The sequence below is a fragment of the Chiloscyllium punctatum genome, chromosome 21, assembly GCF_047496795.1.
Source record: "Chiloscyllium punctatum isolate Juve2018m chromosome 21, sChiPun1.3, whole genome shotgun sequence".
Classification (NCBI taxonomy): Eukaryota; Metazoa; Chordata; class Chondrichthyes; order Orectolobiformes; family Hemiscylliidae; genus Chiloscyllium; species Chiloscyllium punctatum.
This window is the reverse complement of record NC_092759.1, coordinates 15,368,553-15,440,641: the sequence shown is the minus strand read 5'-3', so window position 1 is coordinate 15,440,641 and position 72,089 is coordinate 15,368,553.

Sequence of the window (72,089 nt, the reverse complement as noted above, 5' to 3'; positions counted from 1 at the left end):
AAACAATAGAAAGGCCCACCAGACAAGGAGGTCGTCCCAGGACTGAAAGGCATCCCCTTTTCCAGCATTCATCTTTTTGCAGATCAAACATGCTTGTGCTTATTTCTCAGCCATCTTCTGGATGTCGGGGTGCCACCAAGTCTGTAGCAAAGTGCTGACCACTCCCTCCTTGCCTAGGTGTGTACAGCTGTGTACATAATCTACTAGGATCAGTAAAAGCAAAGGAACACAGACCTGTCCCCACAGGGGTCATCCACAGTTTGTTACGAATGTCTAGGGAGCACCCCATCTGTGACCATAGTCTGTATTCCTCTACAGGGACGTCCCCCAGTAAGTGCCGTATCTTTCCTACATCTGGCATACCCGTCCCTATCCTTTTTGTGATGAGGTGTTACTGTGAGCCCAATGGGACCAGGAAAGTGCAGTGTAAGGCTGCCTGCTCGCGTGTTGCCCTTGGAGACCCTGTCACCAGTGCAAGCTGAACATTTTATCACCGCTAGGCTGGATGACAACTATGAGGCCTGCAAAAGATCATACACAAAAACAGCGTTACTAATGGGTTGCCCAGTGGAGGTTAAAAATCCCCTATGCTCCCACAACGTGTTGTAGTCACGGGCAATACCAAAAGCATAGCCAGAGTCCGTACAAATATTGGCCGATTTCCCCTCTGCCAAAAAGCAAGTCTGAATGAGGGCAAACAATTCAGCCTTCCATGCTGACAGTAAAGAATCAAATGCTGCATGCTCAATTATTTCAGGATCCATGGAAATCTCATTTCCGGAACATTGCTGACCTGTGGGCCATCCCTGTAAAAAGTGAAGTCTGTGTGTCCAAGTGTCAGGTCGATATTATTCCAGTCCCTGTGAAATTCCTCAGGACTACCTGAAGGTGAGCTGTAACCATGGGGCAGCTGAACAAACATGGCTTCTGTGTGACCTTTAAAGTGTGACGTGGGGTCGTTCTGTTCATCCCTGTAATAAATAAGGGCTCTCCTCGTCTGTGTGCTGGTGTTCTCAGACAGTCCATGTTCGATGTGTATACCATGTCCGTGACACTCGAGGTGTCGTTTCAATCCTCATGCGTGTGGATTGGTCACTTTCCATCACCCTCGTCCATTTGTTCCTGCTCCTTCGTAACTTCTGCTGGTGACAAGCTGCTCCTTGGATGCTGCCTGAACTGCTGTGCTCTTCCAGCACCACTAATCCAGAGACAAGATCATACAACAGAGGGCAAACAGATCCCAGGGTGTTGCATTGTCCATTTTGAATTGTCCGCTGGATGTACCAGGCAAGAGTTGGGCAGGTTTATCTCTACTACAATCCGGACCCTGATTTATTATCACGATCATCTCTTGGGGTTCCCACGGGACATAAACTCCAATAGTTGGTGGCTCATCTTCCTCATCTGCTTTGGTGTTCAGTAAGTGCCTGAAGGGGAACATAGTTTCGGGGGTGACATGGAGATGGTGAACTCCAGTGCAGAGGTCACAGCGTACCCCTGATTTCCCAGAGCACATTTTAACCCAATCGGCTATGCAAGATCTGTCGGGAATCGGGTACTGTGGCGGGGACGGGGTTGAGGGGTGGTTCAACTAACGGTTTCAGCGCACTAGGATAGGAACCCATTCTTGCTCTATCTCTGTGTTGTTCCATTCCTCCCCCAAACATTGTCATATTACATGCATAGCCCACTTAGCTGACCAAATCACGAGTTTTATTCCAATCGACTAAGAGATTTGTTAATAGTCTTCAATAGAAACTGGAAATTCATTTAATCAAAATGCAACGCTGTAATGTAGAATGTGCACAGTTTCCAACTCTGAACTCCATTATAATTCCCTGGTTCTAGTCTTTCAATTTAAATCCTCAATTTGTTGTTTTCTTAAGTAGTTCTGATCAGTCATTGCTCATTTATAATGTCCTGGGCTGTGAGATGACTGTGGCAGCATTAATAAAATGTTGCCAAGGTGCTTTGTATGCACAAATAATAACTAACCCAAAGACCCAGCTATTTATAACAATATCTTAATCTTTGCTACATGATTTGTTTTTGCAAGATAATGTTGAACTGACACTTCAGTTCTCAGTGAGGAAGGGAAATTGGTATAGAATACGACTGGCACTCCATACTGACAAAGGAGATGCAGCAGTCTGAAAATTAAGAGGGAGATCGACATTTCAGAAACAAAGATTCAATTCAACCAGTATCATTTTCTGAAAACAATATCGTTTGTTTGGGACATCTAGATCCACCATTATACTCTGTTTTCCAATTTTTAATCAACTATATAAAGGTCACTGTAATTCCTCCATTTAATGAACAAAACGTTGAAGTCTGAGGTGATCTTCCTCAATGTGAGGTTTAGATTTGTTTTGTTAAGAAATTCAGTATAACTATGCACGAGGACTTCCCTGTTAAATTTCTGCCTAACTCTCTGTAATTTCCTTTCAGAATCTCAACCTCTTCAATTCCTATGTCGTTGGTTCCAACGTGGACAATGACCTCTTGCTGGCTCCTCTTCCCCCGTGAGAGCATTCTGCACCCTCTCTGAGACATCTTTGATCTTGGCACCAGGGAAACAACGTTCCATTCTGCATTTTCATAGCTGGCCATGGAAACGACTGTCTGTACCTTGGACTAGAGAGTCCCCTAACACAATTGATCACTTGGAACCTAACATAACCCTCATTGCATTAGAGCCAGTCTCAATAACAGAAACTTGGCTGTTCATGCTACGTTCCCCTGGGAATCCATCACCGCCTACATTTTCCAAAACAGCATTCCTGTTTGAAATTGGTATATCCACAAAGGATTCTGCACTAGCTGCCTACCTCTCTTACCTTTCCTGGAGTTAAACCATTTATTTTTCTCTTTCTTTTTTCTCTCTTTCTTTTTTCTCTTTCTTTTTCTCTCTTTCTTTGTTTTCTCTCTTTTTTCACTCTTTCGTTTTCTCCCTTTCTTTTTTCTCTCTTCCTTTTTCCTCTCTTTTTTCTCTGTTTCTTTTTCTCTCTCTTTCTTTGTTTTCTCTCTTTTTTCTCATTCTCTCTCTCTTTCTCTTCTCACTCTCGCTTTCTCTTTTCTCTCTCTTTCTCTTTCTTTTTCCCTGTCTCTTTATTTCTTTCTCTTTTTTCTCTCTTACTTTTTTTCTGTCTTTCGTTGTCTTTTCTCTTTATTTTTACTCTCTTTCTTTTTCCCTCTTTCTCTCTTTCATTTTTCTATCTTTATTTTTATCTCTCTTTCTTCTCTCTCTGTTTCTTTTCCTCTCTTTCCTTTTCTCTCTTTCTTTGTCTTCACTCTTTTCTCTCTCTCTTTTTCTCTTCTCTCTCTTTCTCTTTCGTTTTTCTCTTTCTTTATCTTTCTTTTCACTATCTTTTTCTCTCTCTCTTTATTTTTTCTCTCTTTCATTTCTCGCTTTCTTTTTCTCTCTTTCTTTTTTCTTTGTCTCTTTCATTGTTTTCTCACTTTCATTTCTCTGTCTTTCATTGTTTTCTCTCTTTCTTTTTCATCTCTTTTTATCTTTCTTTTTTCTCTCTCTTTCTCTTTCCTTTTTTTCTCTCTATCTTTCTCTCCCTTTTTTCTCTCTTTCTTTTCTCTCTCTTTTCTCTTTCTCTCTCTTTTTTCCCTATTTTTCTTTTATCTCTCTTTTTTCTCTCTTTCACTTTTCAATATTTTTTTTTCTCTCTTTTTTCTCTCCCTCATTTTCTTCCCCCGTGAGAACATTCTGCACCCTCTCTGAGACATCTTTGATCTTGGCACCAGGGAAGCAACACTCCATTATGCATTTTCGCATCTGACCATGGAAACGGCTGTCTGTACCTTGCACTAGAGAGTCCCCTAACACAATTGATCTCTTGGAACCCAACGTACCCCTCGTTGCATTAGAGCCAGTCTCAATAACAGAAACTTGGCTGTTCATGCTACGTTCCCCTGAGAATCCATCACCCCTACATTTTCCAAAACAGCATACCTGTTTGAAATTGGTATATCCACAAAGGATTCTGCACTAGCTGCCTACCTCTCTTACCTTTCCTGGAGTTAACCCATCTATGTGACTGTTTCTGAGACTTTCCCCCCTTCCTATAACTGCCATCCATCACATAGTGTTGCTGTTGCAAATTCCTCATAGCTTCTATCTGTCTCTCCAACCGATAACCATTCTATCTGATAAGATTCGGAGCCAACAGAATTTATGGCAGATATAATCCGCAGTAACCCTTAAACTCTCTTTAAACTCCCATATCGGATGAGAAGTACATATCACTCTATTAAAGGCCACTTTTGCTCCTTCACAATCTACCAGACACAGAAAATAACACCGTCTTATTCCTCTGCAAACACTTGGTTAAATTAATAATTATGGCTTATATTTTATGTTTAATCAAGAGACATGTCTCCAAAAACATATAATCAGGAAAGAACCCACTCTACGTACTGCTGCAGATTCTCTGTAGGCCACATTTAAAACAACGATTAACTTATCTGATTCTGTGCTGTGAACTTCCCCAACAGTTCTTCCAAGATCAGCTGTGAATTTCACTGTTTGTTAATTTTCCCAGATGCACTCCGATATCCAGCGACACATGAATTCAAACCACAAAGGCAGTAACTGTGCAGGTACTCTATCTCTCTCTCTCTCTCTCTCTCTCATTTCTGGGGCCATTCTCGTGGGTCTCCTCTGAACATGCTCCAGGGCCAGTCCATCCTTCCTGAGCTATGGGGCCCAAAACTGCACTCAATACTCTGACTGTGGTCTGAAATAACTGAAGTGTGGTATTTCCTATGCAGCTTTTTCTCAGTTTCATGATCCTGTTACGTACCCACTCTCAGAGAGCGGTTCCCTGTTATAAATAATACACTTTCAATCTGATTGAATTGCACTTCTGTGAAAGTTTCATTGAGCCATTCACACCAATTGATTCCAGCCTTTTCCTTTTTTCCAGGAACGTTGGCCTGTGGCTACCTTTGTTTCTCATACACTTGTTAAACAGTAGGAGACCATTTTCAAAACAGATCATCTTGGGGAATGAAACAGAATTTATGTTAATGATTCCCAGCCTTTTCAAACTCAAGGCTCAAATCAATGAGACAAATAATGAAACAGCACATTCACTGTGTTTCAAATGCCAAGTGCAGTATTGGAAGGGTGCACATGGGTGCCTCTGGAGATTGTGCCTGCTCTGTTGTAAGGGATGCTTGTTGTCAGTAGGTGCTACCTTCAATAATAGACCCCGAGGCTCTGGAGGAGATCAGAAACACGAAGACAGATTCAATGTACAGGTAAAGCAGCACTGCCTCCCAAACACTCCACAGTGCACTTCTCACCTTGACACCACGTCCCAGTGTGCTCCTTTGTTTAACAAGAGTATGAGAAACAAAGGTAGCCACAGGCCAACGTTCCTGGAAAAGGTTGGAATCAATTGGTGTGATTCCAGTTGAAAAGCAGTGAGATCAATTACTCAGAAAGTCAACACCACCCTCTCTGCTTCCTTTTCCCTTGAAGTCCTGGTTGTAGAGTATAAGATCCAAATGATGCATCAATTGTTGTTTAATTTATCCAGGGTGCTTTTCTTTATGGGTATTAAATATTTTTTAGAAGTCAGATTAATGCCTTGAAGCCCTATGATTTCGATCAGTATTTACACTTTCCCACATGAATACAGACAGAAGGATGTTTTTAAGCGTCTCTGGCTTCTCCAGCCCCTTGCTCTAAGGGGTATGTGTTCCATCTTGTGCCACTGTTCTTTTTCACAGACTTACGCACCTTTAGACATTAGAGTCTGTTTTGGTACCTTAATCTTTTCTCTCCATTGTTCATTTAATTCTGCATCAACTTCCCAAAGACTCACAAGCATCAGAGAGAAAATAAATCCTCATCTCTGTTTTAATGTCCACCCATTATTTTAATTATAAATATGTTAAACATTAAACTGTGTATCCTGTAGATGGTACACACAGCCGGTGGTGGAGGGACTGGGTGGGTGATGATGTGGTACCAATCAAGAGAGTTTCTTTTCCCTGGATGGTGTCAAGCTTCCCTGAGTGCTGTTGGAGCTGCACCCGTCCAGACAAGTGGGGAGGATTCCATCACACTCCTGACTTTTACTTTGCAGATCTTAGACAAGCTTTGGGGAGTCTGGACGTGAGTTACGTAGTGCAGTTTTCCAAGCTTCTGACTTGCTGTTGGTAGTGTCCATCTCCCTGCAGCACATGAAGTGCAGCTCATTCACACCTTCTGGAGAATAACTAGGGACAGGTAATTAATGCTTCCATGCCCCAAGAAACCTTCATCCCAGAAGGTGCGGAAAAAGCCGTAAGATTTATGTGGCTCATTCTGTTAAGTTTCTAGTCAAGGTCTCCAGGATGTTGCTCGTGGGAAATCAGTGACTGTTGCCTCATTGAGCATCCCTATTGAATTATGCCACCACTGAATCAGTCTATATACTGACAATTCAACTCCTCCATTAAAATTCTATGCAATGTTCATTCTTATTTCCCATTGCTGATTTGATTCAGAAGATACCTTTATTTGATTTGTTGGACAGAGGGTATTCTTTTCACGTGCCATTTTGGACAAATGCTTGGGGTTGACGAGCAGGGATAGGGTTAACTGGTCAGGACACGTCAGCTCATGTACAAATTCCCCTTAGAGTAGCTGTTGATTTCATTACTTTCGTTAGTGGCTGTAATTAGGCTCAGTAACTTGGGAATTGGTTTTCTGATCTGATGGATTCTCCCCCTTATAAATAATGTAGGTTTCCTCAATCTCTCAAAGAGAGAACTGGCTAATCCTTGTCAACAATCATCAAAATAACCATTCTTTTCAAAATGGAAACCATGTCTCTTAGCTTTATGGTCAAGCTGAAGATTCTGTGGGTGATCACTGACATACAAAGGATTTACTACCCGGTCTTAGCTGCTGTTGGTGTCCCGGGTAAGTTACATCCTGTAGATTAAATTCCAAAAAAAATGCAATTTAATCAAGCGCAGCATTGTAATTTCTGTGTTACTTTTTTTCCTGATCTTCCTTATGTTTCTGCAGTGAGTAGACATCAAGACGAATTCCATTTTTCTATAAGAATTCATTTACATCATATCACTTGTGAGGCAAAACAATTAATAGTCTGTATCTATCTACAGTTTCTCTCTCTCTCTCTTTTCTCTCTTCCTTTTTTCTCTCTTTTTCTTCTTTTTTTCTCTCTTTTCTCTCTTTTTCTTTCTTTTTTCTCTCTCTTTCTCTTTCTTTTTTCTCTGTCCTTTCCTCTTTCCATTTATTCTATCTCTCTTTCTTTTCCTTTTTTCTCTCCTTTTTCTTTCTTTTTTCTCTCTGTTATCTCTTCTCTCTCTTTTTCTCTTTCTTTTCTCTCTCTTTTGCATTCTATTTCTCTTTTTTTCTCTGCCTTTATTTTTTCTCTCTTTCTTTTTGCTCTTTCTCTTTCTTTTTTCTCTCTCTTTCTTTGTTTTCTCTCTTTTTTTCACTGTTTCATTTTTGCTCCCTTTTTTCTGGCTTTCTTTTTTCACTCTTTTTTTCTCTATTTCTTTCTTTTCTCCCGTTCTATTTTTCTCTTTCTTTGTTTTCTCTCCTTTTTAGCTTTCATTTTTTTCTCTCTCTTTTTTCTCTCTTTCTTTTTCCTCTTTTTCTTTTTTTTCTCTCTCTTTCTTTGTTTTCTCTCTTTTTAACTCTTTCATTTTTGCTCTTTTTTCTGGCTTTCTTTTTTCTCTATTTCTTTCTTTTCTTGCTTTCTATTTTTTTCTTTCTTTGTTTTCTCTCTCTTTCTCTTTCTTTTTTTTTCTTTCTTTTTGTCTCTTTCTTTTTGTCTCTTTCTTTGTTTTCTCTCTTTTTTCTCTCTCTTTCTCTTTCTTTTTCTCTGTCTCTTTTTTTTCTCTTTCCTCTCTTTCTTTTTTCTGTCTTTCGTTGTTTTTTCTCTTTATTTTTCCTCTCTTTCTTATTCCTTCTTTCTCTCTTTCTTTTTTCTCTCCTTATTTTTATCTCTCTGTTTTCTCTCTCTGTTTCTTTTTTGTCTGTTTCTTTTTCTCTCTTTCTTTGTCTTCACTCTTTTCTCTCTCTTTTTCTCTTTCTTTTTTCTCTTTCTTTATTTTTCTTTTCTCTATCTTTTTCTCTCTCTCTTTATTTTTTCTCTCTTTCTTTTTCTCTCTTTTTTTTCTGTCTCTTTCGTTGTTTTCTCACTTTCATTTTTCTGTCTTTCATTGTTTTTTCTCGTTCTTTTTCATCTCTTTTTCTCTTTCTTTTTTCTCTCTCGTTTTCTTTCCTTTTTTCTGCCTATCTTTGTCTCTCTTTTTTCTCTCTTTCTTTTCTCTCTTTTTTCTCTCTCTTTTTCCCTCTTTTTCTTTTATCTCTCTTTTTTCTCTCTTTCACTTTTCAGTCTCTTTCTTTTTTCTCTCTTTGTTTATCTCTTTCATTTTTATCTCTCTCTTTTTCATCTCTCTCTTTTTTCTCTTTGTTTTCTCTCTCTCTTCTCAGATTCTTTTTTCTGTCTTTCTTTTTTCTCTTTTTTCCTTTCTCATTTTTCTCAGTCTTTCTTTGTTTTCTTTCTTTATCCTCTCGTTCTTTTTTCTCTCATTCTTTTTTCTTTCTTTTTTCTCTCTCTTACTTTTTTCTCACTCTTACTTTTTCTCTCAGTTTTTCTCTCTTTCTTTCTTCCTGTCTTTCTTTTTTCCTTTCTCACTGTTTGTCATTCATTCTCTTTCCTCTTTTTTTCTTTTTAATCGCTATTGAGAATTTTCCCTCTAAGGATTGAATGAGATTAGAGTTAAAGAAACGTTAATGGCAATTAATAAAAGTTATCAAAGACCTACTTGAATGGAGCAAAATGTCTAAATGTCTGAATCGATCATTTCTGTTACAGTATTTCTGGATGTGTTGGTAAATTTGGCTTCAGATTGCAAATTTTGTATTTACTTGAACTTTTGCTTGTTTCAACCCCATTTCATTGATCCGTGCATTGTGGCTAAACTCAACATAATTTCCCTTTAATTTGGCCATTTAATAAAAAATCTCTGAGACAATCAGTACTGAAACAATAATTTCAACTTTATTAAGATCCCTCAAGTAACCAAGTATAATCCATGCAAAACAACTTAGTTACTACCCGCTTTGGATTTCAACCAACAGTGGTCTGTCACTGGAAGTGTCCAGGGTTCGATCCCTGTACCGTGTTATCAATTGAAGTTCTGCAACTGAGTTGTTCTGCTGTTGGATTCTCACACAATTTTCTGTCTTTCATGTTTGTGCAGTCACATTATTGATGATTCAATAGGTTTTATCATGCCAAATATAGATTAGATTTTCGGCCACCTCAAGTCTTCACCTTGCCTTCTCAATAAAAGTAACTCATTTGTTCTTTGTTTCATTCAGGGTTAGCTGCTTAAAACAGATCTTTTATAAGACCATAAGACCATAAGACATAGGAGTGGAAGTAAGGCCATTCGGCCCATCGAGTCCACTCCACCATTCAATCATGGCTGATGCGCATTTCAGCTCCACTTACCAGCATTCTCCCCGTAGCCCTTAATTCCTCTAGACAACAAGAACCTATCAATCTCGGCCTTGAAGACATTTAGTGTCCTGGCTTCCACTGCACTCCGTGGCAATGAATTCCACAGGCCCACCACTCTCTGGCTGAAGAAATGTCTCCGCATTTCTGTTCTGAAATGACCCCCTCTAATTCTAAGGCTGTGTCCACGGGTCCTAGTCTCCTCGCCTAACAGAAGCAATTTCCTAGCATCCACCTTTTCAAAGCCATGTATTATTTTGTACGTCTCTATTAGATCTCCCCTTAATCTTCTAAACTCCAACGAATACAATCCCAGTATCCTCAGCCGTTCCTCATATGCTAGACCTGTCATTCCAGGGATCATCCGTGTGAATCTCCGCTGGACAAGTTCCAGTGCCAGTATGTCCTTCCTGAGGTGTGGGGACCAAAACTGGAGACAGTACTCCAAATGGGGCCTAACCAGAGCTTTATAAAGTCTTAGTAGTACATCTCTGCTTTTATATTCCAACCCTCTTGAGATAAGAGACAACATTGCATTCGCTTTCTTAATCACAGACTCAACCTGCATGTTTACCTTTAGAGAATCCTGGACTAGCACTCCCAGATCCCTTTGTGCTTTGGCTTTATTAATTTTCTCACCATTTAGAAAGTAGTCCATGCTTTTATTCTTTTTGCCAAAGTGCAAGACCTCACACTTGCTCACGTTAAATTCCATTAGCCATTTCCTGGACCACTCTCCCAACCTGTCTAGATCCTTCTGTAGCCTCCCCACTTCCTCAGTACTACCTGCCTGTCCACCTAACTTTGTATCGTCGGTAAACTTCGCTAGAATGCCCCCGGTTCCCTCATCCAAATCATTAATATATAATTTTCTTTCTTTCTTTTCTTTCAATTACACTCTTTACTTCAGAACATTACCACTGCCGGCAGTTCATAATTGTCCCTTTGTCACGAGGCAGCAAATTCTCAAGCAGGTATTATTTCCCCATCCGTATCTGTAACCCCTTCTTCCCAGGGAAGGGTAACTCACATGTAACTGCTTTTATAACAGCTTCTCATTGTCCCTTTTGTCTCAAGAACCACTTTATTCGAGAGACATCATTGCTTCTCTCCATATTTAACAGGTTATTCTTTGTTGATTCTTTCAATCCATGAACAATTTTCAAAGTTGTGAAGTTCATATTGTCACAGACACCTTTATGTTTTAGATCTCAGCATTTCCAATGATTTTGACTACACGCTATTTCCATTCCCTGACAGGTAAAATAGTTAGAATCCTTTCTGAATGGAATTATAAATTGCAAATTTGTGGTAGATTTGTGGTTTAGTTTTGCAAAAAACATTGGATACTCATTAATAATTTACTCCAAAATTTTACTGGAAATAAAGGAAAAAGATCATTTCTGCACTATACCTGAGATAAAAAATTATTATATTTGTTCCTCTTCTTTCAAGTTAATCTGATTGCAATTATGATCCTGGTTCGGGGGAAGTGTGGCCTTTCCAAATGTGTTACTCATTACCTGGTGGCTATGGCAGTGGCGGATCTACTGGTCATTATCTTCGATCTGATACTACGACAAATTCCTATTACATATCGGGAGGAGTTTATTTTTGTGCATACTCTCCACGTGTGCAACATCCATGCAGTTCTGCTTTATGCTGCCACAGACGGCTCTGTCTGGTTCACGGTCACGTTCACCTTTGATCGGTTTATGGCCATATGTTGCCAAAAGCTGAGAAATAAACATTGCACCAAGAAAACAGCGGGAATGGTTTTAGGAACAGTGACTGCTGAGTTGTTTGAAGAACATTTTCTGGTATTTCATGTATTACAAGCGATATTGGCTTTCTAATAGTCCATGGTTTTGTGAAGTGCCTCAAAATGTACTTGGTTCAGTTGTCTGGACTATTGTTGAATTAATGCATTACATCATAACGCCATTCATTCCATTTATTTTGATTCTACTGTTAAACACTTTGACTGTCAGAAATATTATATTTGCCAGCAGAGCTCGCAGGAGACTCCGGGCTCAGACGTCTGGGGATAATGTCAGTGACCCAGAGATGGGGAGTAGGAGGAAATCCATGATTTTGTTATTTATTATATCAGGTAATTTCATCACGTTATGGGTGGTGTTCATTGCTTATTCCGTACTGAAACGATTTGATTATTTGGGATACCCAGTTCCTCTGCCAACATTTGTAAGTGAGATTGGCTTCATGCTCCAGCTCCTGAGCTGCTGCACAAACACCTTTATTTATGCAGTTACCCAGAGGAAATTCAGAGAAGAGATTAAGAATGGAATAATGTATCCTTTCACAAAGTTGGTCAAAGTAATGTGATGAAACTTCAAACCAACATTCAGTGTTAATACACCATTTTTTTAGATTATTGGTCCAATGGCTTTTTAAAAACAATTTGAAGTTCGGATCAGTGTTGTAACCGTGACTGTTCCTGTTTTATTCTCTGGAGTGGTGAATCATGAGGAGAATAGCTTTACATTATTGGAGGATGTAGACCCCTGGTCAGAAGGTCAGACCGTGTCCAATGGAGTTCAGTCGGGATCAATGTGATGTGATATACTTGGACAGGACAAACAAGGCGAGGTAATACAGGATGAACAGATGGACGGGAACAACATAGAATCTCGGTGAATGCTTCCCAACCTTTTCAGTCTCATGGCCCACTTCAATGAGGCAAATAATAACACGACACACCTACTTTCTCTTAAATCACGAGCATAGTATGAGATCCTTGGAATCACAGCAGATCAGAAGGTCATTGATGTGCACCATCCTTAATTCCTTAAGGTGTCAGTTGGGTGGATCAAGTGTTTGCAAAGGCATGTGGAATACTTGCCTTTATTAGTCCAGACGTAGAGTTTAACCTCAGAGAGGTGATGGTGGAACAACCTTAAACACTGATTCGATCTTATCTCATGTAAGATGTGCGGTTCTGGAATCCACAATTTAAAAGGGCTGTGATGGTACGAGAGAAGGTGGAGAAGGGAGTTACCGGGATGTTGCCTGGGCTGGAGAGTTTCAGTTCAAAGATAGTTGTTTTTCTTCCTGAGAGTAGGGGAGATTGATAGGGGATATCATTGATATGTGTCAAATTATGGAGGCATAGATAGAATAGTCAGAAAAAAATATTTTCTCCTTGAAAGAGGGATCAATGACCAATGACGGTGATTTAAGTTAATGAGCAGGAGGTTTACAGGAAATGTGAGTAAACACGTTTCATCCAGTGTCTGGTGGGAGACTGAAACTCACTGCCTGAATGTTTTCTGAACACAGAAAACCAGATCATATTTAAGATGTGTTTAGATATGCCTCTACACTGTCAAAGCACACAAGGCTATGTGCCAAGTGCTAGAAACTGGGATTCGAACAGTAAAGTGAATGTTTTGACAGACACAGGATTAAATGTAGACCAACCAGGCATGAGTGGGTGGAGTCAGGCTCACACATATCCAGGCCTTTGCTTTTTACTGTCACAAGTAGAAGACGGATTTTTTTGCATTTGAAGCAGCTACATGCATCTCTATTATCTGTTGCTGGAAAAAGTTGTAGTTCTCTCTCTGCTGCTGGGGTTCATTCTGTTGATGTTCCTTCTCCTAGTCTAAGGAGACAGAAAGTGAGAGAAATCTCTGAGTGCTGAATTGGCCTTTGGGAAGGGTGTGTTTATGGGATGCTGCTATATTGGAACTGTTGGGGAGTAGCTGTTAAATAATATTTTATTTTGGTAAGTATTTCAGTGGAGTTAAAATTATATAATTTTTTCTTGTATTTCTTTGTATTTTAACTGTGGTGTAATAATAAAATGTGTTTTCCTGAAAGTTTGGGTGTTTGACCAAGTGAATCACATCTGAAATGCAGCACCTTACACAGACCTTAAAGAGAAATGTCGGGGTGACAGGAATGGAGTGAGTGTGAGGGATTAGGCGATCTCCGTGATATGTTTATAGAGGGTTTGATCTGATCCATAACAAAGTTCACTGAATTGTTACAGCACAGAAGGAGGCCAATCAAATGTTGTGTCTGTGCTGGCTCTGAGAAAGAACAATTCACTTAGTGACACTCCATCGTGTCAGTTAATGACCCCATTCTCTCCCAAGTGTCTCTGTTGAATTTCCCTCCACCATTATCTGAGGCAGTGCATCCTGATACAAATGATTAGCTGCAGGATCATTTTGTTTTATGTCCCCATTGCTTCTTTCCCCAGTGGTTTCCATTCTGTGTTGATGTGTGTGTGATCCTGCCATCATGGGGAGCACGATTTTTTCAACATTTCTGTTCAGAAGCCTCATTATTTGAGAACTTAATTTAACCTTCTGCCTGAGAAGCAATGCCCATCCCTCAATTCTTTGTGCTCATGTCTCCATTGCAGTAAAAACACTCTGTGCCAGGAGATACTGTGTCTGATACCTCCCTCTTTCTCACATGCCCCTGGTAATGAAGCCTTGGGTTTCCAATAACTTCATGACTGACTCTTTGCCTCCCATCCTTCGAAATGCTGTGGAATCCAGGCCCAGTTGTACCAATCTCTCCTCATACAGCAGCCCTGCCCTCCCCGATATCAGCCTGGTGTACATTTGTTGCACTCCCTCTTCCACCTTTAATGACAATGGTTCAAACTGTTCAGGCCCTGCTTCTCCTGTAACCCCATTAGAACTGTTTGCTCTTTATTATATTGTCCCTTTTTGACCCTCTGACCAAAATGAACCAATTGATACGTGTTACTGCCTCAGTATTTTAAATTCCCCAGATCTCTGCTCGCCTCTGAAGGGGATATTTTGAGTCTTTACAATTGGGAAAGGACCTGATGATAAATGTGGAGGCAGCAGGAAGACTAGGAAGGATGAACATTTTTACAACCTCAGTGGGGGGGGTCACCCTCCCAAATGAATGAATGGCCCAGATCCTGTGATCCCACACACAGACACACACGCACATACACGCGCGCACAGACACACACGCACGCACAGACACACACGCACATACAGGCCCGCAAAGACTGACACGTACACACGCAGGCACACACAGACAAGCACATACACACACAGGCACACACAGACACCCGCACAGGGACACCCACGTAGACACCCGCGCAGACACGCACGCGGACACGCACACACACTCAGACGGGGACACGCACACACACACATGGACATGCACAGACACGCACACACAGACAGGGACACGCACACACACAGACACACACACAGACATGCACGTGGACACGCACGCACACACAGACACGCACACAGACAGGGACACGCACACGCACACACATACACACAGACAGGGACACACACAGAAACGCACACAGACAGGGACACGCACACACACCGACACACACACAGACACGCACGTGGACACGCACGCACACACAGACACGCACACAGACAGGGACACGCACACGCACACACATACACACAGACAGGGACACACACAGAAACGCACACAGACAGGGACACGCACACACAAGCACAGAGACATGCACACAGACACGTGCAGACGCGCACATAGGCAGGGACATGCACACACGCACAGACAGGGACACACACACACACACACACACCCACACACACACACTCAGAGCCTGGGAGTAGGGTTATTCCAGAGGTGGTCTGACGTTCTGTTGTGGATCGTAGATAAATCAAATATAAAGTGCCCATATTGTATTAAATTCTGAATAGGTTCGACCCAGGGGGTGGCAGAAGAGTGTTCACTTGTTCCCACATAAGTACCTTTAGAAGGCTTCCCTTCCCGTCTGAAACAAATGGTGTAGTCGATGGTGTTGGTGAGACCTACAAGGGATGGGGGGGGCCTATGCAGTTGGTTCCGATTAGGACGATACCAGTCCCTGAATGAGGTCAGATTATACCCTTCCAACTGTAATTCCCTTGCGTCATCAGGGTTAGCGGGATCACTGGAAAAGCTGTGACGCAGTAGCCATTCAGCCAATTTGTGCCAGTGAAAAGGTATGGGCCACAAAGGGGCTCCTCCCCGAGTGGGTGGCATGTGGGCCTATACCCCTCAGTGGGAGTCTCTCCCCATTACATGGCTGTCCATCTTGGTCCCAGCTACTTTCATTCCCAGTCCTTTATCAGCCGTGGGGGAGTCCCCTTCAGGCAGATCACCGCGCTCTCGGTAAGCCTGACGTCCCAGCAAGTGCAAACTTTGGAGAGATTTGGTTAGCCCCTGCAGGTATGCCCCCACCTACTCTCCCAGCGTGTTCATTTCGAGACTGTCGGGGAGGGGGTGTTGCCAAACTATCCCAGTTCCTCATGGGCTTCCTGTAAACCACCTCAGCAGGAATCTGACTGGTTTTGCTCGAAGGGGTGACTCTCATGTGGAACAGGACCAAGCATAGGACCTTCAACCAACCTAGGCCTGTTCCTGTTTCAGCTTTGCCAGCTTTTGTTTTTGTGTACGATTTGCCTATTCCACATTTCCAGCCTCTTTTGGGTGGTGGGTATAGTGGAATTTTTGTTTATCGCTAATTCCCTGTGAATCCTCTGGTTAATTATAGCAACGGAGTGTGGCCCATTGTCTGAGCTAATGGTCTCCGGGAGTCCATCGCGGGGGATTATTCCCCTCAGTGGTTTTTTTTACCACCGGTGTAGTCATGTTGTCCTTTGTTGGGATGGCCTCAATCCATCTGCTGAAGGCATCTACTATTACCACACAATACTTATAACATTGTACTCTGGCAAGTTCTATCCAGTCTAGTTATAAACAATAGAAAGACCCACCAGACAAGGAGGTCGTCCCAGGACTGAAAGGCATCCCCTTTTCCAGCATTCATCTTTTTGCAGATCAAACATGCTTGTGCTCATTTCTCAGCCATCTTCTGGATGTCGGGGTGCCACCAAGTCTGTAGCAAAGTGCTGACCACTCCCTCCTTGCCTAGGTGTGTACAGCTGTGTACATAATCTACTAGGATCAGTAAAAGCAAAGGAACACAGACCTGTCCCCACAGGGGTCATCCACAGTTTGTTACGAATGTCTAGGGAGCACCCCATCTGTGACCATAGTCTGTATTCCTCTACAGGGACGTCCCCCGGTAAGTGCCGTATCTTTCCTACATCTGGCATACCCGTCCTTATCCTTTTTGTGATGAGGTGTTACTGTGAGCCCAATGGGACCAGGAAAGTGCAGTGTAAGGCTGCCTGCTCACGTGTTGCCCTTGGAGACCCTGTCACCAGTGCAAGCTGAACATTTTATCACCGCTAGGCTGGATGACAACTATGAGGCCTGCAAAAGATCATACACAAAAACAGCGTTACTAATGGGTTGCCCCGTGGAGGTTAAAAATCCCCTATGCTCCCACAATGTGTTGTGGTCATGGGCAATACCAAAAGCATAGCCAGAGTCCTTACAAATATTGGCCGATTTCCCCTCTGCCAAAATGCAAGTCTGAGTGAGGGCAAACAATTCAGCCTTCCATGCTGACAGTAAAGAATCAAATGCTGCGTGCTCAATTATTTCAGGATCCATGGAAATCTCATTTCCGGACCATCGCTGACCTGTTGGGCCATCCCTGTAAAAAGTGAAGTCTGTGTGTCCAAGTGTCAGGTCCATGTTATTCCAGTCCCTGTGAAATTCCTCAGGACTACCTGAAGGTGTGCTGTAACCATGGGGCAGCTGAACAAACTTAGCTTCTGTGTGACCTTTAAAGTGTGACGTGGGGTCGTTCTGTTCATCCCTGTAATAAATAAGGGCTCTCCTTGTCTGTGTGCTGGTGTTCTCAGACCAGTCCATGTTCGATGTGTATACCATGTCCGTGACACTTGAGGTGTCGTTTCAATCCTCATGAGTGTGGATTGGTCACTTTCCATCACCCTCGTCCATTTGTTCCTGCTCCTTAGTAACTTCTGCTGGTGACAAGCTGCTCCTTGGATGCTGCCTGAACTGCTGTGCTCTTCCAGCACCACTAATCCAGAGACAAGATCATACAACAGAGGGCAAACAGATCCCGGGGTGTTGCATTGTCCATTTTGAATTGTGCGCTGGATGTACCAGGCAAGAGTTGGGCAGGTTTATCTCTACTACAATCCTGACCCTGATTTATTATCACGATCATCTCTTGGGGTTCCCACGGGACATAAACCCCAATGGTTGGTGGCTCATCTTCCTCATCTGCTTTGGTGTTCAGTAAGTGCCTGAAGGGGGAACATAGTTTCGGGGGTGACATGGAGATGGTGAACTCCAGTGCAGAGGTCACAGCGTACCCCTGATTTCCCAGAGCACATTTTAACCCAATTGGCTATGCGAGATCTGTTCGGGACTCGGGTACTGTGGCGGGGACGGGGTTGAGGGGTGGTTCAACTAACGGTTTCAGCGCACTAGGATAGGAACCCATTCTTGCTCTATCTCGGTGTTGTTTCATTCCTCCCCCAAACATGGTCATATTACATGCATAGACCACTTAGCTGACCAAATCACGAGTTTTATTCCAATCAAGTAACAGATTTGTTAAGAGTCTTCAATAGAAACTCGAAATTCATTTCATCAAAATGCAACGCTGTAATGTAGAATGTGCACAGTTTCCAACTCTGAACTCCATTATAATTCCCTGGTTCTAGTCTTTCAATTTAAATCCCCAATTTGTTGTTTTCTTAAGCAGTTCTGATCAGTCATTGCTCATTTATAATGTGAGATGACAGTGGCAGCATTAATAACATCTTGCCAAGGTGCTTTGTATGCACAAATAATGACTAAGCCAAAGACCCAGCTATTTATAACAATATCTTAATCTTTGCTACATGATTTGTTTTTGCAAGATAATGTTGAACTGACACTTCAGTTCTCGGTGAGGAAGGGAAATTGGTATAGAATACGACTGGCACTCCATATTGACAAAGGAGATGCAGCAGTCTGAAAATTAAGAGGAGATCGACATTTCAGAAACAAAGATTCAATTCAACCAGTATCATTTTCTGAAAACAATATCATTTGTTTGGGATATCAAGATCCACCATTATACTCTGTTTTCCAATTTTTAATCAACTTTCTAAAGGTCACTGTAATTCCTCCATTTAATGAACAAAACGTTGAAGTCTGAGGTGATCTTCCTCAATGTGAGGTTTAGATTTGTTTTGTTAAGAAATTCAGATATTACTATGCACGAGGAATTCCTTGTTAAATTTCTGCCTAACTCTCTGTAATTTCCTTTCAGAAGCTCAACCTCTTCAATTCCTATGTCGTTGGTTCCAACGTGGACGATGACCTCTTGCTGGCCCCTCTTCCCCCGTGAGAACATTCTGCACCCTCTCTGAGACATCTTTGATCTTGGCACCAGGGAAGCAACACTCCATTATGCATTTTCGCATCTGACCATGGAAACGACTGTCTGTACATTGGACTAGAGAGTCCCCTAACACAATTGATCTCTTGGAACCCAACGTACCCCTCATTGCATTCGGGCCAGTCTCAATAACAGAAACTTGGCTGTTCATGCTACGTTCCCCTGAGAATCCATCACCACCTACATTTTCCAAAACAGCATACCTGTTTGAAATTGGTATATCCACAAAGGATTCTGCACCAGCTGCCTACCTCTCTTACCTTTCCTGGAGTTAACCCATCTATGTGACTGTTTCTGAGACTTTCCCCCCTTCCTATAACTGCCATCCATCACATAGTGTTGCTGTTGCAAATTCCTCATAGCTTCTATCTGTCTCTCCAACCGATAACCATTCTATCTGATAAGATTCGGAGCCAACAGCATTTGTAGCAGATATAATCTGCAGGAACCCTTAAACTCTCTTTAAACTCCCATATCGGATGAGAAATACATATCACTCTATTAAAGGCCACTTTTGCTCCTTCACAATCTACCAGACACAGAAAATAACACCGTCTTATTCCTCTGCAAACACTTGGTTAAATTAATAATTATGGCTTATATTTTATGTTTAATCAAGAGACATGTCTCCAAAAACATATAATCAAGAAAGAACCCACTCTACTTACTGCTGCAGATTCTCTGTGGGCCACACTTAAAACAACGATTAACTTATCTGATTCTGTGATGTGAACTTCACCAACAGTTCTTCCAAGATCAGCTGTGAATTTCACTGTTTGTTAATGTTCCCAGATGCACTCCGATATCCAGCGATACATGAATTCAAACCACAAAGGCAGTAACTGTGCAGATACTCTCTCTCTCTCTCTCTCTCTCTCTCTCTCATTTCTGGGACGATTCTCGTGAGCCTCCTCTGAACATGCTCCAGGTCCAGTCCATCCTTCCTGAGCTATGGGGCCCAAAACTGCACTCAATACTCTGACTGTGGTCTGAAATAACTGAAGTGTGGTATTTCCTATGAAGCTTTTTCTCAGTATCATGATCCTGTTACGTACCCACTCTCAGACAGCGGTTCCCTGTTATAAATAATACACTTTCAATCTTATTGAATTACACTTCTGTGAAAGTTTCATTGAGCCATTCACACCAATTGATTCCAGCCTTTTCCTTTTTTCCAGGAACGTTGGCCTGTGGCTACCTTTGTTTCTCATACACTTGTTAAACAGTAGGAGACCATTTTCAAAACAGATCATCTTGGGGAATGAAACAGAATTTATGTTAATGATTCCCAGCCTTTTCAGACTCAAGGCTCACATCAATGAGACAAATAATGCCACAGCACATTCACTGTGTTTCAAATGTACAGGTAAAGCAGCACTGCCTCCCAAACATTCCACAGCGCACTTCTCACCTTGACACCATGTCCCAGTGTGCTGTGACACACCAATTGAAAAGCAGTGAGATCGATTACTCAGAAAGGTCAACACCACCCTCTCTGCTTCCTTTTCCTTTGAAATCCTGGATGTAGATTATAAACTCCAAATGATTTATCAACTGTTGCGCTATTTAATTTATCCAGGGTGCTTTTCTTTATGAGTATTAAATATTTTTTAGAAGTCAGATTAATGCCTTGAAGCCCTATTATTCCGATCAGTATTTACACTTTCCCACATGAATACAGAGAGAAGGATGTTTTTAAGCATCTCTAGCTTCTTCTGCCCCTTGCTCTAAGGGGTATGTGTTCCATCTTGTGCCACTGTTCCTTTTCACAGACTTACGCACCTTTGTACATTCGAGTCTGTTTTGGTACCTTCATCTTTTCTCTCCATTGTTCATTTAATTCTGCATCAATTTCCCAAAGACTCACAAGCATCGGAGAGAAAATAAATCCTCATCTCTGTTTTAATGTCCACCCATTATTTTAATTATAAATATGTTAAACATTAAACTGTGTATGCTGTAGATGGTACACACAGCCGGTGGTGGAGGGACTGGGTGGGTGACGATGTGGTACCAATCAAGTGAGTTTCTTTTCCCTGGATGGTGTCAAGCTTCCCTGAGTGCTGTTGGAGCTGCACCCGTCCAGACAAGTGGGGAGGATTCCATCACACTCCTGACTTTTACTTTGCAGATCTTAGACAAGCTTTGGGGAGTCTGGACGTGAGTTACGTAGTGCAGTTTTCCAAGCTTCTGACTTGCTGTTGGTAGTGTCCATCTTCCTGCAGCACGTGAAGTGCAGCTCATTCACCTTCTGGAGAATAACTAGGGACAGGTAATTAAGGCTTCCACGCCCAAAGACACCTTCATCCCAGAAGATGCGGAAAAAGCCGTAAGATTTATGTGGCTCATTCTGTTAAGTTTCTAGTCAAGGTCTCCAGGATGTTGCTCGTGGGAAATCAGTGACTGTTGCCTCATTGAACATCCCCATTGAATTATGCCAACACTGAATCAGTCTATATACTGACAATTCAACTCCTCCATTAAAATTCTATGCAATGTTCATTCTTATTTCCCATTGCTGATTTGATTCAGAAGATACCTTTATTAGAATTGTTGGACAGAGGCTATTCTTTTAATGTGCCATTTTGGACAAATGCTTGGGGTTGACGAGCAGGGATAGGATTAACTGGTCAGGTCACGTCAGCTCATGTACAAATTCCCCTTACAGTAGCTGTTGATTTCATTTCTTTCGTTAGTGGCTGTAATTAGGTTCATTAACTTGGGAATTGGTTTTCTGATTTGATGGATTCTCCCCCTTATAATAATGGAAGTTTCCTCAATCTCTCAAAGTGAGAACTGGCTAATCCTTGTCAACAATCATCGAAGTAAGCATTATTTTCAAATTGGAAACCATGTCTCTTAGCTTTATGGTCAAGCTGAAGATTCTGTGGGTGGTCACTGACATACAAAGGATTTACTACCCGGTCTTAGCTGCTGTTGGTGTCCCGGGTAAGTTACATCCTGGAGATGAAATTCCAAAAAAAATGCAATTTAATCACGCGCAGCATTGTAATTTCTGTGTTACTTTTTTTCCTGATCTTCCTTGTGTTTCTGCAGTGAGTAGACATCAAGACGAATTCCATTTTTCTATGAGAATTCATTAACATCACAGCACTTGTGAGGCAAAACAATTCATAGTCTGTATCTTTCTACAGTTTCTCTCTCTCTCTTTTCTCTCTTCCTTTTTTCTCTCTTTTCTCGCTTTTTCTCTCTCTTATTCTTTCTTTTTTCTCTCTCTTTCTCTTTCTTTTTCTCTCTCCTTTCCTCTTTCCATTTTTTCTATCTCTCTTTTCCTTTTTTCTCTCTTTTTTCTTTCTTTTTTCTCTCTGTTTTCTCTTCTCTCTCTTTTTCTCTTTCTTTTCTCTCTCTTTTGCATTCTTTTTCTCTTTTTTTCTCTGCCTTTATTTTTTCTCTCTTTCTTTTTCCTCTTTCTCTTTCTTTTTTTCTCTCTCTTTCTTTGTTTTCTCTCTGTTTTTCACTGTTTCATTTTCAGTCTCTTTTTTCTGGCTTTTTTTCACTTTTTTTCTCTATTTCTTTCTTTTCTCCCGTTCTATTTTTCTCTTTCTTTGTTTTCTCTCCTTTTTCTCTTTCATTTTTCTCTCTCTATTTTTTCTCTCTTTCTTTTTCCTCTTTTACTTTCTTTTTTCTCTCTCTTTCTTTGTTTTCTCTCTTTTTTCACTCTTTCATTTTTGCTCTCTTTTTTCTGGCTTTCTTTTTTCTCTATTTCTTTCGTTTCTCGCTTTCTATTTTTTTCTTTCATTGTTTTCTCTCTTTTTCTCTTTCTTTTTTCTCTCTTTCTTTTTGTCTCTTTCTTTTTTCTCTTTCTTTTTCTCTCTTTCTTTGTTTACTCTCTGTTTTCTCCTTTTTTCTCTCTCTCTCTCTTTCTCTTTCTTTTTCTCTGTCTCTATCTTTTTTTCTTTTTCCTGTCTTTCTTTTTTCTGTCTTTCGTTGTGTTTTTTCTCTTTATTTTTCCTCTCTTTCTTATTCCCTCTTTCTCTCTTTCTTTTTTCTCTCTTTTTTTTTCTCTCTGTTTTCTCTCTCTGTTTCTTTTTCTCTCTTTCTTTGTCTTCACTCTTTTCTCTCTCTTTTTCTCTTCTCTCTCTTTCTCTTTCTTTATTCTCTTTCTTTATTTTTCTTTTCTCTATCTTTTTCTCTCTCTTTATTTTTTCTCTCTTTCTTTTTTCTCTGTCTCTTTCATTGTTTTCTCACCTTCATTTTTCTGTCTTCCATTGTTTGCTCTCTTTCTTTTTCATCTCTTTTTCTGTCATTTTCTCTTTCATTTTTCTCTCTCTTTCACTTTCTTTTTTTCTGTCTATCTTTGTCTCTCTTTTTTCTCTCTTTCTTTTCTCTCTCTTTTCTCTCTCTTTTTTTCCCTCTTTTTCTTTTATCTCACTTTTTTCTCTCTTTCACTTTTCACTCTTTCTTTTATCTGTCTTTCTTTTTTCTCTCTTTATCGCTTTCATTTTTCGCTCTGTCTTTTTTATCTCTCTCTTTTTTCTCTTTGTTTTCTCTCACTTTTCTCTCGGATTCTTTATTCTGTCTTTCTTTTTTCTCTTTTTTTTCCTTTCTCTTTTCTCAGTCTATCTTTGTTTTCTTTCTTTTTCATCTTTTTTCTCTCATTCTTTTTTCTTTTTTCTCTCTCTTACTTTTTTCTCACTCTTACTTTTTCTCTCAGTTTTTCTCTCTTTCTTTCTTCCTGTCTTTCTTTTTTCCTTTCTCACTGTTTGTCATTCATTCTCTTTTCCTCTTTTTTTCTTTCTTAATCGTTATTGAGAATTTTCCCTCTAAGGATTGAATGAGATTAGAGTTAAAGAAACGTTAATGGCAATTAATAAAAGTTATCAAAGACCTACTTGAATGGAGCAAAATGTCTAAATGTCTGAATCGATCATTTCTGTTACAGTATTTCTGCACATGTTGGTAAATTTGGCTTCAGATTGAAAATTTTGTATTTACTAGAACTTTTGCTTGTTTTAACCCCGTTTCACTGATCCGTGCATTGTGGCTAAACTCAACATAATTTCCCTTTAATTTGGCCATTTAATAAGAAATCTCTGAGACAATCAGTACTGAAACAATAATTTCAACTTTATTAAGATCCCTCAAGTAACCAAGTATAATCCATGCAAACCAAATTAGTTACTACCCGCTTTGGATTTCAACCAACAGTGGTCTGTCACTGGAAGTGTCCAGGGTTCGATCCCTGTACCGTGTTATCAATTGAAGTTCTGCAACTGAGTTGTTCTGCTGTTCGATTCTCGCACAATTTTCTGTTTTTCATGTTTGTGATGTGACATTATTGATGATTCAATAGGTTTTTTCATGCCAAATATAGGTGAGATTTTCGGCCACCTCATGTCTATACTTTGCCTTCTCAACAGAAGTAACTCCTTTGTTCCTTGCTTCATTCAGGGTTAGCTGTTTAAAACATACCTTTGCCTTCACTTACACTCTTTACTTCAGAACATTACCACTGCCGGCAGGTCATAATTGTCCCTTTGTCACGAGGCAGCAAATTCTCAAGCAGGTATTATTTCCCCTTCGGTACCTGTATCCTCTTCTTCCCAGGGGTGGGTAACTCACATGTAACTGCTTTTATAACAGCTTCTCATTGTCCCTTTTGTCTCAAGAAACACTTTATTTGAGAGACATCATTGCTTCTCTCCATATTTAACAGGTTATTCTTTGTTGATTCTTTCAATCCATGAACAGTTTCAAAGTTGTGAAGTTCATATTGTCACAGACACCTTTATGTATCCATTCCCTGACAGGTAAAATAGTTAGAATCCTTTCTGAATAGAATTATAAATTGCAACTTTGTAGTAGATTTGTGGTTTAGTTTTGCAAAAATATTGGATACTCATTAATAATTTGCTCCAATATTTTATTGGAAATAAAGGAAAAAGATCATTTCTGCACTATACCTGAGCTATATATTATTATATTTGTTCCTCTTCTTTCAAGTTAATCTGATTGCAATTATGATCCTAGTTTGGGGGAAGTGTGGCCTTTCCAAATGTGTTACTCATTACCTGGTGGCTATGGCAGTGGCGGATCTACTGGTCATTATCTTCGATCTGATACTACGACAAATTCCTATTACATATCGGGTGGAGTTTCTTTTTGTGCATACTCTCCACATGTGCAACATCCATGCAGTTCTGCTTTATGCTGCCACAGACTGCTCTGTCTGGTTCACAGTCACGTTCACCTTTGATCGGTTTGTGGCCATATGTTGCCAAAAGCTGAGAAATAAACATTGCACCAAGAAAACAGCGGGAATGGTTTTAGGAACAGTGACTGTGCTGAGTTGTTTGATTAACATTTTCTGGTATTTCATGTACTACAAGCGATATTGGCTTTCTAATAGTCCATGGTTTTGTAAAGTGCCTCAAATTGTACTTGGTTCAGTTGTCTGGACTATTGCTGAATTGATGCATTACATAATAACGCCATTCATTCCATTTATTTTGATTCTACTGTTAAACACTTTGACAGTCAGAAACATTATATTTGCCAGCAGAGCTCGCAGGAGACTCCGGGCTCAGACAACTGGGGACAGTGTCAGTGACCCAGAGATGGGGAGTAGGAGGAAATCCATGATTTTGTTATTTATTATATCTGGTAATTTCATCATGTTATGGGTGGTGTTCATTGCTTATTCCATACTGAAACGCTTTGATTACTTGGGATACCCAGTTCCTTTGCCAACATTTGTAAGAGAGATTGGCTTCATGCTCCAGCTCCTGAGCTGCTGCACAAACACCTTTATTTATGCAGTTACCCAGAGGAAATTCAGAGAAGAGATTAAGAATGGAATAATGTATCATTTCACAAAGTTGGTCAAAGTAATGTGATGAAACGTCAAGCCAACGTTCAACATTAATACACCATTTTGTTAGATTATTGGTCCAATGACTGTTTAAAAACAATTTGAAGTTCAGATCAGTGTTGTCACCGTGACTGTTCCTGTTTTATTCTCTGGAGTGGTGAATCATGAGGAGAATAGCTTTACATTATTGGGGGATGTAGACCCCTGGTCAGAAGGTCAGACCGTGTCCAATGGAGTTCAGTCGGGATCAATGTGATGTGATGTACTTGGACAGGACAAACAAGGCGAGGGAATACAGGATGAACAGATGGACGGGAACAACATAGAATCTCGGTGAATGCTTCCCAACCTTTTCAGTCTCATGGCCCACTTCAATGAGGCAAATAATAACACGACACACCCACTTTCTCTGAAATCACGAGCATAGTATCAGATCCTTGGAATCACAGCAGATCAGAAGGTCATTGATGTGCACCATCCTTAATTCCTTAAGGTGTCAGTTGGGTGGATCAAGTGTTTGCAAATGCATGTGGAATACTTGCCTTTATTAGTCCAGATGTAGAGTTTAATGACAGAGAGGTGATGGTGGAACAACCTGAAACACTGATTCGATCTTATCTCATGTAAGATGTGCAGTTCTGGAATCCACATTTTAAAAGGGCTGTGATGGTACGAGAGAAGGTGGAGAAGGGAGTTACCGGGATGTTGCCTGGGCTGGAGAGTTTCAGTTCAAAGATAGATTTGGACTGACTGGGTTTGTTTTCCTGAGAGTAGGGGAGATTGATAGGGGATATCATTGATATGTGTCAAATTATGAGGGGCATAGATAGAAATATTTTCTCCTTGAAAGAGGGATTAATGACCAATGACGTTGATTTAAGTTAATAAGCAGGAGGTTTACAGGAAATGTGAGTAAACACGTTTCATCCAGTGGGTGGTGGGAGTCTGAAATTCACTGCCTGTATGTTTTCTGAACACAGAAACCCAGATCATATTTAAGATGTCTTTAGATATGCCCCTACAATGTCAAAGCACACAACGCTATGTGCCAAGTGCTAGAAACTGGGATTCGAACAGTAAAGTGAATGTTTTGACAGACACAGGATTAAATGTAGACAAAGACGGCGTGAGTGGGTGGAGTCAGGCTCACACATATCCAGGGCTTTTGCTTTTTACTTTCACATGTAGGAGACGAATTGTTTTGGATTTGAAGCTGCTATCATACATCTTTCTTATCTGTTGATGGAAAAAGCTGTAGTTCTCTCTCTGCTGCTGGGATTCATTCTGTTGGTGTTCTCTGTTGGAGACAGCAAGTGAGAGAAATCTCTGAGTGCTGAATTGGCCTTTGGGAAGGGTGTGTTTATGGGATGCTGCTATATTGGAACTGTTGGGGAGTAGCTGTTAAATAATATTTTATTATGTTAAGTATTTCAGTGGAGTTAAAATTATGTAATTTTTTCTTGTATTTCTTTGTATTTTAACTGTGGTGTAATAATAAAATGTGTTTTCCTGAAAGTTTGGGTGTTTGACCAAGTGAATCACATCTGAAATGCAGCACCTTACACAGACCTTAAAGAGAAATGTCGGGGTGACAGTAATGGAGTGAGTGTGAGGGATTAGGCGATCTCCGTGATATGTTTAGAGAGGGTTTGATCTGATCCATAACAAGGTTCACTGAATTGTTACAGCACAGTAGGAGGCCAATCAAATGTTGTGTCTGTGCTGGCTCTGAGAAAGAACAATTCACTTAGTGACACTCCATCGTGTCAGTTAATGACCCCATTCTCTCCCAAGTGTCTCTGTTGAATTTCCCTCCACCATTATCTGAGGCAGTGCATCCTGATACAAATGATTAGCTGCAGGATCATTTTGTTTTATGTCCCCATTGCTTCTTTCCCCAGTGGTTTCCATTCTGTGTTGATGTGTGTGTGATCCTGCCATCATGGGGAGCAGAGTTTGTCAACATTTCTGTTCGGATGCCTCATTATTTGAGAACTTAATTTAACCTTCTGCCTGAGAAGCAATGCCCATCCCTCAATTCTCTGTGTTCATGTCTCCATTGCAGTAAAAACCAGGCACTACACTCGGTGCCAGGAGATACTGTGTCTGATACCTCCCTGTTTCTCACATGCCCCTGGTAATGAAGCCTTGGGTTTCCAATAACTTCATGACTGACTCTTTGCCTCCCATCCTTCGAAATGCTGTGGAATCCAGGCCCAGTTGTACCAATCTCTCCTCATACAGCAGCCCTGCCCTCCCCGATATCAGCCTGGTGTACATTTGCTGCACTCCCTCTTCCACCTTTAATGACAATGGTTCAAACTGTTCAGGCCCTGCTTCTCCTGTAACCCCATTAGAATTGTCTGCTCTGTATTATATTGACCCTTTGTGACCCTCTGACCAAAATGAACCAATTGATACGTGTTATTGCCTCAGTGTATTAAATTCCCCAGGTCTCTGCTCGTCTCTGAAGGGTATATTTTGAGTCTTTACAAATGGGAAAGGACCTGATGTTAAGTGTGGAGGCAGCAGGAAGACTGGGAAGGATGAACATTTTTACAACCTCAGTGGGGGGGGGGGGTCACCCTCCCAAATGAATGAATGACCCAGATCCTGTGATCCCACACACAGACGCAGGCACATGCCGGCACACGCAGGCACACACAGACACAGGCATGGAGACATACACACAGACACACACAGAGACACACATAAAAACAACATGCAGACACACACACACGTAAAGACACGCACAGACACGCACACAGACACAGGAACAGTCACACTCACACAGACAGACACACAGACTCACACACACATTCAGAAACACAGACGCACACAGACACGCGCAGACACATGCACAGGCACGCGCACAGGTACGTGCACAGGCACGCACAGTCACACGCACAGACACACACACAAACAGACGCACAGACAAACCCAGACACACACACAGACACACACAAAGAGTCACACGCACATACAGACACAGATACGCATACACAGACACGCACATACATGCACAAACACACACGGATGGACACATACAAAGGCACACACTTACACGGACACACACACAGAGACACAGGCAGAAACACACACAGACACACACGCACGCAGATATACACACAGACATACACACACACATACAGACATACACACACATACAGATGTACACAGACATTCACACACACAGACAAACACCCACACACATACAGACACACACACACATGCAAACACACACACACATACAGACACACACAATCAGATATACACACATGCAGAGACACACACAGACAAACACACACACAGACACAGGCAGAGACACACACAGGTACACACACAGACAAACACACACACAGACATACACACAGACACACACTGACACACACAGACACACACACAGACGCATACACATACAGACACACACACAAGGACACAGGCACAGACATACACCGTTGCAGACACACACAGACACAGGCACAGATACACACCGATGCACACACAGACAGACACACACAGACACGCGCAGAAGCACACACAGACACACAGACACACAGACGCACACACACCACACACACACCGACACACACACACAAACACACACAGAGACACACAGACACAGACACACAGGCACACACAGTCAGAGACATGCGCACACAGGCACACACACACCACACACACAGGGACACCCACACACAGACACACACACACAGACACATGCAGAAGCACAAACACACACACACACACACACACATGCAGAAACACACACACACACACACAGACACACAGGCACACACAGACAGAGACATGCACACACAGGCACACACACCACACACACAGGGACACCCACACACAGACACATACAGACACACACCCACACACACACATGCAGAAACACACACACACACACACGCACACATGCAGAAACACACACATACAGACACACACAGACACACACCGGCACACTCACACAAACACACACACACACACACACACAGACACACAGGCACACACAGACAGAGACATGCACACACCACACACACAGGGACACCCACACACAGACACATACAGACACACACACACACACACATGCAGAAACACACACACACACACACGCGCACATGCAGAAACACACACATACAGACACACACAGACACATACCGGCACACACACACAATCAGACATACACACACACAGAGAAACACAGCCTGAGAGTAGGGTTATTCCAGAGGTGGCCTGACGTTCTGTTGTGGATCGCAGACAAATCAAATATAAAGTGCCCATATTCTACTAAATTCTGAATAGGTTCGACCCAGGGGGTGCAGAAGAGTGTTCACTTGTTCCCACATAAGTACCTTTAGAAGGCTTCCCTTCTCGTCTGAAACAAATGGTGTAGTCGATGGTGTTGTTGAGAGCTACAAGGGAGGGGGGACCTATGCAGTTGGTTGTAATTAGGGTGATACCAGTCCCTGAATGAGGTCAGATTATACCCTTCCAACTGTAATTCCCGTGCGTCATCAGGGTTAGCGGGATCACTGGAAAAGCTGTGACGCAGTAGCCATTCAGCCAATTTGTGCCAGTGAAAAGGTGTGGGCCACAAAGGGGCTCCTCCCTGAGTGGGTGGCATGTGGGCATATACCCATCAGTGGGAGTCTCTCCCCATTACATGGCTGTCCATCTTGGTCCCAGCTACTTTCATTCCCAGTCCTTTATCAGCCGTGGGGGAGTCCCCTTCAGGCAAATCAACGCACTCTCGGTAAGCCTGACGTCCCAGCAAGTGCAAACTTTGGAGAGATTTGGTTACCCCCTGTAGGTATGCCCCCACCTACTCTCCCAGTGTGTTCATATCGAGACTGTCGAGGAGGGGGTGTTGCCAAACTATCCCAGTTCCTCATGGGCTTCCTGTAAACCACCTCAGCAGGAAACTAACTGGTTTTGCTCGAAAGGGTGACTCTCATGTGGAACAGGACCAAGCATAGGACCTTCAACCAACCTAGGCCTGTTCCTGTTTCAGCTTTGCCAGCTTTTGTTTTTGGGTACGACTTGCCCATTCCACGCCTCCAGCCGCTTTTGGGTGGTGGGTACAGTGGAATTGTTGTTTATCGCTAATTCCCTGTAAATCCCCTGGTTAATTTTAGCCACAGAGTGTGGCCCATTGTCTGAGCTAATGGTCTCCGGGAGTCCATCGCGGGGGATTATTCCCCTCAGTAGTTTTTTTTACCACCGTTGTAGTCATGTTGTCCTTTGTTGGGATGGCCTCAATCCATCTGCTGAAGGCATCTACTATTACCACACAATACTTATAACATTGAACTCTGGCAAGTTCTATCCAGTCTAGTTATAAACAATAGAAAGGCCCACCAGACAAGGAGGTCGTCCCAGGACTGAAAGGCATCCCCTTTTCCAGCATTCATCTTTTTGCAGATCAAACATGCTTGTGCTCATTTCTCAGCCATCTTCTGGATGTCGGGGTGCCACCAAGTCTGTAGCAAAGTGCTGACCACTCCCTCCTTGCCTAGGTGTGTACAGCTGTGTACATAATCTACTAGGATCAGTAAAAGCAAAGGAACACAGACCTGTCCCCACAGGGGTCATCCACAGTTTGTTACGAATGTCTAGGGAGCACCCCATCTGTGACCATAGTCTGTATTCCTCTACAGGGACGTCCCCCAGTAAGTGCCGTATCTCTCCTACATCTGGCATACCCGTCCTTATCCTTTTTGTGATGAGGTGTTACTGTGAGCCCAATGGGACCAGGAAAGTGCAGTGTAAGGCTGCCTGCTCGCGTGTTGCCCTTGGAGACCCTGTCACCAGTGCAAGCAGAACATTTTATCACCTCTAGGCTGGATGATAACTATGAGGTCTGCAAAAGATCATACACAAAAACAGCGTTACTAATGGGTTGCCCCGTGGATGTTAAAAATCCCCTATGCTCCCACAACGTGTTGTAGTCATGGGCAATACCAAAAGCATAGCCAGATTCCGTACAAATATTGGCCGATTTCCCCTCTGCAAAAATGCAAGTCTGAGTGAGGGCAAACAATTCAGCCTTCCATGCTGACAGTGAAGAATCAAATGCTGCGTGCTCAATTATTTCAGGATCCATGGAAATCGCATTTCCGGAACATCGCTGACCTGTGGGCCATCCCTGTAAAAAGTGAAGTCTGCGTGTCCAAGTGGCAGGTCCATGGTATTCCAGTCCCAGTGAAATTCCTCAGGACTGCCTGAAGGTGTGCTGTAACCATGGGGCAGCTGAACAAACTTAGCTTCTGTGTGACCTTTAAAGTGTGACGTGGGGTCGTTCTGTTCATCCCTGTAATAAATAAGGGCTCTCCTCGTCTGTGTGCTGGTGTTCTCAGACCAGTCCATGTTCGATGTACATACCATGTTCGTGACACTCCAGGTGTGGTTTCAATCCTCATGAGTGTGGATTGGTCACTTTCCATCACCCTCGTCCATTTGTTCCTGCCACTTCGTAACTTCTGCTGGTGACCAGCTGCTCCTTGGATGCTGCCTGAACTGCTGAGCTCTTCCAGCACCACTAATCCAGAGACAAGATCATACAACAGAGGGCAAACAGATCCCGGGGTGTTGCATTGTCCATTTTGAATTGTGCGCTGGATGTACCAGGCAAGAGTTGGGCAGGTTTATCTCTACTACAATCCTGACCCTGATTTATTATCACGATCATCTCTTGGGGTTCCCACGGGACATAAACCTCAATGGTTGGTGGCTCATCTTCCTCATCTGCTTTGGTGTTCAGTAAGTGCCTGAAGGGGGAACATAGTTTTGGGGGTGACATGGAGATGGTGAACTCCAGTGCAGAGGTCACAGCGTGCCCCTGATTTCACAGAGCACATTTTAACCCAATCGGCTATGCAAGATCTGTCGGGACTCGGGTACTGTGGCGGGGACGGGGTTGAGGGGTGGTTCAACTAACGGTTTCAGCGCACTAGGATAGGAACCCATTCTTGCTCTATCTCGGTGTTGTTCCATTCCTCCCTCAAACATGGTCATATTACATGCATAGACCTCTTAGCTGACCAAATCACGGCTTTTATTCCAATCGAGTAAGAGATTTGTTAAGAGTCTTCAATAGAAACTGGAAATTCATTTCATCAAAATCCAACGCTGTAATGTAGAATGTGCACAGTTTCCAACTCTGAACTCCATTATAATTCCCTGGTTCTAGTCTTTCAATTTAAATCCTCAATTTGTTGTTTTCTTAAGCAGTTCTGATCAGTCATTGCTCATTTATAATGTCCTGGGCTGTGAGATGACTGTGGCAGCATTAATAACATCTTGCCAAGGTGCTTTGTATGCACAAATAATGACTAAGCCAAAGACACCGCTATTTATAACAATATCTTAATCTTTGCTACATGATTTGTTTTTGCAAGATAATGTTGAACTGACACTTCAGTTCTCAGTGAGGAAGGGAAATTGGTATAGAATACGACTGGCACTCCATACTGATAAAGGAGATGCAGCAGTCTGAAAATTAAGAGGAGATCGACATTTCAGAAACAAAGATTCAATTCAACCAGTGTCATTTTCTGAAAACGATATCGTTTGTTGGGGACATCTAGATCCACCATTATATTCTGTTTTACAATTTTTAATCAACTATATAAAGGTCACTGTAATTCCTCCATTTAATGAACAAAACGTTGAAGTCTGAGGTGATCTGCCTCAATGTGAGGTTTAGATTTGTTTTGTTAAGAAATTCAGTATTACTATGCACGAGGACTTCCCTGTTAAATTTCTGCCTAACTCTCTGTAATTTCCTTTCAGAATCTCAACCTCTTCAATTCCTATGTCGTTGGCTCCAACGTGGACGATGACCTCTTGCTGGCCCCTCTTCCCCCGTGAGAACATTCTGCACCCTCTCTGAGACATCTTTGATCTTGGCACCAGGGAAGCAACACTCCATTATGCATTTTCGCATCTGACCATGGAAACGGCTGTCTGTACCTTGCACTAGAGAGTCCCCTAACACAATTGATCTCTTGGAACCCAACGTACCCCTTGTTGCATTAGAGCCAGTCTCAATAACAGAAACTTGGCTGTTCATGCTACGTTCCCCTGAGAATCCATCACCCCCTACATTTTCCAAAACAGCATACCTGTTTGAAATTGGTATATCTACAAAGGATTCTGCACTAGCTGCCTACCTCTCTTACCTTTCCTGGAGTTAACCCATCTATGTGACTGTATCTGAGACTTTCCCCCCTTCCTATAACTGCCATCCATCACATAGTGTTGCTGTTGCAAATTCCTCATAGCTTCTATCTGTCTCTCCAACCGATAACCATTCTATCTGATAAGATTCGGAGCCAACAGCATTTATGGCAGATATAATCCACAGGAACCCTTAGACTCTCTTTAAACTCCCATATCTGGCGAGAAGTACATATCACTCTATTAAAGGCCACTTTTGCTCCTTCACAATCTACCAGACACAGAAATTAACACCGTCTTATTCCTCTGCAAACACTTGGTTAAATTAATAATTATGGCTTATATTTTATGTTTAATCAAGAGACATGTCTCCAAAAACATATAATCAAGAAAGAACCCACTCTACTTACTGCTGCAGATTCTCTGTAGGCCACATTTAAAACAACGATTAACTTATCTGATTCTGTGATGTGAACTTCCCCAACAGTTCTTCCAAGATCAGCTGTGAATTTCACTGTTTGTTAATGTTCCCAGATGCACTCCGATATCCAGCGATACATGAATACAAACCACAAAGGCAGTAACTGTGCAGATACTCTCTCTCTCTCTCTCTCTCTCTCTTATTTCTGGGACCATTCTCGTGAGCCTCCTCTGAACATGCTCCAGGGCCAGTCCATCCTTCCTGAGCTATGGGGCCCAAAACTGCACTCAATACTCTGACTGTGGTCTGAAATAATTGAAGTGTGGTATTTCCTATGCAGCTTTTTCTCAGTTTCATGATCCTGTTACGGACCCACTCTCAGACAGCGGTTCCCTGTTATAAATAATACACTTTCAATCTTATTGAATTACACTTCTGTGAAAGTTTCATTGAGCCATTCACACCAATTGATTCCAGCCTTTTCCTTTTTTTCCAGGAACGTTGGCCTGTTGCTACCTTTGTTTCTCATACACTTGTTAAACAGTAGGAGACCATTTTCAAAACAGATCATCTTGGGGAATGAAACAGAATTTATGTTAATGATTCCCAGCCTTTTCAGACTCAAGGTCCACGTCAATGAGACAAATAATGCCACAGCACATTCACTGTGTTTCAAATGCCAAGTGCAGTATTGGAAGGGTGCACATGGGTGCCTCTGGAGATTGTGCCTGCTCTGTTGTAAGGGATGCTTGTTGTCAGTAGGTGCTACCTTCAATATTAGACCCCGAGGCTCTGGAGGAGATCAGAAACACGAAGACAGATTCAATGTACAGGTAAAGCAGCACTGCCTCCCAAACACTCCACAGCGCATTTCTCACCTTGACACCACGTCCCAGTGTGCTGTGACACACCAATTGAAAAGCAGTGAGATCGATTACTCAGAATGGTCAACACCACCCTCTCTGCTTCCTTTTCCTCAGAAATCCTGGATGTAGATTATAAGTTCCAAATGATTTATCTACTGTTGCGCTGTTTACTTTATCCAGGGTGCTTTTCTTTATGAGTATTAAATATTTTTTCGAAGTCAGATTAATGCCTTGAATCCCTCTGATTTCGATCAGTGTTTCCACTTTCCCACATGAATACAGACAGAAGTATGTTTTTAAGCATCTCTAGCTTCTTCTGCCTCTTGCTCTAAGGGGTATGTGTTCCATCTTGTGCCACTGTTCTTTTTCACAGACTTATGCACCTTGAGACATTAGAGTCTGTTTTGGTACCTTCATCTTTTCTCTCCATTGTTCATTTAATTCTGCATCAACTTCCCAAAGACTCACAAGCATCAGAAAGAAAATAAATCCTCATCTCTGTTTTAATGTCCTCCCATTATTTTAATTATAAATATGTTAAACATTAAACTGTGTATCCTGTAGATGGCACACACAGCCAGTGGTGGAGGGATTGGGTGGGTGACGATGTGGTTCCAACCAAGTGTGTTCCATCACACTCCTGACTTTTACTTTGCAGATCTTAGACAAGCTTTGGGAAGTCTGGACGTGAGTTACTTAGTGCAGTTTTCCAAGCTTCTGACTTGCTGGTGGTAGTGTCCATCTCCCTGCATTTACGTTATGTGCAGCTCATTCCCACCTTCCGGAGAATAACTAGGGACAGGTAATTAATGCTTCCACGCCCAAAGACTCCTTCATCCCAGAAGATGCGGAAAAAGCCGTAAGATTTATGTGACTCATTCAGTTAAGTTTCTAGTCAAGGTCTCCAGGATGTTGCTCGTTGGAAATCAGTGACTGTTGCCTCATGGAACATCCCCATTGAATTATGCCAACACTGAATCAGTCTATATACTGACAATTCAACTCCTCCATTAAAATTCTGTGCAATGTTCATTCTTATTTCCCACTGCTGATTTGATTCAAAAGATACCTTGATTAGAATTGTTGGACAGAGGCTATTCTTTTAATGGGCCATTTTGGACAAATGCTTGGGGTTGACGAGCAGGGATAGGGTTAACTGGTCAGGACACACCCGCTCATGTACAAATTTCCCTTACAGTAGCTGTTGATTTCATTACTTTCGTTAGTGGCTGTAATTAGGCTCATTAACTTGGGAATTGGTTTTCTGATCTGATGGATTCTCCCCCTTATAAATGATAGAAGTTTCCTCAATCTCTCAAAGAGAGAACTGGCTAATCCTTGTCAACAATCATCAAAATAACCATTATTTTCAAATTGGAAACCATGGCTCTTAGCTTTATGGTCAAGCTGAAGATTCTGTGGGTGATCACTGACATACAAAGGATTTACTACCCGGTCTTAGCTGCTGTTGGTGTCCCGGGTAAGTTACATCCTGTCGACGAAATTCCAAAAAAAATGCAATTTAATCACGTGCAGTATTGTAATTCTGTGTTACTTTTTTTCCTGATCTTTCTTATTTTTCTGCAGCGAGTAGGCATCAAGACGAATTCCACTTTTCTATAAGAATTCATTTACATCATATCACTTGTGAGGCAAAACAATTAATAGTTTGTATCTATCTACAGTTTCTCTCTCTCTCTCTTTTCTCTCTTCCTTTTTTCTCTCTTTTTCTTCCTTTCTCTCTCTTTTCTCGCTTTACCTCTCTCTTTCTCTTTCTTTTTTCTCTCTCCTTTCCTCTTTCCATTTTTTCTATCTCTCTTTCTTTTCCTTTTTTCTCTCTTTTTTCTTTCTTTTTTCTCTCAGTTTTCTCTTCTCTCTCTTTTTCTCTTTCTTTTCTCTCTCTTTTGCATTCTTTTTCTCTTTTTTTCTCTGCCTTTATTTTTTCTCTCTTTCTTTTTCCTCTTTCTCTTTCTTTTTTCTCTCTCTTTCTTTGTTTTCTCTCTTTTTTTCACTGTTTCATTTTCAGTCTCTTTTTTCTGGCTTTCTTTTTTCACTTTTTTTCTCTATTTCTTTCTTTTCTCCCATTATATTTTTCTCTCTCTTTGTTTTCTCTCCTTTTTCTCTTTCTTTTTTTTCTCTCTCTTTTTTCTCTCTTTCTTTTTCCTCTTTTTCTTTCTTTTTTCTCTCTCTTTCTTTGTTTTCTCTCTTTTTTCACTCTTTCATTTTTGCTCTCTTTTTTCTGGCTTTCTTTTTTCTCTATTTCTTTCGTTTCTCGCTTTCTATTTTTTTCTTTCTTTGTTTTCTCTCTTTTTCTCTTTCTTTTTTCTCTCTTTCTTTTTGTCTCTTTCTTTTTTCTCTTTCTTTTTCTCTCTTTCTTTGTTTTCTCTCTGTTTTCTCCTTTTCTCTCTCTCTCTCTTTCTCTTTCTTTTTCTCTGTCTCTGTATTTTTTCTTTTTCCTCTCTTTCTTTTTTCTGTCTTTCGTTGTGTTTTTTTCTCTTTATTTTTCCTCTCTTTCTTATTCCCTCTTTCTCTCTTTCTTTTTTCTCTCTTTATTTTTATCTCTCTGTTTTCTCTCTCTGTTTCTTTTTTCTCTGTTTCTTTTTCTCTCTTTCTTTGTCTTCATTCTTTTCTCTCTCTTTTTCTCTTCTCTCTCTTTCTCTTTCTTTTTTCTCTTTCTTTATTTTTCTTTTCTCTATCTTTTTCTCTCCCTCTTTCTTTTTTCTCTCTTTCTTTTTTCTCTGTCTCTTTCATTGTTTTCTCACCTTCATTTTTCTGTCTTCCATTGTTTGCTCTCTTTCTTTTTCATCTCTTTTTCTCTCATTTTCTCTTTCATTTTTCTCTCTCTTTCTCTTTCTTTTTTTCTGTCTATCTTTGTCTCTCTTTTTTCTCTCTTTCTTTTCTCTCTCTTTTCTCTCTCTTTTTTTCCCTCTTTTTCTTTTATCTCACTTTTTTCTCTCTTTCACTTTTCACTCTTTCTTTTTTCTGTCTTTCTTTTTTCTCTTTTTTATCGCTTTCATTTTTCGCTCTCTCTTTTTTCTCTTTGTTTTCTCTCTCTTTTCTCTCGGATTCTTTATTCTGTCTTTTTTTTTTCTCTTTTTTTCCTTTCTTTTTTCTCTCTTTTTTCTCAGTCTATCTTTGTTTTCTTTCTTTTTCATCTTTTTTCTCTCATTCTTTTTTTCTTTTTTCTCTCTCTTACTTTTTTCTCACTCTTACTTTTTCTCTTTTTTTCTCTCTCTTTCTTTCTTCCTGTCTTTCTTTTTTCCTTTCTCACTGTTTGTCATTCATTCTCTTTTCCTCTTTTTTTCTTTCTTAATCGTTATTGAGAATTTTCCCTCTAAGGATTGAATGAGACTAGAGTTAAAGAAACGTTAATGGCAATTAATAAAAGTTATCAAAGACCTACTTGAATGGAGCAAACTGTCTAAATGTCTGAATGGATCATTTCTGTTACAGTATTTCTGCACGTGTTGGTAAATTTGGCTTCAGATTGCAAATTTTGTGTTTACTAGAACTTTTGCTTGTTTTAACCCCGTTTCACTGATCCGTGCATTGTGGCTAAACTCAACATAATTTCCCTTTAATTTGGCCATTTAATAAGAAATCTCTGAGACAATCAGTACTGAAACAATAATTTCAACTTTATTAAGATCCCACAAGTAACCAAGTATAATCCATGCAAACCAAATTAGTTACGACCCGCTTTGGATTTCAACCAACAGTGGTCTGTCACTGGAAGTGTCCAGGGTTTGATCCCTGTACCGTGTTATCAATTGAAGTTCTGCAACTGAGTTGTTCTGCTGTTGGCTTCTCGCACAATTTTCTGTCTTTCATGTTTGTGCTGTGACATTATTGATGATTCAATAGGTTTTTTCATGCCCAATATAGATTAGATTTTCAGCCATCTCATGTCTATACTTTGCCTTCTCAACAGAAGTAACTCCTTTGTTCCTTGTTTCATTCAGGGTTAGCTGTTTAAAACATACCTTTGCCTTCACTTACACTCTTTACTTCAGAACATTACCACTGCCAGCAGGTCATAATTGTCCCTTTGTCACGAGGCAGCAAATTCTCAAGCAGGTATTATTTCCCCATCGGTACCTGTATCCCCTTCTTCCCAGGGAAGGGTAACTCACATATAACTGCTTTTATAACAGCTTCTCATTGTCCCTTTTGTCTCAAGAAACACTTTATTTGAGAGACATCATTGCTTCTCTCCATATTTAACAGGTTATTCTTTGCTGATTCTTTCAATACATGAACAGTTTTCAAAGTTGTGAAGTTCATATTGTCACAGACACCTTTATGTTTATCATTCCCTGACAGGTAAAATAGTTAGAATCCTTTCTGAATGGAATTATAAATTGCAAATTTGTGGTAGATTTGTGGTTTAGTTTTGCAAAAACATTGGATACTCATTAATAATTTGCTCCAATATTTTACTGAAAATAAAGGAAAAAGATCATTTCTGCACTATACTTGAGCTATAAATTATTATATTTGTTCCTCTTCTTTCAAGTTAATATGATTACAATTAAGATCCTAGTTTGGGGGAAGTGTGGCCTTTCCAAATGTGTTACTCATTACCTGGTGGCTATGGCAGTGGCGGATCTACTGGTCATTACCTTCGATCTGATACTACGACAAATTCCTATTACATATCGGGAGGAGTTTATTTTTGTGCATACTCTCCACATGTGCAACATCCATGCAGTTCTGCTTTATGCTGCCACAGACTGCTCTGTCTGGTTCACGGTCACGTTCACCTTTGATCGGTTTGTGGCCATATGTTGCCAAAAGCTGAGAAATAAACATTGCACCAAGAAAACAGCGGGAGTGGTTTTAGGAACAGTGACTGTGCTGAGTTGTTTGAAGAACATTTTCTGGTATTTCATGTATTACAAGCGATATTGGCTTTCTAATAGTCCATGGTTTTGTAAAGTGCCTCAAATTGTACTTGGTTCAGTTGTCTGGACTATTGTTGAATTAATGCATTACATAATAACGCCATTCATTCCATTTATTTTGATTCTACTGTTAAACACTTTGACAGTCAGAAATATTATATTTGCCAGCAGAGCTCGCAGGAGACTCCGGGCTCAGACAACTGGGGACAGTGTCAGTGACCCAGAGATGGGGAGTCGGAGGAAATCCATGATTTTGTTATTTATTATATCAGGTAATTTCATCACGTTATGGGTGGTGTTCATTGCTTATTCCGTACTGAAACGCTTTGATTACTTGGGATACCCAGTTCCTTTGCCAACATTTGTAAGAGAGATTGGCTTCATGCTCCAGCTCCTGAGCTGCTGCACAAACACCTTTATTTATGCAGTTACCCAGAGGAAGTTCAGAGAAGAAATGAAGAATGGAATAATGTATCCCTTCACAAAGTTGGTCAAAGTAATGTGATGAAACTTCAAGCCAACGTTCAACATTAATACACCATTTTGTTAGATTATTGGTCCAATGACTGTTTAAAAACAATTTGAAGTACAGATCAGTGTTGTAACCGTGACTGTTCCTGTTTTATTCTCTGGAGTGGTGAATCATGAGGAGAATAGCTTTACATTATTGGGGGATGTAGACCCCTGGTCAGAAGGTCAGACCGTGTCCAATGGAGTTCAGTCGGGATCAATGTGATGTGATATACTTGGACAGGACAAACAAGGCGAGGGAATACAGGATGAACAGATGGACGGGAACAACATAGAATCTCGGTGAATGCTTCCCAACCTTTTCAGTCTCATGGCCCACTTCAATGAGGCAAATAATAACAGGACACACCCACTTTCTCTGAAATCACGAGCATAGTATCAGATCCTTGGAATCACAGCAGATCAGAAGGTCATTGATGTGCACCATCCTTAATTCCTTAAGGTGTCAGTTGGGTGGATCAAGTGTTTGCAAAGGCATGTGGAATACTTGCCTTTATTCGTCCAGACGTAGAGTTTAATGACAGAGAGGTGATGGTGGAACAACCTTAAACACTGATTCGATCTTATCTCATGTAAGATGTGCAGTTCTGGAATCCACATTTTAAAAGGGCTGTGATGGTACGAGAGAAGGTGGAGAAGGGAGTTACCGGGATGTTGCCTGGGCTGGAGAGTTTCAGTTCAAAGATAGATTTGGACAGACTGTTGTTTTTCTTCCTGAGAGTAGGGGAGATTGATAGGGGATATCATTGATATGTGTCAAATTATGGAGGCATAGATAGAGTAGTCAGAAAAGAATATTTTCTCCTTGAAAGAGGGATCAATGACCAATGACGGTGATTTAAGTTAATGAGCAGGAGGTTTACAGGAAATGTGAGTAAACACGTTTCATCCAGTGTCTGGTGGGAGACTGAAACTCACTGCCTGTATGTTTTCTGAACACAGAAAACCAGATCATATTTAAGATGTGTTTAGATATGCCTCTACATTGTCAAAGCACACAACGCTATGTGCCAAGTGCTAGAAACTGGGATTCGAACATTAAAGTGAATGTTTTGACAGACACAGCATTAAATGTAGACCAACAAGGCATGAGTGGGTGGAGTCAGACTCACACATATCCAGGGCTTTTGCTTTTTACTTTCACATGTAGAAGACGGATTGTTTTGGATTTGAAGCAGCTACATGCATCTCTCTTATCTGTTGCTGGAAAAAGTTGTAGTTCTCTCTCTGCTGCTGGGATTCATTCTGTTGGTGTTCCTTCTCCTAGTCTAAGGAGACAGCAAGTGAGAGAAATCTCTGTGTGCTGAATTGGCCTTTGGGAAGGGTGTGTTTATGGGATGCTGCTATATTGGAACTGTTGGGGAGTAGCTGTTAAATAATATTTTATTTTGTTAAGTATTTCAGTGGAGTTAAAATTATGTAATTTTTTCTTGTATTTCTTTGTATTTTAACTGTGGTGTAATAATAAAATGTGTTTTCCTGAAAGCCTGGGTGTTTGACCAAGTGAATCACATCTGAAATGCATCACCTTACACAGACCTTTAAGAGAAACGTCGGGGCGACAGGAATGGAGTGAGTGTGAGGGATGAGGCTCTCTCCGTGATATGTTTATAGAGGGTTTGATCTGATCCATAACAAGGTTCGCTGAATTGTTACAGCACAGAAGGAGGCCAATCAAATGTTGTGTCTGTGCTGGCTCTGAGAAAGAACAATTCACTTCATGACACTCCATCGTGTCAGTTAATGACCCCATTCTCTCCCAAGTGTCCCTGTTGAATTTCCCTCCACCATTATCTGAGGCAGTGCATCCTGATACAAATGATTAGCTGCAGGATCATTTTGTTTTATGTCTCCATTGCTTCTTTCCCCAGTGGTTTCCATTCTGTGTTGATGTGTGTGTGATCCTGCAATCATGGGGAGCAGATTTTTTCAACATTTCTGTTCAGAAGCCTCATTATTTGAGAACCTAATTTAACCTTCTGCCTGAGAAGCAATGCCCATCCCTCAATTCTTTGCGTTCATGTCTCCATTGCAGTAAAAACCAGGCACTACACTTGGTGCCAGGAGATACTGTGTCTGATACCTCCCTGTTTCTCACATGCCCCTGGTAATGAAGCCTTGGGTTTCCAATAACTTCATGACTGACTCTCTGCCTCCCATCCTTCTAAATGCTGTGGAATCCAGGCCCAGATGTACCAATCTCTCCTCATACAGCAGCCCTGCCCTCCCCGATATCAGCCTGGTGTACATTTGCTGCACTCCCTCTTCCACCTTTAATGACAATGGTTCAAACTGTTCAGGCCCTGCTTCTCCTGTAACCCCTTTAGAATTGTCTGCTCTTTATTACATTGACCCTTTGTGGTCCTCTGACCAAAATGAACCAATTGATACGTGTTACTGCCTCAATGTTTTAAATTCCCCAGGTCTCTGCTCGTCTCTGAAGGAGATATTTTGGGTCTTTACAATTGGGAAAGGACCTGATGTTAAGTGTGGAGGCAGCAGGAAGACTGGGAAGGATGAACATTTTTACAACCTCAGTGGGGGGGAGGGGGGGGGGGTCACCCTCCCAAATGAATGAATGGCCCAGATCCTGTGATCCCAGTCACAGAGCAACATTGAACATTGTGATGTCTGCTGCTTATGGAGAGCCACACTGGGACAACAAAAGGAGAGCTGAGTTACTTTGGAGCCTGGAAATTGCCTGACACCAGATATGACTCCACGGTGGGTGGAGTGGTGGGGGCGGGGTGTGGGGTGGGGGGGTGGTTGGTTCGGTGTATGTCAACGTCGATGTTCCTGCTCAGATACGTAACCCTGAGTCACTTCCCCTGTGTTTCCCTTGGGATTTATTTGGTGTTACAATGATCAGAGCCTGCTCGGCAGGGACAGAACTGTTCCTTCGGAGCACGCTCCAAACCCTCCCGCACCTCAGTCTCACTGCTGCCCTCGGGCTTCATTTTGAAAAACATCATTTCTGGGATGAGGCTGTTGTTTCGTGCCTCTCCCTAGTTACCCCCGGGGGGTCCACATTGCTGGGGGGGCTGGAAGCCACATGTAGGCCAGACCAGGTAAGGAGGGCAGGTTCCTTCCCGAAAGTTAGTGATCCCAACACGGTTTTCAGACGTCAGATTTTTATTGAAGTCCCATTGCCCCATTTATTGGGGTGGAATTTGAACCCAGGGGCACTGTGAAATAAATCCCCCGAGGCCAGTATCCCATCTCCAAGTCATTCTTTATTTCCAGGTGAACGTATCCTGACCCTGGTCCAGCTTCCTCAGAGCCATCCCTCAGAGTGTACAGAACCCACTGACAGTGTGTGAATGGTCCAACTCGAGAGTGGGTCATACTGGGCCTGGTTCTGGCTAATGAGCCTGTCCACGTGACTAACCTTTCAGTGGGAGAGCATTCTGAAAACAGTGCACTCCTTACATTTCAGATGGCTATGAACAAGGATAAGTCAGGACATTGGGGCATGTTACTAAGTTGGGTGAAGGGAAAATTATGTCAGTATTAGTTGGGAGTTGGGGAGTATTAATTGGGAGGAGGTGTGATCAGGCCAGTATACATTTGAATGTGGGAGTTCTTTAAAGATCTGCTGTTCAGAGTTTAAGACCAACATGTTCCAGTAAGGAGGACCATCGTAAGATAAGGGACCCTTGGATAATGTGGGTGGTTGTGAATTTAGTCAAAGGGAAAACAGAAGCACACGTGAGGATGAGGAAGCTAAAATCAGACAGTGTCCATGAGGAATATAAAGAAAACTGGAAAAAAACTCTTGCAAGGGATTAGGAGAGCAAGAAGGGGCCAGAAATGACCTTGGCATGTCGAGTTACAGAGAATCCCAAGGCATTCTGTCGATGGATATTTTGTTCCACAAATCCAGATGACACAAGTTTCTGTACAATGGTTAGATGCTTTATCGGACAGCCAGTGAGAGATTCTCAATGTCCCCAAAAGTAGTTGTGTGTCTACTTGTGGTGACCCTTCTCCATGTGTCTCTGCTCTATACACAAAGATAGTATTTTTTTTTGGAATCACAAGGTCTATAAGTCACATGGTCGTCTGTTGTTACATTGTTGAAGATAGGCAATTATTATTTTACAATGCCCAGTGATTGTCGATGTCCTGTGATAATGAGTGGATGGATTACAGGGTCTGGTTATCGTATTCTTCATAATCATGCTTTGATGGGAAGAGATTACAAGGGAAGGGCTTTGCTTGTTCTCAATGGGGGATTCACATGCCTATGTTAATAGGGAAAAGAACCAAGATAATGGGAGCAGGAGGCAGTTAATAGGGTTATGGCCAAGGCAATCAGTCTTGTCCAGGGAGAACAAATACCTTTGCCTGAGGCTGCAAGTTATGGCTCCTGAGGAATCAGTTCTCTGAGAGTCAGCCAGATCCCTGACTGAAATGTCCTGTCTCAATTTCTAAGAGGGCAGTCATGCAATTGATACTGCACTGAGTCCTCTTAGCAATGGAATGCTTAGCCTTTGAGTCCCTAGTATGCCATGAGAAACAAGTAAAAGATGGAATTGATCCCTTTGTGGCTTTCTAACTCTCTCATTCCCTCTTACTGATCATTCGATGATCAACCAGGTCCTGTCAGAGTCTATAACGAAAACATTCGGACAACAGTGGCCATAAGTACCAGAGCACTAGAATGCAGATGATTACAATTAGTATCGTAATTCCGATATGTACCAACAGGCCTCCCAGTCCTCCAAGGACGCCTCGTAATGACCACCCTCCCATGCCATTGCCAGACATATTGACAATAGTTTGGATAGTCTGGATTTCCTGTGTGATGTGTTTAGGGAGTTCGGTGATGTTAGTGGGTTCATTAGGGATGTAGGTGCAGCACTCTGCCCCAACAGTAGCATAGGTGTCACCCTCCTTGGCTAGCAGGAAGTCCAGGGAAAAATGATTCTGGAGGGCCACAGTCCAAACCGCAAGTAGTTCTGCATTAGTTTCCGTTAAGGCACTTGCCATATCATTGGCGACCCTTTCCCATACGGTCCTGAGCTGACTAAGTTCTTTGTCATGCAAATAGATTCCGGTCGAGGGAGAGAACACTCCCACCCAGGTGAGGAACCCGGCAAGGGACTGTCTGAGTCTCAGGGGTGAGGGCCAGGTCAGAATGCAGGGTACAACATACCCCATGTGACACAAAACCCTTCCAATTGGAGGGAAGCCTCTGGAGGTAAACTTTTAACCCGCAAATAAAGTATGTGCCATTGTCAGCAGTCAAGGTAAGCACCGCCCCCAAAACACACACACACACACACACACACACACACAGACACACACAGAGACACATACAGACACACACAGACACACACACAGACACACACACAGACACACACTGACACACAGACACACACACCCACACAGACACACACACAGACCACACACACCCACACAGACACAAATACCCACACACACAGACACACAAATGCACACATTCAGACACACAGACACACAGACACACACACCCACACAGACACACAGACCACACACACACAGACGCACACAGACATACACACACACAGACACCCACACCCACACACACAGACCACACACACACAGACACACAAATACACACACACAGACACACAGACACAGACACACACACAGACACACACATACAGACACACACACAGACACACACAGATGCACACACAGACACCCACACACAGACACACACAGACATGCACACACACACAGACACACACACAGACACACACACAGACCACACACACCCACACAGACACAAACACCCACACACACACAGACCACACACACACAGACACACAAATACACACCCCCAGACACACAGACACACACAGACACACACACCCACACAGACACACAGACCACACACACAAAGACGCATACAGACACACAAGCACACACACAGACAGACACCCACACCCACACACACAGACCACACAGACACACAAATACACACACACACACACAGACACATACAGACACCCACACACAGACCACACACACAGACACACAAATACACACATGCATACAGACACATACACAGCCACCCACACACAGACACACACAGACACACACACCCACACACACAGACGTACACACAGACACCCACACACAGACACACACAGACACACAGACATACACACAGACACACACGCACAGACACCCACACACAGACACACACACAGACACACAGACAAACAGACACACACACCCACACAGACACACACACAAACCACACACACCCACCCACACACACACCGACCACAAACACACAGACAGACAAATACACACACCCAGACACACATACACACAGACACATACAGACACCCACACCCACACAGACACACAGACCACACACACACACAAAGACACACACACACAGACACATACACAGTCACACACAGACACGCACAGACACGCGCACACAGACACATGCACACACAGATGCACAGATGCACACACACACAGACACACCCAGACACCTACACACAGACACACACAGACACACACAGACACATACAGACACAAACAGACACACAGACACAGACACACACATAGTCACACACAGACTCCCACACACAGACACACACAGTCACACACAGGCACACAGACACACACACAGACACCCACGAACAGACACACACAGTCACACACACAGACACATACAGACACAAACAGATACACAGACACACACACAGTCACAAACAGACACACACACAGACACATACAGACACATACAGACACATACAGACACACAGACACACAGACACACACGCATACACAGACACGTACACACACAGACACACACACATAGACACATGCACACACAGACACGCACAGATAGACACACATACACAAACACTGACAGAGGCACACAGACACACACACGCACACTCACTCACTCACTCACTCACCTCACTCACTCACTCTCACTCACACACACACACACACACACACACACACACACACACAGGGACACCCACATGCACACACAGGCACACACACCACACACACAGGGACACCCACACACAGACACACACACACAGACACATGCAGAAGCACACACAAACACACAAACACACACATGCAGACACACACACACATGCAGAAACACACACACACACACACACACACACACAGGCAGACAGAGACATGCACACACAGGCAGACACACCACACACACAGGAACACCCACACACAGACACATACAGACACACACACACACAGAAACACACACAGACATACACTCACACACACATACAGAAACACACAATCAGACATACACACACACACACACACACACTCAGCCTGGGAGTAGTGTTATTCCAGAGGTGGCCTGATGTTCTCTTGTGGATCGCAGACAAATCAAATATAAAGTGCCCATATTCTGTTAAATTCTGAATAGGTTCGACCCAGGGGGTGGCAGAAGAGTGTTCACTTGTTCCCACATAAGTACCTTTAGAAGGCTTCCCTTCCCGTCTGAAGCAAATGGTGTAGTCGATGGTGTTGGTGAGACCTACAAGGGAGGGGGGCCTATGCAGTTGGTTGTAATTAGGGTGATACCAGTCCCTGAATGAGGTCAGATTATACCCTTCCAACTGTAATTCTTGTGCATCATTGGTGTTAGCAGGATCACTGGAAAAGCTGTGACACAGTAGCCATTCAGCCAATTTGTGCCAGTGAAAAGTTATGGGCCACAAAGAGATTGCCCCCCGAGTGGGTGGTGTGTGGGCACATACTCAGAGTGGGTGTCTCTCCCCATTACGTGGGCTGTCTGGGAGGCCAGGTCCAAAAAGATATTATGTTTGGGGCTGTCAGTTTGAAATCCATCTGTTCTCAAGGCTCCATTTCCCAAAGTCCCCAATGTCACAAGTATGGAAAACATCTTTGTCCTTAATCGGTGTTGGTTTCCACGCTGACTCTTTTGCAATCAGTTCTGTGTACCCATCGGGGCTACTCTTGTACCTTCACAGCTGTGGGGGTGGTCAGCAGCACCTGGAACAGTCCTCTCCATCTTGGTCCCAGCTTCTTTCATTCCCAGTCCTTTATCAGCAGTGGGGTAGTCCCCTTCAGGCAAATCACCGTGTCTCGGTAAGCCTGACGTACCTGCAAGTGCAAACTTTGGAGAGATTTGGTTAGCCCCTGCAGGTATGCCCCCATCTCCTCTCCCAGGGTGTTTATATCAAGTCTTTCAGGGAGGGGGTGTGGTCGAACTATCCCAGGTCCTCATGGGGTCCTCACAGGCTTCCTGTAAACCCCCTCAGCAGGAGACTGACCAGTTTTGCTCAAAGGGGTAACTCTCATGTGGAACAGGGCCAACCTAGGCCTGTTCCTGTTTCAGCTTTGCCAGCTTTCTTTTTGGGTACCATTTGCCCATTCCGCGTCCCCAGCTGCATTTGGGCGGGAGTTACAGTGAAATTGTTGTTTATCGCTAATTCCCTGTAAATCCCCTGGTTAATTTTAGCCACAGAGTGTGGCCCATTGTCTGAGCTAATGGTCTCCGGGAGTCCATCGCGGGGAATTATTCCCCTCAGTAGTTTTTTTTACCACCGTTGTCGTCATGTTGTCCTTTGTTGGGATGGCCTCAATCCATCTGCTGAAGGCATCTACTATTACCACACAATACTTATAACATTGTAATCTGGCAAGTTCTATCCAGTCTAGTTATAAACAATAGCAAGGCCCACCAGACAAGGAGGTCGTCCCAGGACTGAAAGGCATCCCCTTTTCCAGCATTCATCTTTTTGCAGATCAAACATGCTTGTGCTTATTTCTCAGCCATCTTCTGGATGTCGGGGTGCCACCAAGTCTGTAGCAAAGTGCTGACCACTCCCTCCTTGCCTAGGTGTGTACAGCTGTGTACATAATCTACTAGGATCAGTAAAAGCAAAGGAACACAGACCTGTCCCCACAGGGGTCATCCACAGTTTGTTACGAATGTCTAGGGAGCACCCCATCTGTGACCATAGTCTGTATTCCTCTACAGGGACGTCCCCCAGTAAGTGTCGTATCTCTCCTACATCTGGCATACCCGTCCTTATCGTTTTTGTGATGAGGTGTTGCTGTGAGCCCAATGGGACCAGGAAAGTGCAGTGTAAGGCTGCCTGCTCGCGTGTTGCCCTTGGAGACCCTGTCACCAGTGCAAGCAGAACATTTTATCACCACTAGGCTGGATGATAACTATGAGGCCTGCAAAAGATCATACACAAAAACAGTGTCACTAATGGGTTGCCCCGTGGAGGTTAAAAATCCCCTATGCTCCCACAACGTGTTGTAGTCACGGGCAATACCGAAAGCATAGCCAGAGTCCGTACAAATATTGGCCGATTTCCCCTCTGCTAAAATGCAAGTCTGAGTGAGTGCAAACAATTCAGCCTTCCATGCTGACAGTAAAGAATCAAATGCTGTGTGCTCAATTATTTCAGGATCCATGGAAATCTCATTTCCGGACCATCGCTGACCTGTGGGCCATCCCTGTAAAAAGTGAAGTCTGCGTGTCCAAGTGGCAGGTCCATGTTATTCCAGTCCCTGTGAAATTCCTCAGGACTACCTGAAGGTGTGCTGTAACCATGGGGCAGCTGAACAAACTTAGCTTCTGTGTGACCTTTAAAGTGTGACGTGGGCTCGTTCTGTTCATCCCTGTAATAAATAAGGGCTCTCCTCGTCTGTGTGCTGGTGTTCTCAGACCAGTCCATGTTCGATGTGTATACCATGTCCGTGACCCTCGAGGTGTCGTTTCAATCCTCATGAGTGTGGATTGGTCACTTTCCATCACCCTCGTCCATTTGTTCCTGCTCCTTCGTAACTTCTGCTGGTGACAAGCTGCTCCTTGGATGCTGCCTGAACTGCTGTGCTCTTCCAGCACCACTAATCCAGAGACAAGATCATACAACAGAGGGCAAACAGATCCCAGGGTGTTGCATTGTCCATTTTGAATTGTGCGCTGGATGCACCAGGCAAGAGTTGGGCAGGTTTATCTCTACTACAATCCTGACCCTGATTTATTATCACGATCATCTCTTGGGGTTCCCACGGGACATAAACCCCAATGGTTGGTGGCTCATCTTCCTCATCTGCTTTGGTGTTCAGTAAGTGCCTGAAGGGGAACATAGTTTCGGGGGTGACATGGAGATGGTGAACTCCAGTGCAGAGGTCACAGCGTACCCCTGATTTCCCAGAGCACATTTTAACCCAATTGGCTATGCAAGATCTGTTCGGGACTTGGGTACTGTGGCGGGGACGGGGTTGAGGGGTGGTTCAACTAACGGTTTCAGCGCACTAGGATAGGAACCCATTCTTGCTCTATCTCGGTGTTGTTTCATTCCTCCCCCAAACATGGTCATATTACATGCATAGACCACTTAGCTGACCAAATCACGAGTTTTATTCCAATCAAGTAACAGATTTGTTAAGAGTCTTCAATAGAAACTCGAAATTCATTTCATCAAAATGCAACGCTGTAATGTAGAATGTGCACAGTTTCCAACTCTGAACTCCATTATAATTCCCTGGTTCTAGTCTTTCAATTTAAATCCTCAATTTGTTGTTTTCTTAAGCAGTTCTGATCAGTCATTGCTCATTTATAATGTCCTGGGCTGTGAGATGACTGTGGCAGCATTAATAACATCTTGCCAAGGTGCTTTGTATGCACAAATAATGACTAAGCCAAAGACCCAGCTATTTATAACAATATCTTAATCTTTGCTACATGATTTGTTTTTGCAAGATAATGTTGAACTGACACTTCAGTTCTCAGTGAGGAAGGGAAATTGGTATAGAATACGACTGGCACTCCATACTGACAAAGGAGATGCAGCAGTCTGAAAATTAAGAGGGAGATCGACATTTCAGAAACAAAGATTCAATTCAACCAGTATCATTTTCTGAAAACAATATCGTTTGTTTGGGACATCTAGATCCACCATTATACTCTGTTTTACAATTTTTAATCAACTATATAAAGGTCACTGTAATTCCTCCATTTAATGAACAAAACGTTGAAGTCTGAGGTGATCTTCCTCAATGTGAGGTTTAGATTTGTTTTGTTAAGAAATTCAGTATAACTATGCACGAGGACTTCCCTGTTAAATTTCTGCCTAACTCTCTGTAATTTCCTTTCAGAATCTCAACCTCTTCAATTCCTATGTCGTTGGTTCCAACGTGGACAATGACCTCTTGCTGGCTCCTCTTCCCCCGTGAGAACATTCTGCACCCTCTCTGAGACATCTTTGATCTTGGCACCAGGGAAACAACGTTCCATTCTGCATTTTCATAGCTGGCCATGGAAACGACTGTCTGTACCTTGGACTAGAGAGTCCCCTAACACAATTGATCACTTGGAACCTAACATAACCCTCATTGCATTAGAGCCAGTCTCAATAACAGAAACTTGGCTGTTCATGCTACGTTCCCCTGAGAATCCATCACCGCCTACATTTTCCAAAACAGCATTCCTGTTTGAAATTGGTATATCCACAAAGGATTCTGCACTAGCTGCCTACCTCTCTTACCTTTCCTGGAGTTAAACCATTTATTTTTCTCTTTCTTTTTTCTCTCTTTCTTTTTTCTCTTTCTTTTTCTCTCTTTCTTTGTTTTCTCTCTTTTTTCACTCTTTCGTTTTCTCCCTTTCTTTTTTCTCTCTTCCTTTTTCCTCTCTTTTTTCTCTGTTTCTTTTTCTCTCTCTTTCTTTGTTTTCTCTCTTTTTTCTCATTCTCTCTCTCTTTCTCTTCTCACTCTCGCTTTCTCTTTTCTCTCTCTTTCTCTTTCTTTTTCCCTGTCTCTTTATTTCTTTCTCTTTTTTCTCTCTTACTTTTTTTCTGTCTTTCGTTGTCTTTTCTCTTTATTTTTACTCTCTTTCCTTTTCTCTCTTTCTTTGTCTTCACTCTTTTCTCTCTCTCTTTTTCTCTTCTCTCTCTTTCTCTTTCGTTTTTCTCTTTCTTTATCTTTCTTTTCACTATCTTTTTCTCTCTCTCTTTATTTTTTCTCTCTTTCATTTCTCGCTTTCTTTTTCTCTCTTTCTTTTTTCTTTGTCTCTTTCATTGTTTTCTCACTTTCATTTCTGTGTCTTTCATTGTTTTCTCTCTTTCTTTTTCATCTCTTTTTATCTTTCTTTTTTCTCTCTCTTTCTCTTTCCTTTTTTTCTCTCTATCTTTCTCTCCCTTTTTTCTCTCTTTCTTTTCTCTCTCTTTTCTCTTTCTCTCTCTTTTTTCCCTATTTTTCTTTTATCTCTCTTTTTTCTCTCTTTCACTTTTCAATATTTTTTTTTCTCTCTTTTTTCTCTCCCTCATTTTCTTCCCCCGTGAGAACATTCTGCACCCTCTCTGAGACATCTTTGATCTTGGCACCAGGGAAGCAACACTCCATTATGCATTTTCGCATCTGACCATGGAAACGGCTGTCTGTACCTTGCACTAGAGAGTCCCCTAACACAATTGATCTCTTGGAACCCAACGTACCCCTCGTTGCATTAGAGCCAGTCTCAATAACAGAAACTTGGCTGTTCATGCTACGTTCCCCTGAGAATCCATCACCCCTACATTTTCCAAAACAGCATACCTGTTTGAAATTGGTATATCCACAAAGGATTCTGCACTAGCTGCCTACCTCTCTTACCTTTCCTGGAGTTAACCCATCTATGTGACTGTTTCTGAGACTTTCCCCCCTTCCTATAACTGCCATCCATCACATAGTGTTGCTGTTGCAAATTCCTCATAGCTTCTATCTGTCTCTCCAACCGATAACCATTCTATCTGATAAGATTCGGAGCCAACAGAATTTATGGCAGATATAATCCGCAGTAACCCTTAAACTCTCTTTAAACTCCCATATCGGATGAGAAGTACATATCACTCTATTAAAGGCCACTTTTGCTCCTTCACAATCTACCAGACACAGAAAATAACACCGTCTTATTCCTCTGCAAACACTTGGTTAAATTAATAATTATGGCTTATATTTTATGTTTAATCAAGAGACATGTCTCCAAAAACATATAATCAGGAAAGAACCCACTCTACGTACTGCTGCAGATTCTCTGTAGGCCACATTTAAAACAACGATTAACTTATCTGATTCTGTGCTGTGAACTTCCCCAACAGTTCTTCCAAGATCAGCTGTGAATTTCACTGTTTGTTAATTTTCCCAGATGCACTCCGATATCCAGCGACACATGAATTCAAACCACAAAGGCAGTAACTGTGCAGGTACTCTATCTCTCTCTCTCCCTCTCTCTCTCTCATTTCTGGGGCCATTCTCGTGGGTCTCCTCTGAACATGCTCCAGGGCCAGTCCATCCTTCCTGAGCTATGGGGCCCAAAACTGCACTCAATACTCTGACTGTGGTCTGAAATAACTGAAGTGTGGTATTTCCTATGCAGCTTTTTCTCAGTTTCATGATCCTGTTACGTACCCACTCTCAGAGAGCGGTTCCCTGTTATAAATAATACACTTTCAATCTGATTGAATTGCACTTCTGTGAAAGTTTCATTGAGCCATTCACACCAATTGATTCCAGCCTTTTCCTTTTTTCCAGGAACGTTGGCCTGTGGCTACCTTTGTTTCTCATACACTTGTTAAACAGTAGGAGACCATTTTCAAAACAGATCATCTTGGGGAATGAAACAGAATTTATGTTAATGATTCCCAGCCTTTTCAAACTCAAGGCTCAAATCAATGAGACAAATAATGAAACAGCACATTCACTGTGTTTCAAATGCCAAGTGCAGTATTGGAAGGGTGCACATGGGTGCCTCTGGAGATTGTGCCTGCTCTGTTGTAAGGGATGCTTGTTGTCAGTAGGTGCTACCTTCAATAATAGACCCCGAGGCTCTGGAGGAGATCAGAAACACGAAGACAGATTCAATGTACAGGTAAAGCAGCACTGCCTCCCAAACACTCCACAGTGCACTTCTCACCTTGACACCACGTCCCAGTGTGCTCCTTTGTTTAACAAGAGTATGAGAAACAAAGGTAGCCACAGGCCAACGTTCCTGGAAAAGGTTGGAATCAATTGGTGTGATTCCAGTTGAAAAGCAGTGAGATCAATTACTCAGAAAGTCAACACCACCCTCTCTGCTTCCATTTCCCTTGAAGTCCTGGTTGTAGAGTATAAGATCCAAATGATGCATCAATTGTTGTTTAATTTATCCAGGGTGCTTTTCTTTATGGGTATTAAATATTTTTTAGAAGTCAGATTAATGCCTTGAAGCCCTATGATTTCGATCACTATTTACACTTTCCCACATGAATACAGACAGAAGGATGTTTTTAAGCGTCTCTGGCTTCTCCAGCCCCTTGCTCTAAGGGGTATGTGTTCCATCTTGTGCCACTGTTCTTTTTCACAGACTTACGAACCTTTAGACATTAGAGTCTGTTTTGGTACCTTAATCTTTTCTCTCCATTGTTCATTTAATTCTGCATCAACTTCCCAAAGACTCACAAGCATCAGAGAGAAAATAAATCCTCATCTCTGTTTTAATGTCCACCCATTATTTTAATTATAAATATGTTAATCATTAAACTGTGTATCCTGTAGATGGTACACACAGCCAGTGGTGGAGGGACTGGGTGGGTGATGATGTGGTACCAATCAAGAGAGTTTCTTTTCCCTGGTGTCAAGCTTCCCTGAGTGCTGTTGGAGCTGCACCCGTCCAGACAAGTGGGGAGGATTCCATCACACTCCTGACTTTTACTTTGCAGATCTTAGACAAGCTTTGGGGAGTCTGGACGTGAGTTACGTAGTGCAGTTTTCCAAGCTTCTGACTTGCTGTTGGTAGTGTCCATCTCCCTGCAGCACATGAAGTGCAGCTCATTCACACCTTCTGGAGAATAACTAGGGACAGGTAATTAATGCTTCCATGCCCCAAGAAACCTTCATCCCAGAAGGTGCGGAAAAAGCCGTAAGATTTATGTGGCTCATTCTGTTAAGTTTCTAGTCAAGGTCTCCAGGATGTTGCTCGTGGGAAATCAGTGACTGTTGCCTCATTGAGCATCCCTATTGAATTATGCCACCACTGAATCAGTCTATATACTGACAATTCAACTCCTCCATTAAAATTCTATGCAATGTTCATTCTTATTTCCCATTGCTGATTTGATTCAGAAGATACCTTTATTTGATTTGTTGGACAGAGGGTATTCTTTTCACGTGCCATTTTGGACAAATGCTTGGGGTTGACGAGCAGGGATAGGGTTAACTGGTCAGGACACGTCAGCTCATGTACAAATTCCCCTTAGAGTAGCTGTTGATTTCATTACTTTCGTTAGTGGCTGTAATTAGTCTCAGTAACTTGGGAATTGGTTTTCTGATCTGATGGATTCTCCCCCTTATAAATAATGTAAGTTTCCTCAATCTCTCAAAGAGAGAACTGGCTAATCCTTGTCAACAATCATCAAAATAACCATTATTTTCAAATTAGAAACCATGTCTCTTAGCTTTATGGTCAAGCTGAAGATTCTGTGGGTGATCACTGACATACAAAGGATTTACTACCCGGTCTTAGCTGCTGTTGGTGTCCCGGGTAAGTTACATCCTGTAGATTAAATTCCAAAAAAAATGCAATTTAATCAAGCGCAGCATTGTAATTTCTGTGTTACTTTTTTTCCTGATCTTCCTTATGTTTCTGCAGTGAGTAGACATCAAGACGAATTCCATTTTTCTATAAGAATTCATTTACATCATATCACTTGTGAGGCAAAACAATTAATAGTCTGTATCTATCTACAGTTTCTCTCTCTCTCTCTCTTTTCTCTCTTCCTTTTTTCTCTCTTTTTCTTCTTTTTTTCTCTCTTTTCTCTCTTTTTCTTTCTTTTTTCTCTCTCTTTCTCTTTCTTTTTTCTCTGTCCTTTCCTCTTTCCATTTATTCTATCTCTCTTTCTTTTCCTTTTTTCTCTCCTTTTTCTTTCTTTTTTCTCTCTGTTATCTCTTCTCTCTCTTTTTCTCTTTCTTTTCTCTCTCTTTTGCATTCTATTTCTCTTTTTTTCTCTGCCTTTATTTTTTTCTCTCTTTCTTTTTGCTCTTTCTCTTTCTTTTTTCTCTCTCTTTCTTTGTTTTCTCTCTTTTTTTCACTGTTTCATTTTTGCTCCCTTTTTTTCTGGCTTTCTTTTTTCACTCTTTTTTTCTCTATTTCTTTCTTTTCTCCCGTTCTATTTTTCTCTTTCTTTGTTTTCTCTCCTTTTTAGCTTTCATTTTTTTCTCTCTCTTTTTTCTCTCTTTCTTTTTCCTCTTTTTCTTTTTTTTCTCTCTCTTTCTTTGTTTTCTCTCTTTTTAACTCTTTCATTTTTGCTCTTTTTTTCTGGCTTTCTTTTTTCTCTATTTCTTTCTTTTCTTGCTTTCTATTTTTTTCTTTCTTTGTTTTCTCTCTTTTTCTCTTTCTTTTTTTTCTTTCTTTTTGTCTCTTTCTTTTTCTCTCTTTCTTTGTTTTCTCTCTTTTTTCTCTCTCTTTCTCTTTCTTTTTCTCTGTCTCTTTTTTTTCTCTTTCCTCTCTTTCTTTTTTCTGTCTTTCGTTGTTTTTTCTCTTTATTTTTCCTCTCTTTCTTATTCCTTCTTTCTCTCTTTCTTTTTTCTCTCCTTATTTTTATCTCTCTGTTTTCTCTCTCTGTTTCTTATTTGTCTGTTTCTTTTTCTCTCTTTCTTTGTCTTCACTCTTTTCTCTCTCTTTTTCTCTTCTCTCTCTTTCTCTTTCTTTTTTCTCTTTCTTCATTTTTCTTTTCTCTATCTTGTTCTCTCTCTCTTTATTTTTTCTCTCTTTCTTTTTCTCTCTTTTTTTTCTGTCTCTTTCGTTGTTTTCTCACTTTCATTTTTCTGTCTTTCATTGTTTTTTCTCGTTCTTTTTCATCTCTTTTTCTCTTTCTTTTTTCTCTCTCGTTTTCTTTCCTTTTTTCTGTCTATCTTTGTCTCTCTTTTTTCTCTCTTTCTTTTCTCTCTTTTTTCTCTCTCTTTTTCCCTCTTTTTCTTTTATCTCTCTTTTTTCTCTCTTTCACTTTTCAGTCTCTTTCTTTTTTCTCTCTTTGTTTATCTCTTTCATTTTTATCTCTCTCTTTTTCATCTCTCTCTTTTTTCTCTTTGTTTTCTCTCTCTCTTCTCTCAGATTCTTTTTTCTGTCTTTCTTTTTTCTCTTTTTTCCTTTCTCATTTTTCTCAGTCTTTCTTTGTTTTCTTTCTTTATCCTCTCGTTCTTTTTTCTCTCATTCTTTTTTCTTTCTTTTTTCTCTCTCTTACTTTTTTCTCACTCTTACTTTTTCTCTCAGTTTTTCTCTCTTTCTTTCTTCCTGTCTTTCTTTTTTCCTTTCTCACTGTTTGTCATTCATTCTCTTTTCCTCTTTTTTTCTTTTTAATCGCTATTGAGAATTTTCCCTCTAAGGATTGAATGAGATTAGAGTTAAAGAAACGTTAATGGCAATTAATAAAAGTTATCAAAGACCTACTTGAATGGAGCAAAATGTCTAAATGTCTGAATCGATCATTTCTGTTACAGTATTTCTGGATGTGTTGGTAAATTTGGCTTCAGATTGCAAATTTTGTATTTACTTGAACTTTTGCTTGTTTCAACCCCATTTCATTGATCCGTGCATTGTGGCTAAACTCAACATAATTTCCCTTTAATTTGGCCATTTAATAAAAAATCTCTGAGACAATCAGTACTGAAACAATAATTTCAACTTTATTAAGATCCCTCAAGTAACCAAGTATAATCCATGCAAACCAACTTAGTTACTACCCGCTTTGGATTTCAACCAACAGTGGTCTGTCACTGGAAGTGTCCAGGGTTCGATCCCTGTACCGTGTTATCAATTGAAGTTCTGCAACTGAGTTGTTCTGCTGTTGGATTCTCACACAATTTTCTGTCTTTCATGTTTGTGCAGTCACATTATTGATGATTCAATAGGTTTTATCATGCCAAATATAAATTAGATTTTCGGCCACCTCAAGTCTTCACCTTGCCTTCTCAATAAAAGTAACTCATTTGTTCTTTGTTTCATTCAGGGTTAGCTGCTTAAAACAGATCTTTTATAAGACCATAAGACCATAAGACATAGGAGTGGAAGTAAGGCCATTCGGCCCATCGAGTCCACTCCACCATTCAATCATGGCTGATGCGCATTTCAGCTCCACTTACCAGCATTCTCCCCGTAGCCCTTAATTCCTCTAGACAACAAGAACCTATCAATCTCGGCCTTGAAGACATTTAGCGTCCTGGCTTCCACTGCACTCCGTGGCAATGAATTCCACAGGCCCACCACTCTCTGGCTGAAGAAATGTCTCCGCATTTCTGTTCTGAAATGACCCCCTCTAATTCTAAGGCTGTGTCCACGGGTCCTAGTCTCCTCACCTAACAGAAACAATTTCCTAGCATCCACCTTTTCAAAGCCATGTATTATTTTGTACGTCTCTATTAGATCTCCCCTTAATCTTTTAAACTCCAACGAATACAATCCCAGTATCCTCAACCGTTCCTCATATGCTAGACCTGTCATTCCAGGGATCATCCGTGTGAATCTCCGCTGGACACGTTCCAGTGCCAGTATGTCCTTTCTGAGGTGTGGGGACCAAAACTGGAGACAGTACTCCAAATGGGGCCTAACCAGAGCTTTATAAAGTCTTAGTAGTACATCCCTGCTTTTATATTCCAACCCTCTTGAGATAAGAGACAACATTGCATTCGCTTTCTTAATCACAGACTCAACCTGCATGTTTACCTTTAGAGAATCCTGGACTAGCACTCCCAGATCCCTTTGTGCTTTGGCTTTATTAATTTTCTCACCATTAGAAAGTAGTCCATGCTTTTATTCTTTTTGCCAAAGTGCAAGACCTCGCACTTGCCCACGTTAAATTCCATTAGCCATTTCCTGGACCACTCTCCCAACCTGTCTAGATCCTTCTGTAGCCTCCCCACTTCCTCAGTACTACCTGCCTGTCCACCTAACTTCGTATCGTCGGTAAACTTCGCTAGAACGCCCCCGGTTCCCTCATCCAAATCATTAATATATAATTTTCTTTCTTTCTTTTCTTTCAATTACACTCTTTACTTCAGAACATTACCACTGCCGGCAGTTCATAATTGTCCCTTTGTCAGGAGGCAGCAAATTCTCAAGCAGGTATTATTTCCCCATCCGTATCTGTAACCCCTTCTTCCCAGGGAAGGGTAACTCACATGTAACTGCTTTTATAACAGCTTCTCATTGTCCCTTTTGTCTCAAGAACCACTTTATTCGAGAGACATCATTGCTTCTCTCCATATTTAACAGGTTATTCTTTGTTGATTCTTTCAATCCATGAACAATTTTCAAAGTTGTGAAGTTCATATTGTCACAGACACCTTTATGTTTTAGATCTCAGCATTTCCAATGATTTTGACTACACGCTATTTCCATTCCCTGACAGGTAAAATAGTTAGAATCCTTTCTGAATGGAATTATAAATTGCAAATTTGTGGTAGATTTGTGGTTTAGTTTTGCAAAAAACATTGGATACTCATTAATAATTTACTCCAAACTTTTACTGGAAATAAAGGAAAAAGATCATTTCTGCACTATACCTGAGATAAAAAATTATTATATTTGTTCCTCTTCTTTCAAGTTAATCTGATTGCAATTATGATCCTGGTTCGGGGGAAGTGTGGCCTTTCCAAATGTGTTACTCATTACCTGGTGGCTATGGCAGTGGCGGATCTACTGGTCATTATCTTCGATCTGATACTACGACAAATTCCTATTACATATCGGGAGGAGTTTATTTTTGTACATACTCTCCACGTGTGCAACATCCATGCAGTTCTGCTTTATGCTGCCACAGACGGCTCTGTCTGGTTCACGGTCACGTTCACCTTTGATCGGTTTATGGCCATATGTTGCCAAAAGCTGAGAAATAAACATTGCACCAAGAAAACAGCGGGAATGGTTTTAGGAACAGTGACTGTGCTGAGTTGTTTGAAGAACATTTTCTGGTATTTCATGTATTACAAGCGATATTGGCTTTCTAATAGTCCGTGGTTTTGTGAAGTGCCTCAAAATGTACTTGGTTCAGTTGTCTGGACTATTGTTGAATTAATGCATTACATCATAACGCCATTCATTCCATTTATTTTGATTCTACTGTTAAACACTTTGACTGTCAGAAATATTATATTTGCCAGCAGAGCTCGCAGGAGACTCCGGGCTCAGACGTCTGGGGATAATGTCAGTGACCCAGAGATGGGGAGTAGGAGGAAATCCATGATTTTGTTATTTATTATATCAGGCAATTTCATCACGTTATGGGTGGTGTTCATTGCTTATTCCGTACTGAAACGCTTTGATTACTTGGGGTACCCAGTTCCTCTGCCAACATTTGTAAGTGAGATTGGCTTCATGCTCCAGCTCCTGAGCTGCTGCACAAACACCTTTATTTATGCAGTTACCCAGAGGAAATTCAGAGAAGAGATTAAGAATGGAATAATGTATCCTTTCACAAAGTTGGTCAAAGTAATGTGATGAAACTTCAAATCAACATTCAGTGTTAATACACCATTTTTTTAGATTATTGGTCCAATGGCTTTTTAAAAACAATTTGAAGTTCGGATCAGTGTTGTAACCGTGACTGTTCCTGTTTTATTCTCTGGAGTGGTGAATCATGAGGAGAATAGCTTTACATTATTGGAGGATGTAGACCCCTGGTCAGAAGGTCAGACCGTGTCCAATGGAGTTCAGTCGGGATCAATGTGATGTGATATACTTGGACAGGACAAACAAGGCGAGGTAATACAGGATGAACAGATGGACGGGAACAACATAGAATCTAGGTGAATGCTTCCCAACCTTTTCAGTCTCATGGCCCACTTCAATGAGGCAAATAATAACACGACACACCCACTTTCTCTTAAATCACGAGCATAGTATGAGATCCTTGGAATCACAGCAGATCAGAAGGTCATTGATGTGCACCATCCTTAATTCCTTAAGGTGTCAGTTGGGTGGATCAAGTGTTTGCAAAGGCATGTGGAATACTTGCCTTTATTAGTCCAGACGTAGAGTTTAACCTCAGAGAGGTGATGGTGGAACAACCTTAAACACTGATTCGATCTTATCTCATGTAAGATGTGCGGTTCTGGAATCCACAATTTAAAAGGGCTGTGATGGTACGAGAGAAGGTGGAGAAGGGAGTTACCGGGATGTTGCCTGGGCTGGAGAGTTTCAGTTCAAAGATAGTTGTTTTTCTTCCTGAGAGTAGGGGAGATTGATAGGGGATATCATTGATATGTGTCAAATTATGGAGGCATAGATAGAATAGTCAGAAAAAAATATTTTCTCCTTGAAAGAGGGATCAATGACCAATGACGGTGATTTAAGTTAATGAGCAGGAGGTTTACAGGAAATGTGAGTAAACACGTTTCATCCAGTGTCTGGTGGGAGACTGAAACTCACTGCCTGAATGTTTTCTGAACACAGAAAACCAGATCATATTTAAGATGTGTTTAGATATGCCTCTACACTGTCAAAGCACACAAGGCTATGTGCCAAGTGCTAGAAACTGGGATTCGAACAGTAAAGTGAATGTTTTGACAGACACAGGATTAAATGTAGACAAACACGGCATGGGTGGGTGGAGTCAGGCTCACACATATCCAGGGCTTTTGCTTTTTACTGTCACAAGTAGAAGACGGATTTTTTTGCATTTGAAGCAGCTACATGCATCTCTATTATCTGTTGCTGGAAAAAGTTGTAGTTCTCTCTCTGCTGCTGGGGTTCATTCTGTTGATGTTCCTTCTCCTAGTCTAAGGAGACAGAAAGTGAGAGAAATCTCTGTGTGCTGAATTGGCCTTTGGGAAGGGTGTGTTTATGGGATGCTGCTATATTGGAACTGTTGGGGAGTAGCTGTTAAATAATATTTTATTTTGGTAAGTATTTCAGTGGAGTTAAAATTATATAATTTTTTCTTGTATTTCTTTGTATTTTAACTGTGGTGTAATAATAAAATGTGTTTTCCTGAAAGTTTGGGTGTTTGACCAAGTGAATCACATCTGAAATGCAGCACCTTACACAGACCTTAAAGAGAAATGTCGGGGTGACAGTAATGGAGTGAGTGTGAGGGATTAGGCGATCTCCGTGATATGTTTATAGAGGGTTTGATCTGATCCATAACAAAGTTCACTGAATTGTTACAGCACAGAAGGAGGCCAATCAAATGTTGTGTCTGTGCTGGCTCTGAGAAAGAACAATTCACTTAGTGACACTCCATCGTGTCAGTTAATGACCCCATTCTCTCCCAAGTGTCTCTGTTGAATTTCCCTCCACCATTATCTGAGGCAGTGCATCCTGATACAAATGATTAGCTGCAGGATCATTTTGTTTTATGTCTCCATTGCTTCTTTCCCCAGTGGTTTCCATTCTGTGTTGATGTGTGTGTGATCCTGCCATCATGGGGAGCACGATTTTTTCAACATTTCTGTTCAGAAGCCTCATTATTTGAGAACTTAATTTAACCTTCTGCCTGAGAAGCAATGCCCATCCCTCAATTCTTTGTGCTCATGTCTCCATTGCAGTAAAAACACTCTGTGCCAGGAGATACTGTGTCTGATACCTCCCTCTTTCTCACATGCCCCTGGTAATGAAGCCTTGGGTTTCCAATAACTTCATGACTGACTCTTTGCCTCCCATCCTTCTAAATGCTGTGGAATCCAGGCCCAGTTGTACCAATCTCTCCTCATACAGCAGCCCTGCCTTCCCCGATATCAGCCTGGTGTACATTTGTTGCACTCCCTCTTCCACCTTTAATGACAATGGTTCAAACTGTTCAGGCCCTGCTTCTCCTGTAACCCCATTAGAACTGTTTGCTCTTTATTATATTGTCCCTTTGTGACCCTCTGACCAAAATGAACCAATTGATACGTGTTACTGCCTCAGTGTTTTAAATTCCCCAGATCTCTGCTCGCCTCTGAAGGGGATATTTTGAGTCTTTACAATTGGGAAAGGACCTGATGATAAATGTGGAGGCAGCAGGAAGACTGGGAATGATAAACATTTTTACAACCTCAGTGGGGGGGGTCACCCTCCCAAATGAATGAATGGCCCAGATCCTGTGATCCCACACACAGACACACACGCACATACACGCGCGCACAGACACACACGCACGCACAGACACACACGCACATACAGGCCCGCAAAGACTGACACGTACACACGCAGGCACACACAGACAAGCACATACACACACAGGCACACACAGACACCCGCACAGGGACACCCACGCAGACACCCGCGCAGACACGCACGCGGACACGCACACACACTCAGACGGGGACACGCACACACACACATGGACATGCACAGACACGCACACACAGACAGGGACACGCACAAACACAGACACACACACAGACACGCACGTGGACACGCACGCACACACAGACACGCACACAGACAGGGACACGCACACGCACACACATACACACAGACAGGGACACACACAGAAACGCACACAGACAGGGACACGCACACACAAGCACAGAGACATGCACACAGACACGTGCAGACGCGCACATAGGCAGGGACATGCACACACGCACAGACAGGGACACACACACACACACACACCCACACACACACACACTCAGAGCCTGGGAGTAGGGTTATTCCAGAGGTGGTCTGACGTTCTGTTGTGGATCGTAGATAAATCAAATATAAAGTGCCCATATTGTATTAAATTCTGAATAGGTTCGACCCAGGGGGTGGCAGAAGAGTGTTCACTTGTTCCCACATAAGTACCTTTAGAAGGCTTCCCTTCCCGTCTGAAACAAATGGTGTAGTCGATGGTGTTGGTGAGACCTACAAGGGATGGGGGGGGCCTATGCAGTTGGTTCCGATTAGGACGATACCAGTCCCTGAATGAGGTCAGATTATACCCTTCCAACTGTAATTCCCGTGCGTCATCAGGGTTAGCGGGATCACTGGAAAAGCTGTGACGCAGTAGCCATTCAGCCAATTTGTGCCAGTGAAAAGGTATGGGCCACAAAGGGGCTCCTCCCCGAGTGGGTGGCATGTGGGCATATACCCATCAGTGGGAGTCTCTCCCCATTACATGGCTGTCCATCTTGGTCCCAGCTACTTTCATTCCCAGTCCTTTATCAGCCGTGGGGGAGTCCCCTTCAAGCAGATCACCGCGCTCTCGGTAAGCCTGACGTCCCAGCAAGTGCAAACTTAGGAGAGATTTGGTTAGCCCCTGCAGGTATGCCCCCACCTACTCTCCCAGCGTGTTCATTTCGAGACTGTCGGGGAGGGGGTGTTGCCAAACTATCCCAGTTCCTCATGGGCTTCCTGTAAACCACCTCAGCAGGAATCTGACTGGTTTTGCTCGAAGGGGTGACTCTCATGTGGAACAGGACCAAGCATAGGACCTTCAACCAACCTAGGCCTGTCCCTGTTTCAGCTTTGCCAGCTTTTGTTTTTGGGTACGATTTGCCCATTCCAGGACTCCAGCCGCTTTTGGGTGGTGGGTACAGTGGAATTGTTGTTTATCGCTAATTCCCTGTAAATCCCCTGGTTAATTTTAGCCACAGAGTGTGGCCCATTGTCTGAGCTAATGGTCTCCGGGAGTCCATCGCGGGGAATTATTCCCCTCAGTAGTTTTTTTTACCACCGTTGTAGTCATGTTGTCCTTTGTTGGGATGGCCTCAATCCATCTGCTGAAGGCATCTACTATTACCACACAATACTAATAACATTGTAATCTGGCAAGTTCTATCCAGTCTAGTTATAAACAATAGCAAGGCCCACCAGACAAGGAGGTCGTCCCAGGACTGAAAGGCATCCCCTTTTCCAGCATTCATCTTTTTGCAGATCAAACATGCTTGTGCTTATTTCTCAGCCATCTTCTGGATGTCGGGGTGTCACCAAGTCTGTAGCAAAGTGCTGACCACTCCCTCCTTGCCTAGGTGTGTACAGCTGTGTACATAATCTACTAGGATCAGTAAAAGCAAAGGAACACAGACCTGTCCCCACAGGGGTCATCCACAGTTTGTTACGAATGTCTAGGGAGCACCCCATCTGTGACCATAGTCTGTATTCCTCTACAGGGACGTCCCCCAGTAAGTGCCGTATCTTTCCTACATCTGGCATACCCGTCCCTATCCTTTTTGTGATGAGGTGTTACTGTGAGCCCAATGGGACCAGGAAAGTGCAGTGTAAGGCTGCCTGCTCACGTGTTGCCCTTGGAGACCCTGTCACCAGTGCAAGCTGAACATTTTATCACCGCTAGGCTGGATGACAACTATGAGGCCTGCAAAAGATCATACACAAAAACAGCGTTACTAATGGGTTGCCCCGTGGAGGTTAAAAATCCCCTATGCTCCCACAATGTGTTGTGGTCACGGGCAATACCAAAAGCATAGCCAGAGTCCGTACAAATATTGGCCGATTTCCCCTCTGCCAAAATGCAAGTCTGAGTGAGGGCAAACAATTCAGCCTTCCATGCTGACAGTAAAGAATCAAATGCTGCGTGCTCAATTATTTCAGGATCCATGGAAATCTCATTTCCGGACCATCGCTGACCTGTTGGGCCATCCCTGTAAAAAGTGAAGTCTGTGTGTCCAAGTGGCAGGTCCATGGTATTCCAGTCCCAGTGAAATTCCTCAGGACTACCTGAAGGTGTGCTGTAACCATGGGGCAGCTGAACAAACTTAGCTTCTGTGTGACCTTTAAAGTGCGACGTGGGCTCGTTCTGTTCATCCCTGTAATAAATAAGGGCTCTCCTCGTCTGTGTGCTGGTGTTCTCAGACCAGTCCATGTTCGATGTGTATACCATGTCCGTGACACTCGAGGTGTCGTTTCAATCCTCATGCGTGTGGATTGGTCACTTTCCATCACCCTCGTCCATTTGTTCCTGCTCCTTCGTAACTTCTGCTGGTGACAAGCTGCTCCTTGGATGCTGCCTGAACTGCTGTGCTCTTCCAGCACCACTAATCCAGAGACAAGATCATACAACAGAGGGCAAACAGATCCCAGGGTGTTGCATTGTCCATTTTGAATTGTGCGCTGGATGTACCAGGCAAGAGTTGGGCAGGTTTATCTCTACTACAATCCGGACCCTGATTTATTATCACGATCATCTCTTGGGGTTCCCACGGGACATAAACCCCAATGGTTGGTGGCTCATCTTCCTCATCTCCTTTGGTGTTCAGTAAGTGCCTGAATGGGAACATAGTTTCGGGGGTGACATGGAGATGGTGAACTCCAGTGCAGAGGTCACAGCGTACCCCTGATTTCCCAGAGCACATTTTAACCCAATTGGCTATGCGAGATCTGTTCGGGACTCGGGTACTGTGGCGGGGACGGGGTTGAGGGGTGGTTCAACTAACGGTTTCAGCGCACTAGGATAGGAACCCATTCTTGCTCTATCTCGGTGTTGTTTCATTCCTCCCCCAAACATGGTCATATTACATGCATAGACCACTTAGCTGACCAAATCACGAGTTTTATTCCAATCAAGTAACAGATTTGTTAAGAGTCTTCAATAGAAACTCGAAATTCATTTCATCAAAATGCAATGCTGTAATGTAGAATGTGCACAGTTTCCAACTCTGAACTCCATTATAATTCCCTGGTTCTAGTCTTTCAATTTAATTCCCCAATTTGTTGTTTTCTTAAGCAGTTCTGATCAGTCATTGCTCATTTATAATGTGAGATGACAGTGGCAGCATTAATAACATCTTGCCAAGGTGCTTTGTATGCACAAATAATGACTAAGCCAAAGACCCAGCTATTTATAACAATATCTTAATCTTTGCTACATGATTTGTTTTTGCAAGATAATGTTGAACTGACACTTCAGTTCTCGGTGAGGAAGGGAAATTGGTATAGAATACGACTGGCACTCCATATTGACAAAGGAGATGCAGCAGTCTGAAAATTAAGAGGAGATCGACATTTCAGAAACAAAGATTCAATTCAACCAGTATCATTTTCTGAAAACAATATCATTTGTTTGGGACATCAAGATCCACCATTATACTCTGTTTTCCAATTTTTAATCAACTTTCTAAAGGTCACTGTAATTCCTCCATTTAATGAACAAAACGTTGAAGTCTGAGGTGATCTTCCTCAATGTGAGGTTTAGATTTGTTTTGTTAAGAAATTCAGATATTACTATGCACGAGGACTTCCTTGTTAAATTTCTGCCTAACTCTCTGTAATTTCCTTTCAGAAGCTCAACCTCTTCAATTCCTATGTCGTTGGTTCCAACGTGGACGATGACCTCTTGCTGGCCCCTCTTCCCCCGTGAGAACATTCTGCACCCTCTCTGAGACATCTTTGATCTTGGCACCAGGGAAGCAACGTTCCATTCTGCATTTTCATAGCTGGCCATGGAAACGACTGTCTGTACCTTGGACTAGAGAGTCCCCTAACACAATTGATCTCTTGGAACCCAACGTACCCCTCATTGCATTCGGGCCAGTCTCAATAACAGAAACTTGGCTGTTCATGCTACGTTCCCCTGAGAATCCATCACCACCTACATTTTCCAAAACAGCATACCTGTTTGAAATTGGTATATCCACAAAGGATTCTGCACCAGCTGCCTACCTCTCTTACCTTTCCTGGAGTTAACCCATCTATGTGACTGTTTCTGAGACTTTCCCCCCTTCCTATAACTGCCATCCATCACATAGTGTTGCTGTTGCAAATTCCTCATAGCTTCCATCTGTCTCTCCAACCGATAACCATTCTATCTGATAAGATTCGGAGCCAACAGCATTTGTAGCAGATATAATCTGCAGGAACCCTTAAACTCTCTTTAAACTCCCATATCTGACGAGAAATACATATCACTCTATTAAAGGCCACTTTTGCTCCTTCACAATCTACCAGACACAGAAAATAACACGGTCTTATTCCTCTGCAAACACTTGGTTAAATTAATAATTATGGCTTATATTTTATGTTTAATCAAGAGACATGTCTCCAAAAACATATAATCAAGAAAGAACCCACTCTACTTACTGCTGCAGATTCTCTGTGGGCCACACTTAAAACAACGATTAACTTATCTGATTCTGTGATGTGAACTTCACCAACAGTTCTTCCAAGATCAGCTGTGAATTTCACTGTTTGTTAATGTTCCCAGATGCACTCCGATATCCAGCGATACATGAATTCAAACCACAAAGGCAGTAACTGTGCAGATACTCTCTCTCTCTCTCTCTCTCTCATTTCTGGGACGATTCTCGTGAGCCTCCTCTGAACATGCTCCAGGTCCAGTCCATCCTTCCTGAGCTATGGGGCCCAAAACTGCACTCAATACTCTGACTGTGGTCTGAAATAACTGAAGTGTGGTATTTCCTATGAAGCTTTTTCTCAGTATCATGATCCTGTTACGTACCCACTCTCAGACAGCGGTTCCCTGTTATAAATAATACACTTTCAATCTTATTGAATTACACTTCTGTGAAAGTTTCATTGAGCCATTCACACCAATTGATTCCAGCCTTTTCCTTTTTTCCAGGAACGTTGGCCTGTGGCTACCTTTGTTTCTCATACACTTGTTAAACAGTAGGAGACCATTTTCAAAACAGATCATCTTGGGGAATGAAACAGAATTTATGTTAATGATTCCCAGCCTTTTCAGACTCAAGGCTCACATCAATGAGACAAATAATGTCACAGCACATTCACTGTGTTTCAAATGTACAGGTAAAGCAGCACTGCCTCCCAAACATTCCACAGCGCACTTCTCACCTTGACACCATGTCCCAGTGTGCTGTGACACACCAATTGAAAAGCAGTGAGATCGATTACTCAGAAAGGTCAACACCACCCTCTCTGCTTCCTTTTCCTTTGAAATCCTGGATGTAGATTATAAACTCCAAATGATTTATCAACTGTTGCGCTATTTAATTTATCCAGGGTGCTTTTCTTTATGAGTATTAAATATTTTTTAGAAGTCAGATTAATGCCTTGAAGCCCTATTATTCCGATCAGTATTTACACTTTCCCACATGAATACAGAGAGAAGGATGTTTTTAAGCATCTCTAGCTTCTCCAGCCCCTTGCTCTAAGGGGTATGTGTTCCATCTTGTGCCACTGTTCCTTTTCACAGACTTACGCACCTTTGTACATTCGAGTCTGTTTTGGTACCTTCATCTTTTCTCTCCATTGTTCATTTAATTCTGCATCAATTTCCCAAAGACTCACAAGCATCGGAGAGAAAATAAATCCTCATCTCTGTTTTAATGTCCACCCATTATTTTAATTATAAATATGTTAAACATTAAACTGTGTATGCTGTAGATGGTACACACAGCCGGTGGTGGAGGGACTGGGTGGGTGACGATGTGGTACCAATCAAGTGAGTTTCTTTTCCCTGGATGGTGTCAAGCTTCCCTGAGTGCTGTTGGAGCTGCACCCGTCCAGACAAGTGGGGAGGATTCCATCACACTCCTGACTTTTACTTTGCAGATCTTAGACAAGCTTTGGGGAGTCTGGACGTGAGTTACGTAGTGCAGTTTTCCAAGCTTCTGACTTGCTGTTGGTAGTGTCCATCTCCCTGCAGCACGTGAAGTGCAGCTCATTCACCTTCCGGAGAATAACTAGGGACAGGTAATTAAGGCTTCCACGCCCAAAGACACCTTCATCCCAGAAGATGCGGAAAAAGCCGTAAGATTTATGTGGCTCATTCAGTTAAGTTTCTAGTCAAGGTCTCCAGGATGTTGCTCGTGGGAAATCAGTGACTGTTGCCTCATTGAACATCCCCATTGAATTATGCCAACACTGAATCAGTCTATATACTGACAATTCAACTCCTCCATTAAAATTCTGTGCAATGTTCATTCTTATTTCCCATTGCTGATTTGATTCAGAAGATACCTTTATTAGAATTGTTGGACAGAGGCTATTCTTTTAATGTGCCATTTTGGACAAATGCTTGGGGTTGACGAGCAGGGATAGGGTTAACTGGTCAGGTCACGTCAGCCCATGTACAAATTCCCCTTACAGTAGCTGTTGATTTCATTTCTTTCGTTAGTGGCTGTAATTAGGTTCATTAACTTGGGAATTGGTTTTCTGATTTGATGGATTCTCCCCCTTATAATAATGGAAGTTTCCTCAATCTCTAAAAGTGAGAACTGGCTAATCCTTGTCAACAATCATCGAAATAAGCAGTATTTTCAAATTGGAAACCATGTCTCTTAGCTTTATGGTCAAGCTGAAGATTCTGTGGGTGGTCACTGACATACAAAGGATTTACTACCCGGTCTTAGCTGCTGTTGGTGTCCCGGGTAAGTTACATCCTGGAGATGAAATTCCAAAAAAAATGCAATTTAATCACGCGCAGCATTGTAATTTCTGTGTTACTTTTTTTCCTGATCTTCCTTGTGTTTCTGCAGTGAGTAGACATCAAGACGAATTCCATTTTTCTATGAGAATTCATTAACATCACAGCACTTGTGAGGCAAAACAATTCATAGTCTGTATCTTTCTACAGTTTCTCTCTCTCTCTTTTCTCTCTTCCTTTTTTCTCTCTTTTCTCGCTTTTTCTCTCTCTTATTCTTTCTTTTTTCTCTCTCTTTCTCTTTCTTTTTTCTCTCTCCTTTCCTCTTTCCATTTTTTCTATCTCTCTTTCTTTTCCTTTTTTCTCTCTTTTTTCTTTCTTTTTTCTCTCTGTTTTCTCTTCTCTCTCTTTTTCTCTTTCTTTTCTCTCTCTTTTGCATTCTTTTTCTCTTTTTTTCTCTGCCTTTATTTTTTCTCTCTTTCTTTTTCCTCTTTCTCTTTCTTTTTTTCTCTCTCTTTCTTTGTTTTCTCTCTGTTTTTCACTGTTTCATTTTCAGTCTCTTTTTTCTGGCTTTTTTTCACTTTTTTTCTCTATTTCTTTCTTTTCTCCCGTTCTATTTTTCTCTTTCTTTGTTTTCTCTCCTTTTTCTCTTTCATTTTTCTCTCTCTATTTTTTCTCTCTTTCTTTTTCCTCTTTTACTTTCTTTTTCTCTCTCTTTCTTTGTTTTCTCTCTTTTTTCACTCTTTCATTTTTGCTCTCTTTTTTCTGGCTTTCTTTTTTCTCTATTTCTTTCGTTTCTCGCTTTCTATTTTTTTCTTTCATTGTTTTCTCTCTTTTTCTCTTTCTTTTTTCTCTCTTTCTTTTTGTCTCTTTCTTTTTTCTCTTTCTTTTTCTCTCTTTCTTTGTTTACTCTCTGTTTTCTCCTTTTTTCTCTCTCTCTCTCTTTCTCTTTCTTTTTCTCTGTCTCTATCTTTTTTTCTTTTTCCTGTCTTTCTTTTTTCTGTCTTTCGTTGTGTTTTTTCTCTTTATTTTTCCTCTCTTTCTTATTCCCTCTTTCTCTCTTTCTTTTTTCTCTCTTTTTTTTTCTCTCTGTTTTCTCTCTCTGTTTCTTTTTCTCTCTTTCTTTGTCTTCACTCTTTTCTCTCTCTTTTTCTCTTCTCTCTCTTTCTCTTTCTTTATTCTCTTTCTTTATTTTTCTTTTCTCTATCTTTTTCTCTCTCTTTATTTTTTCTCTCTTTCTTTTTCTCTCTTTCTTTTTTCTCTGTCTCT